Below are 60,948 nucleotides of genomic sequence, written 5' to 3' on the forward strand. Positions count from 1 at the left end.
CAAGACAATCAATAGAATAAATCGACCTCTGAAGTATTTAATAGCCCTGGTCCATTTCTTTCAATTCCTTCGGGGACATATCTGCCTGATTCCGACAATATAAAATGATTAGAAGCTTGGCTTAACATCAACGCTGCTAATGTACATTGTCACGAAAGACTTGTCAATGAAACCTTGCCAATTACTGTTGTGTCGTGATAAGCGTAAGTGACATCGATGTCCGTTTTAAACAGGTCTGTGCCTTTCTGACACAAAAATGGAAACCCAATTATAGATCCGTTCATGTTTCTAGGCAACTTGCAATTGAAAAGGACAATTGCGTCGATAGGAATATATACTTTTCTGTCGTGGTGGTTACTTATCTGTAACATGTCGCGGTCATCTTCCCGAGGCAAGGGAGTTCACTGACTGTAAAAGTCCAGTTTCAACCTTTGCCGAGCAAGGCTGGAGTTTCTGGGTTCAGTCGTAGCGCGACCAGTGACTATTACGAGTTATGTCCCGTCTATGTCCCTCCTATTGACCAATCAGATTGCACCTCTTATATCATTTGCATTTGCTTCAAACAAAATGGCGGCGCCCAGTCAAGACGATCGGATCGATAATCAAGTTCTATGGTGTAATGAAACGGGTCTTACTTCGCAAAGTGCATCAAATCACGTGAGCAATGATTAAAAACACGAAAAGATATGGAAGACATCAGTTGACGCTAAGTTGGCGGTGCACATGCTTTGCAAATCATGCAATCGAGCGAAATCTGCACGGCAGTTCACGAACCGGATGTCGATTTCGTTTCGCGATTTGGCTTGGACTCTGCATAGACTCGTTAGTCCACCCAAAATTTATCTCTATAATTCCAGCCTAGTTCTGCAAGTGTGAAACTGGACTTTTAATGTCAGTTAACTTCCTTACCTTAGAGAGATGCTCGCCGACGAGCTTTGAACACGTCTGTGTTTGGTGATTCTCTTTCGGTCAAGCGTTACACTCAAATAATGGTTTGTGAATAGGCACCATATCGCATTTAAAATGTGTTTTTGACCAAAATTGTTTTGCACAATGTTTAGTACTAAAGAACATAATGGAATCACACAAAAGTATTAACAAATACTTATACAACTATATTTTGAATTACATGTTACCGTAATCAAACTTCCAGACTTAGTAGCTTCATGGAGACTTTGACGCTCGACTCGTGCCTACCAGTTTCATCAACTCTTCTATACTCAACAACAAAAGTTCTTGTGACAACAATATTTAAGTGTATTTTTCAAAAAAAATAAAGTTTGGTTTTCAATATTGTAGTACATGTATGGAATCAAGTCACAAAAACGCAACTGCTACAGAAAAGCATGCATTCCATGCAAAAGTTGACTTTTATGCAAGCCCTTTGCATTTCACTACCCAAGAATGGGTATAACAACATGTGCGTTAACGGGATTCCATATGCATTGTTTAGCATCGTGCTAACAACAACCACTCAGAAAAACAACAAAATTACGCATTTATTTAACATTACGAAATGCCACGCCTGTCCGAAAATGAGCGTCTGCGAGGCATTCGTATGCTTGAAGCAGTATCGAGTCAATGTGATGTTGCAAGACAATTTAACGTCCACAGAAACACCATTTGGTGTTTATGGCAACGTTGGCAACAGACGAATGCAGTCAGAGACCATCCTCGGATTGGCAGGCCACGCGTAACCAATAATCGACAAGACAACTGGGTTCGAACAACACATCTACGAAATCGATTCCAGCCAGCAACTTTGTCTGCAAGAAGCATCCCAGGCCTTCGACGAATATTTTCACAAACCGTACGTCGTCGCCTCAGATATGCAGGGATTATCGCCAAAAGACCCGCCAGACGTCCCATTTTGACAGTAAACCACCGTCAAGCACGTCTACAGTGGTGCAGACAGCGTCTACGCTGGACGGCCATGCAGTTCTATTCACTGAGGAGTCTAGTTTTCACCTCAGCTACAGCGATGGACGGATTCGAGTGTACCGACCTCGAGGTGAACGTTACGTCAATCATTGTGCCATGGAAGAAGATCGGTTCGGGGGCGGCAGCGTTATGGTATGGGGTGGAATTACAGCAAGACAGAGGACCCGTTTGATAGTGGTAGAGGGAAATCTCAATGGACAGCGCTACCGCGACGAGATCATCGGCCCTGTTGTTCTACCGTTTTTGCGTCGTCATGGCCCAGGCATTACCTTTCAACATGACAACGCCCGGCCTCATATTGCTCGACTTGTTCAGGATTCTCTTCAAAAAAACAACGTGAATGTCTCCCCTGATCTCTCACTAATGGAGCACATGTGGGATGAGATGGATCGGCGCCTTCGACGTCAACCACGTCTTCCACAGACACTCCAGGAACTTCGAAACATGCTCCAGCAGATATAGACAGATATCCCACAGGACTTTATGCGACGCCTGGTCCATTCCATGAGACGAAGATGTGTTGCTTGCATCGCAACCAGAGGTGGACACACACGCTATTGACATTTTGGCATGTTCATGTTTTTTTTATGAAATCACGCATTTTCTGAAGTCAGTATGGCAAATTAAACCATTATAACACTTAGAGGAGTCTTTTATCTATTGCAAACCGAAATTGTTTCAGATTTGGTAAAAAACATAACTTTGCATTAAATCTTATTCAATGTCACAGGAACTTTTGTTGTTCAGTATATGTTGGTCTCAGTAGGCTGAGGTGGACACTATGCTGACGTTTGATTTTGAGTTATATGAAATACTAGCATAGAAACCAAAGCAATCACAACCCGACCGACTACAAAACTACTCCCATAGCTTCTAATGCCATCTTGCGACCACCAGCGCATCTTAGCATATTTTTCAACCTTCAGGGTTAGAACTGTGCCCAGCAACCTATCCGTACAAGGCGACGTTAGGGATCGAGTGGACAGGGTCACTGAACTGCGTGTCCACAAACCCTGACAGTGTGATTCCTTTTTTTTTGTCCAGAATATTGTTTTGTTTTAACTTTTGTTTGTTTCTTGTTCTGTTTTGAATTATTTATTGTTTATGTTGTGTGTTTTTTGGGTGGGGACAAAAAATCTTTCTCCTGATAAAGATTTCCCATCCTCACTTTGAGAAAAAATTCCCGTGCAATTTTAACTTTTTTTAATGCAGACTAAGCTTTCAATGAACATAGGAATTAATTCGTATATGACCCATTTCACACCCCATTTATAATATTCAGTTCATATCAAAACTGGGCACGATGATGCTGTGGACTCGTTCGTCACCACTCGCACCTTACGTAACTTACAAGAAGGACTTATCCCGGAATGGCACGAGTTGGCTGTGGACTAAGGAGACGTCATGGTCCAACCTGAAGCTGTCAGGGTCTACAGATCGGAGGTCAAATTTCCATAGATGCTGAAAGAGTCAGTGGGGGGCCCAGTGTTTTCAGGCGACCCAAATCACTATGTAGAGTTACGCCCCTTGGTTGTGATAGGAGCCGCTGGTCATAGGATCAAACCAGATTCTCTCTGAATAGGAGTATTCGTCTGTCAGCACCCTACACATGCTTATTGGTTTTACTCAGCTAGAAAACGTCTAAGCCCTATGTCACTCTGGGCTCCACTCCCTCATTAGGCTGACATGCCCGGACATAACTGAAACACTAAACCAAACTTCCACCCACAACTCCATGTCCATTAATAGGTCTTAGCATCAGTAGGGTCATTTACGAATAACACACACTGAGAAGATGTTTTTCAGATCCCGCAAACGATATCCACGTGGATTCAGCAATCATGGTACTTTACTGTGTTAGCATATAATGGTAGCTTCGGGGCCAAGAGTTCTGTCGAAAACCTCTTTGCATTTACAGACAGGAAAAGGGATCCCCTGGAATCCCTTTAAGAACTAAAATGTTATTAGCAGTGTAGTCATTGAGGGGCATTAACAACGTGTCTTGTGCTTACCATGTGTTTTCCCCACTTACAGCATCCTTCCTTTCACCAAGGTAACCCTCACGTATAGCACACGAAATCGGAGAATATTCATCATTAGTTTCGGGAAACATCAATCTTTTCAGCTACATTTGGGTAATTTAGCCGAGTTTCCGTCCCTTCCTGGCTTGCCAACTTATGGCAAAAGATTACTTTCCACACGATCTAATGGAATGGATTTTGTCTAGATTTTTTTTTCTTTTTTGTTGGAAGTCCTTCCGGACAATGTAAACACAGCTTAATGAAGCTGCAAACGATAGGGAACACTTACGACTCTCCACTGTTATCATAACCTGTAAGGAGGCTCGAGAAGAATATAAATTAGAATTTGTAGTCCATCTGCATGGGAGTAGGGCTCAGTGGTCCAATGTTCCAAAGCGCCGCAATTTGCTGTGCAGAGTTTCGTCCCTTGGGCATACCAGAATTCGATTATCATAGGCTCGAAAACTGATTCGCCCTGATTACATGTATGATTCTTCGTTTCTTGGGATACCCGTGCTCGTGTGTTTCATCAAAGTAATTGTTCGGGAGCAATTTGGGCTTCATCCAACATCAAGCTGAAAGCCGTGATATAACAGAAATACTGTTATACGACTCCCGCTGGTGGTGCCACTACACACACGGCCATAGAGGTAGGCAAGGTGCACATTGACCCACTCTTCTAATACGACGTGCTCTGGACTCGGCTTACACACCAGACCTGTCTTGTCATTGCAGGGCGGTGTAGTAGCTCAGTGGCTGAAGCGTTCGCTCGTCACGTCGAGGCACGGGTTCGATTCCCCACATGGGTGTAATAAGTGAAACCCATTTCTGGATCCTCCGCAGTGATGTTGTTGGAATATTGCTAAATGCGGCATATAACAATACTCACACACTCTTGTCATTGCACATAGTCTGATAAAGACATTCTCTTAATTTTTTTATGGAACTCGAAATTTCATAACAGATTTAATAGTTTTGTGAGGTTAGTTTGTTTTGTCTGGAGTTCTTGTAGCACGTTCTTATTTCATATATGACCCCAAGAATTCATCTTAATACTCCTCTGGGGGGAATGTTTATGGGATCTACTCGACCCTTAGTCCTCCACTCTTGTAAATCAGCCTATCTGGTGTCAGTGCGACTCGCAGAGTGACTTCCGTTATCTCTCTAGCACACCGATAGCTTAACGTGGCATGTCTGTGTTGACAATATTGAAGGGAGGTAACTCCAATACGTTTCCGGCGCCAGGGAGGTTGAACAATTATGTTTCGAAACAATGTTATCCCGCCGTCACCGGTATTCGGGAATATACTCACTGAATATATCTTTCCTTTCACGCTGTTTCTTCCAATGTCTTTTATATATTTTGTGAAGAGGTTCCTTACAACGTGACACATTGACATGATATTCGGAAACATTTCACAATGACGTCAGGGCGCCAGAGAAAATATATATTTGACTGCCGCACCCAGCAATATTACAGCTATATGACGAAGGTATGTAAATGAGTCTGGACCATACAATCCAGTGATTGATATCATGAGCATTGATCCACGCAATTGGGATCGATGATATGCATCAACCAGGCCAGCGAGCGTGACAACCCGATCCCGTTAGTCGCCTCTTACCACAAGCATAGTCGCCGTTTACTTCAAGCATGGGTTGCTGAAGACATATTCTACCGCGGATCTTCAAGGGTCGGCAGCTTAGTATAATAATTTGATTGCTGCCATTGTTTAATTTCCTTGATTAAAAAGTGAGTTTCAAAGAATTATGACAGAATATGTGAATATGAGTATGAATATGATATATGCTATGATATGATATGATGCGATATGATATGATATGATATGATGCGATATGATATGATGATATGATATATGATATGATATGATATTTTAAGATATGATATATGATATGATATGATATATATGACACGACACGACACGATATGATAAGATATATGATATGAAATATGAAATGAATTTTTTTATGATATGATATGATTAATATATGATTAATATATGATATGATATGGATACCTTTGTTTTGCGTAGAGAATGGGTATTTGGGACGCAACATATTACTGAGTAGGCGTTTTCCACTCCTCTCTCACCACTCGCCACTTGCTTTGTGGACAACAGACCGCATGTACATTAACACTTTTTACGACTAATCTGCTCTCTAACAGGTGAAATGTCTCATCACCCTAAGCATGATAGATGATGCAACTGTAGCTTGTTGTTTTATTCACGTATTGCAATTGATGTGTGTTTTCGCTTATCGTGTGATCCAGTAATAAAAAATAATTCTGTTAATGTGGTAGTCCCGACTACATAACTGTTCGTCTCGATTTTCGAGATACGTTGGTTGATTGATGAGTTCTGAGCCTATAGAAGGAACTGCGTAACAGTGAAATATTTTTGTTGTTGTGGACATCACATGGTGTCATAGAGGAATATCCACAAAAGGCTTGAGTCAACTGAGCAAATTGTTTCACTATGACAAGTCAATAATATTAGCAGGGGTCTGTGACCTTTGGAAAATGGACAAACTGTTCACCCAACGGTGAACATTGGGAGTACGTTGATCAATTGACCGGGGTAACAACAATGTTGTGCTTTCAGCATGCCCCTCTGTGATGTAGAAATGTAGAGCAATAACAGATGACTGTTCAAGTAGCATAAGCTTATTACCATCAAACTCAGCTAGCATGCAAGTTCCTTTATTGATGAAGAGGCGGGTGTAACCATAGAAACAGTATACACCTGCTGTTGTTTTGAAATATTTGTACAAAATGAAAAATGCCTAAATTTTGAAACTGTTTAGACGTTTAGAAAAATTGACAACAGGTTGTAACGTTGCTATACTTTTGTACCCCTTGTTGGTACGATATGAAACGTTTTTACTCAAGAACGCGGATTTTATAAGTATATTTCGTCACTATGTTTGAATACAATTAATGAAAATGAATTTCCACGTGAAATAGATGTTGGAACTGGATTCACTAGTTTCACTAGTTCACGTGACTATCACATTCCACAAAAACATTTGGTTGCAGTTAGAAATAGCTGCCTGCCTGTTATCATAGACCAGTAATTTTCTGAGGAACCAGTAATATCTCAAGCCCCCTACCCGCCTATCTAGTAACATAGTTTGAAGGTTGAACTAAAGACAAAATGTACTTTTCTATCAGCCTCATTATCGCTGTAACTAGTTTATGTCCAATATGCGTTAATGTAAACACTGTAGATCTCTCCACAGCAGAAAACAAGTCTGACAGCACTTCTAATGTACTTACGGTAACGCGATGGGGGGATTGCACCCTCTCAACTAATCACATTAGACATTGAAAAACAGACGATATCATTATTACTTCCGCTATTTCATACATGTGGATTTATTCATTAAATGTTATAACGTTGAGCGACTGGAACCTTTTCTGTTGGACAGTATAATAAATGAATGGCTACCACTCCCACTCGCTCGGTATCAAATTGTGTACGTAATTTCTAGTAACAATTAAACTACTTTTCTCAAAATCGGCCGTCATAGTGAACGAACTATGTGCGGAGGGATCTCTCCATGAGTGGTTTACAGTGAAATCATGTAATATCACTACTCCGTTGCTGCCTGAGATATTATGTTGGTTACGAAATATTGATTCGTTGATTGTTGTTCAACGCCGCACTTAGTAATATTCCTGCTATATGACGGCGGGCTGTAAATAATCTGGCCTAGACAATCCGGTGACTGACAACATGAACATTGTAACAAATGTTATATTTTGGATAACACTTTGTCTGTAATTTACAGATTCTCGTAATTTAGGGGTTGAGTCCCCTCCGGGATTCGAACCCGCACTGCCAGAGTGAGACACCTAATCGCCAGCACACAAAGTTAGCGATCTAACCCACTCAACCACCGAGGCTGCCACACAAAAAATGAAAGTCCGACAACTGGTAGTCTAGATGACGTACTTTGTGTACCCCTCTTACAAGTGTAAATTGGCACGGCTCCCATGACCGAAAGCTATGAACACACAATGCCTTTTAGAAAGTGAAATGTGACAAATGTTATATTTGGGATAACATTTTCTTAGTAAAGAACAGATTCTCGTCCTTTTTTGGGTTGAGTCCCGTCAGGGATTCAAACCCACACTACCAGAGGGAGACACCTAATCGCCAGCCCACAAAGTCAGTTGTCGGACTTTCATTTTTTTGTGGAAGTCTCGGGCGCTGAGTGGGTTAGATCGCTGACTTTATGTGCTGGCGATTAGGTGCCTGACTCTGCCAGTGTGCGTTCCAATCCCGCGGTGTGTAAGTAATCGAGGCTGGCTCAGACAACCCAGTGATTGACATCGTGAGCATAGATCTACGAAAATGGGATACGATGACATGCCTCTACCAAGTCAGCGAGCCTGACCCCTCCAACCTGCCGGTCGCCTTTTACGACAAGCATAGTCGCCTCTTACGGAACGCATTGGTTGCTGAAGACCTATTCTTCACTGTTAGAATAAGCTCTGTGGACCTGAATGTTTTCATTACAATGGTCGACAATACAGGTTTTCGTGGAGGACCTACGTTATGCAGTCCATCCACGGGTTACATGTGCCAAACCAACACCGAGCTGATACAGCATTAATCTTGATTACAGCTTCTCCGACAGGAACGTCGCGGGTTCTCCATCACACTCAATTACAGGCCTCCACCTCTACAGTCTAATAGGGTTCGTGCAATATGTGTCTCTTGGGGGAACGCAAAGGACGTCATTTGTGGATTTGTGAAGCTATTTTTCCTTGTGTGGATAACCCCTACTGCCGCCGTGACAGAAATACACATCTTACACCCGTCTTCTTTAAACGGAAGTGCGCTTGTCAATACTGCCTCGTACGACGCATACCGGAAGTATTTAACACCAGATGTGTGGAGTTGTGTGCGGCCTGTCACGCCTGTATGTCTCGTTGTGAATAATGATGTTGTAAGGAGACTGCTCACATGGATCATTAAACATGTCTTCTTGTTGACCATTCGTGACCAACTCGTGTTATTCCGGGTCTTCTTGTAGGTTACCGAAAGGGGCGAGTGGTGACGAATGCTTATTGACAGCGCTGCGAAGAACAGGGTTAAGTTGTGGGGAGATCGTGTATGGACTCCCTGGTTATAATTACCAGGTTTTGAAAAAAAGAACACACTGTCCATCTACACTGTTTTCTACATACAGTGAAATATTGATAACTCGAAAACCGCCAGGCTATCCCAGTTTTCGAAATTTATTTGATCAGATGACATTATCAATGAATTAATTATATCCTGTCAAATAAAATATTTTACTAGTTCATGCTACTGTCTCCTTGCAATGATGTTTCTTAGAATAATATTGTTTATCGTCATGTATTGATGTATTAATCAGACTGTACTTTTGAAAAGAAAAGGGCCAATAAACCTCCTGGAGATTTTTCCTATTGATTGTCGATAAAATATATTTGAATCAATCAAACCGATATTTGACGTGCATAATGGATTCTTCAAGCCTATGTTAAATAGAGGATATTTAATGGTTGCTACATTCTGTCGCTTCTATTGGCGGTGTTCATAAACATCACATTCAGTCCAATGGCATTTCCTTCGAGGGATGGGTAATCGATGCTCCAAGGATTAAAATTATCTGAGTCAGTGACCATGAATTGTCTTTATACTGTTAGATTATTTTTAAAACGTCTCTATTTTGTCGATTTTCCTTGATATAGAGGCCTTGCACGCACTGGTCATCATTAACTGTCCCTTGGTGAATGTAACCTTTTCCTGGTGGAGTTAAACACTCTCACAGCAAAGCTGAATAGAAATGGTTTCTGGTGTTGTCCAAGGGATCATTTCAGTAATTATCAGTTGTTCTCCGGTTTCATTCAACAATCCATCTTTTGTAAAACCTTTAAAATCCGACTGTACATTTATCGAGGATTTATTCACTACATTGTCGCAAAAACGTCGTAATAGTATGATCCTCAACTGTATCACGCGGTTAAACAGAAAATGAGGAATATTTAGAAACTACGTACAACGAGACCTCGATAATCTGGACGGTACTGGTCACGGTATATTCGTACGGAATAACGGGTCCGGATTTTTGAGGTTTCACAGTATCAGAAAACCAGTTCTGGTGTATGTATGACTGATCTCACAGATTATACAGCTCCAGATACAATTTATGTAACGTGTTCCGGATGTTGTAATGATGTCAGGATTAAAGCCGCTTGTCACAGACTAGAACCGCCTCCGTGGTGTAGTGGCTGGAGCGGCTGTCCGGAGAGACCCAAGTTGGGTCATACCAAAAGACGTTGAAAGATGGTACTTGTTGTTAACGGGGATAAAACAGGACTGGTCGTCTCGGAGTCGGTACATTGCGTCTTCTGGGTCTATGTTAAATTGGGATGTGGTATCTCAGTGGCTGGGACAAAAAAACGGCACAAGCCCGGACGCAATGTTAAACACCATTTCACCTTACCTCTTCCAGACTATTTCAGTCTTAAGACACCACGGCGGTCAATATCTAATGCAGGCGGAATTTCCAAAGAAAGGGAAGTGTCTGACTGTTAGGAAAGACAGTTGTTCAAGACGATAGCATCTGTGTCCTCCAGCTCGCCCAGTGGTGAAGCATGGCAGCAATCACGCTCAAAGCACGCTGTCGGACTATGCTGCCAGATATCTCCAGACAATGGTGATCAGACGTCAGTACGGGTTTCTGCCATCTTAATTAGGTCACCCTTGCTGCTGACGATGCGCGGATAATGGCACTTGCGCACCATGCGTGGACTTTGTAATTGCGCTGGGAAAGTATCAGTTCGTGGGATGTGGGGCAAATGCTGATTTCATTACCAAAGGATGTCTTGTCATGACAGGTCAGTTACCTCTTAGGAATCGGCGTCTGATAAATGAGGACACGACTGTGTATGTAGGGCATATTAAGATTTACCAACCTGTTATCGCACTGGAGTGGTTTGTAAGCAGGTCAACCAAGGTGCAGCTGTACGCACCGGGCGCGTGATCTAGCTGTCTGATTGATTGAGTGAGTATGGATTTACGCCGCTTATAGCAATATTCCAGCTATATCACGGCGGGGGACACCAGAAATGGGCTCCACATATTGTATCCATGTGGGAGTCGAACCCGGGTCTTCTGCGTGGCGAGCGAACGCTCTAACCACTAGGCTACCCACCGCCCCCTGTCTGATTGAGGGAATGTTGTTTGACGCCAGGGTCGAACATATTTTAGCTGTATAACGGCGGCCTGTAATTAATCGAGTCTGGGTCTGGTAAACACATGTTTGACGAAATGAGAGCCCCCTTGCTGTTGCGGTGCGATATGACACGCAGACAGTTGCTTGTTTTGTTTGTTTGAAGTTTAAAGCCACACTCAGCAAGTGATCCCAGCTATATGACGGCGGTTTGTAAATACAAGTCTAGACAATCCAGTGATTGACTTCATGAGCGTCGTTCCACGCAACTGGGATAGGATGACATGCATCAACCGAGTCAGCGAACCTGACCACCCGATCCTGTTGGTCGCCTCTTACAACAAGCATAGTAGCCTAATACGGCAAGCATTGGTTGCTGAAGACCTGTTCTTCACGATTAGAATAAGCTAAAGGGACCTAAGAAGATCTTGCCGGTCGTGAAAGGCGGACCGCCTCAGTGGTCTTGTGGATTGTGCATCTCCCCGGGCCGCGTCATATCAAAGACGTTATGAGATTATCCTTGTTATTGGCCTACCTGACACTCGGCATTAATGGGATAAAACAAGGACTGGCTGGTTCGGAGTCTGTGTACTGTGTATGAGGGGACTATCCATGTTATAGTGTGGAATGGTATCTCAGTGGACTCGTACAAGCAGTCACACACAAACACGAACATGCAGGGCGCTATGTAAGTGCAATAATTGTGAACGCGACGTTAAACCATATTTCACCTCATCTCACCGTAAGAGGCGACCAATTGGATCGAGTGGTCAGAATCGCTGATTTGGTTGGTATCTTTGGAGGTTCGAAAAAGCAATTGCAAGGTAGTATTAATGTTAAACAGTGTAGCCCTTGAGTGTCACAAAATACAGATTCCATGGAATTACCTTCAGTAAAACATGCAATTTTAGAGAACATTAGTGAGTGAGTTTGGTTTAACGCCGCTTTTAACAGTATTCCAGTTATATCATGGCGTGTCAGCTTAATATGGGAGGAAAGCCCGAAGTGATGCAAGTCTCAGACGTTTACCACTTCGGTGAAACCCACGAGCACTGGTATGGTTCTGACAAACCTAGAAACATAATCGGGGAGAACCGGGATTCGAACCCACAATCATAGGTTTCTGGCGTGCCCAAGGTACGCAACTCTGCACAGCGAATCGCGGCGCCTTAGACGACTGGCCCTCAAGTGAACATCAGAAAGGCATAGTGTGAAAAGGGTATGAAAGCTATGCACTATTTTGATAGCAAGAAGCAGAAATTATAATTTGTAATTTAACTAATCAACTTAAATTATTTGACACTTTAGTTGAACCAATCTTGTTGTATGGTTCAAAAGTATGAGGTTATGAAACTATGTTGAAAATGTCCATTTCTTCTTAGAAAAATGTTCGACCTTAAAATGAGTACTCCTTTTATATGTTGCACGAAGAAAAGGGGAGAAATCTTTATATATCAATGTTTTCGACGGGGTAATAACATTCTGGAGGAACGTATTCTATCAAATTGTCTCCCTTGTTTGTGGATGGATGTGCTTCATTAAGAATATTTGTTTTAAGTAACTGGTAACTAATATCTTGGATAAACAAACCTTTATAATGGCTTAAAGATCACGTTGATATAGGTTACCGTGGCCTGTTTATACAAAAAAAACATTCAAATATAGACAGGTCAACGAAAGCAAGATTCTGTACATTATTCAAAAACTCGGGTAAGTTTGAATGTTATCTATGAAAACAACATGATTATCACTTGTATCCCGGGCCGGAGTTCGGAATATCTGTTACTCAAACACGGAGTCCTTCCGTGGGTCCACACACCACAAAATAATAATTATCGGCTACGTTTCTTCTGCTGACGTCACTTCCTGTTGGTGCAACTATCATTTTAGTTTTGTGGTGTGTTGATAACGTAGGTTTCAGTAAACAACACTTTATTCGTGGTGTTTATATATATAACTACATAGTAGTACAACAATGGCCAGGCAGCATCTCGGAGGCGTAAGAGGGCCAACCTGCATAGCTGCTGTCCGAGGTTCAAGTCCCCACCAACAGAAAGTGTAACCGTGCTTGTGTTGGCCGATAATGGAGTAGGCGCTCTACTGGCCAAATAAATCACAAACAGCTGTCGGGGGTGAGGCTGATGACGTTTATTTTATAATCAGTACGAATGTACGTACTTAATTTCAGTCTGAAACAATAAAAGTACAACATAAGCAAATATAACATAGAAATAAATATATACAATCCGTTATAGTTACTCTTTAAATTTCTAATATATATATATATATATATATATATATATATATATATATATATATATATATATATATATATATATATATATCACTTCCATTAAAATGAATAGCATTTACTTTACATTACACAATACATCAGACGTATATGTACAATACATCAATACACAGATACAAAATATATTAATATGATATAGAGTGATGACGAACATTACATACCAGATAGGTGATACCTGAACTGGTAATACCGTGACAATGATCGAACGGTGAACGTTGCTACTGAGAAATCTGCATAATAAAGAAATACAAATGCAGAATACTATATACAAGTGATATCCTATGTTAAAATAGTGTATAAAATATATAGTACAACAGCCACTCATTTCAAACATACATCAAGCAAACAGACATACATTTACTTTCCATTACTGTCCAGAGGGGTTTATATTACTTAGTTTATATATATATTTAGGTTTCGTGTTTAATACTGTTTTATACAGATAATAATTACTCACTGAACTGTAAGTTCGTCAAGCACTATAAATATATACAAGATGCATTATGTTTCTAATAAATCAAATAAAGAATGCATTCTACAATATATATTATTTCTAATCACAATAATTAGAAAACATCCATATATACAACATCATAAAATAAATAACCAACTAACCTCAAATATGAATAAATCCTTTCACAAATCCAAATCCTCACATGATAAGAAATCGGCAATAAATCTCGCTGTGTCTATGGTGTTTCCTTGAGGTGACAAATAGCAACTCATTTTCAAAAATTCAACAACAAACATTGTTGTAGCTGTGGCCAGCTTGGCCTATCAACAAGACAATAGACTGGGCCGGGGCGCGCTGGGGCAAAGAGTGCTGCAAGTCAAAAGCATGCAGTGTGACAATTAGTGGAAGTTAGACTGAGAGTAGGCTTACTTAATGTTACAGAGCTATGGAATGAATGTTTAAGGTATAAAATACTAAGGTATAAAACATAACTAATATTATAACTAATAATATCTTCTTATCATGTAAATATCGTAATAAACTAATCAGTTACTACTAACTAATAAATCTTAATTAAAAGTTATGTACATAATTGAGCCTGCCACAAAAGTATTCTAACTGACCAGCTGCCACGTATAAAATACGATACCTCTCTGGTCAGCCTGCAGTTTCCCGCACCTCATTCACAATGTTGAGCTTCAGTGGCCAGTCGGCCATTCTCTGGTGTTAATTAGGAGCCACTGACATGCACATGACTCCGTGCTGCTGGCCACAGTTATAATAGCCCAGCTGCTGTTATAATTTGTATTGTTCAGCACTCTGTGTGTGTGTGTGTGTGTGTGTGTGTGTGTGTGTGTGTGTGTGTGTATATATATATATTTATTTATTTATTCAACTTAACTTTATTTCTATGTGGCTATTTTACCGACATTAATAGGATTTCCTACACATCTGAATATTTGAGAAAAACACTTATTTCTATATAATATAATGATCTTCTTGTTACAATCCCATTTAACACATGTGAAATAGTCGCCATCAAAAACAAATATCCTGTTCTGGTACCCCCAGCATACTATGTACATAGTCTTGAGTGGAATACAGTTCTCTTCTGGTGTAGACCCGTTTTACAGACAGCTTTCAAATAACTGGATTAATGCTGTGCTCGGTGTAAAGCAACAAACTGCTTTTCAGAATTAAATCTGTCGTGAGTGAGTGAATTTGGTTTAACAGTATTTCAGTTATATCACGGCGTACCAGCATGTTGTGGGAGGAGGTCCCGAAGTGATGCAGGTCTCACACGTTTACCACTTCGGTGAAACCCACGGACACGGGTAAAGTGTTGAAAAACCTAGAAAAATGCGACCCAGGATTCAAACCCACGATCATGCGTTACTGGCACGCCTAGGGGACCAAACTCGAGAGAAACCCTTGAAGGATGAGACGAAAGAAAGCCTTGAATAATGCAACGAGAGAAACCCTAAAATGATGCAACGAGTGAATCCTTTGAATGATGCAACGAGAGAAACTCTTGAATGATGCAACGAGAGATACCCTTGAATGATGCAACGAGAGAAACCCTTGAATGATGCAACGATAGAAACCTTTGAATGATACAACGAGAGAAATTCTTGAATGCAACGAGAGAAACTCTTAAATGATACAACGAGAGAAACCTTTGAATGATGCATCGAGAGAAACCTTTGAATGATGCAACGAGAGAAACCCTTGAATGATACAACGAGAGAAACCCTTGAATGATGCAACGAGTGAATTCTTTGAATGATGCAACGACAGAAACCCTTGAATGCTGCAACGAGGGGAAGTTTTGAATGCTGCAACGAGAGAAACCCTTGAATGCTGCAACGAGAGAAACCCTTGAATGCTGCAACGTAAGAAACCCTAGAATGCTGCAACGAGTGAATCCTTTGAATGCTGCAACGAGAGAAATTCTTGAATGATGCAACGAGAGAAACTCTTGAATGATACAACGAGAGAAACCTTTGAATGATGCAACGAGAGAAACCTTTGAATGCTGCAACGAGAGAAACTCTTGAATGATACGAGAGAAACCTTTGAATGATGCAACGAGAGAAACCTTTGAATGATGCAACGAGAGAAACTCTTGAATGATACGAGAGAAACCCTTGAATGATGCAACGAGAGAAATTCTTGAATGATAAAACAAGAGAAACCTTTGAATGCTGCAACGAGAGAAACCCTTGAATGATACAACGAGAGAAACCTTTGAATGCTGCAACGAGAGAGACTCTTAAACGATACGAGACAAACCTCTGAATGATGCAACGAGAGAAACCCTTGTATGATACGAGAGAAACCTTTGAATGATGCAACGAGAGAAACTCTTGAATGAATGATGCAACGAGAGAAACCCTTGAATGATACAACGAGAGAAACCTTTGAATGCTGCAACGAGAGAAATTCTTGAATGATACAACGAGAGAAACCTTTGAATGATGCAACGAGAGAAACCCTTGAATGATACAACGAGAGAAACCTTTGAATGATGCAACCAGAGAAATTCTTGAATGATACAACGAGAGAAACCTTTGAATGATGCAACGAGAGAGACTTTTAAACGATACGAGAGAAACCTTTGAATGATGCAACGAGAGAAACCCTTGTATGATGCAGTGAGTGAAATCCTTAAATGATGCAACGAGAGAAATCCTTAAAATATTGCAACAAGGGACAAAGTGGGAAACTAATACAGTAATATGAGATCAGATATATACTTACTGTTATAGCAACTAAAACATCAGAAATAGTCGCGCCTCTTATTGATGCCAGAATCCCTTGATCACCGGTTCTTATATCGAATACGCCCCTATTCCTTTGTCTGTCTGATCCATACCTAAGCTGATGGTTTTCGCCAAAAGGATGAACATGGTGTCCGACGTCACTTTGGTTTTAATCCAAAAATAATTCAACAAGTCAATAAGTGAAGAAACCAACACGTCAACAAGTCGAGAAGTCGTAATATAACTGAACACTGTTGAAATCGGCGTAAAACCCAAATTTATCACTTTCTCTGTAAAGTTTGCTCTATAAGTGCACCCAGTACATATGCTCTCGTATCACACCTTCATTCGTCATACAGAATTGATTTCCATAACGCAAAGCAAATCACTTCAAACCCCTTGATTACAAATCATAACAAAGGCACGCAAAGAATAGAAATAGAACGCTATTCTTTATACCCCTGTGGACAGGAATTGGTCTCACGCGGAGGGAGGAACGTGTCTCCCACTAACCTTCTCATGTGCCGTCTCATACAAAAAAACGCAACCGGATACCGAAATGATATTAATTTCAATTTCTTTTCAATATGTTCACGCATCAAACACAAATTTAGCAAGTTATTTCGATCACGCGCTACACGGATGCAAGAGTACAGACCAAGACGTGCTCAATTGGACACATTTGGCTGTCCATGTTAGTTACATTTGAATGCGTGTGCCGCGGTGAGGTAATTATTTCCGGGAAAACTTTGCAAATCGTCTAATTTTGGAGCCGATATCCAGCGTCTTGTGGATGTTCCTCATAATCAATTAGCTTCCTTTGGATTTTCTACTCGACGGCTTGGCGGGAGTCTTGGTAGGAACCTTGACCGAGGCAGGACTCATGACCCTGTATTGATGTTTATGTTGAAGGGTGACGCCCTTGAGCTAGAGGAACACGCACTGGACATCTGAGCACAGAGACTAAATACAGATGTACTTTCTCGTAAGGTTGAAATGTCTGAGAACACTTACATCACAGAGAGGACGCATGGCGAGTAGCCTATCCTTAACAGTCAACAACAAACTGATGACATGTCGTTGGTAGGTGACGTTGGTGATATATGTTTACACGAATGTGAAACTGACTCAACATATTCCAAAGCGGAATGGCTTAAAAGAATATTTTGATATATAATGAGTTGAAAAACTGACAGGTTGTAAATAAGATAACCGCATGTGAATCTCTCTCACTCATACACACACGCGTGCGCGCGCGCACGCACGCACGCACACACACACACACACACACACACACACACACACAAAGATTAAATGTGGGCCCTAAGAGGCTTTGATGTGTTGTCAAAGTGACATGTTGTAAATAAGATATCCGCATGTGAATCGCACGCTCTCTCTCTCTCTCTTTCTCTCTCACACACACACGCAAACACGCACGCACGCACGCACACACACACACGAACACACACACAATTAAATGTGGGCCCTAAGAGGCTTTGATGTGTTGTCCTACTTATCGTTGACATATTTTATTGTCTCGTACCCTAAAACCACTTTAGTTCATCTCTAAGTAGAAACCAGTGGTAGTGACATTTATCATTCACACATAGCCAACTCAGTCTAATCAATGTAACCTTGATTTGGCCTCTCCTTGAACCGTCGTGCATTAACAGATGAACTGTCTCCAGACTGAATATTGTTCAGATCCACTGGTATTTGTTGTCAACCAGTCTTAGGATAGTTATGGCACTGTCACTTGACCTTTGATCAACTTTATTAAGACTGATTTATCAAGCTATCGAACTTGGGCATATTTTGCAAGAATAACTTTCTCTGTCCAGTAACCGTGATTTGGCACAAATGGACTCGAGCTCTTTGTGCGTGTTGTGAAGTCGTCAAAAAAAAATGCTATGCAGTTGTGACTCATTGGTCGGGGTACTGCGGTTAGTGACTGATGTCATCCCAGTGGGGTTTCGTGTTAGAGTAGGTTCCCACTTGCCTCTGTCTGGAGGGGGCGATTGAGTAGCCTAGTGGTTAAAGGTTAAACCCGGGTTCGAATCCTCACGATGGTACAATGTGTGATGCCCGTTTCGCGTGTCCCCTGCCGTGATATTGATGGAAGATTGCTAAAAGCGGCGTAAACCCATACTCATTCACTCGTTTTAGCTACGAAATAGCTTTTATTGCACGTGCAAAACGCGGGTTATAAGTACATGGTTCTAGCAGTCGTCGGTATATATCCAAGTAAGATGGGCGAGTGAGAGGGATCTTTGCTCGACTGTGTGAAGTGTACAGACCACTGCGTTTATTTATTTCTCGCAATAAAGTAAAAATATGTTAGTGGTTATTGGATGTCATAGGTGTCCGTGTATCGTTTGAAGATTCACTGCTCAACATCGCGCGCGCTTTCATTTCCAGTTTTTTAACTCTGATTTGAATTACCCAATTACACTAGAATTTAAAAACTAAATGGTTCGTTATTATACTGCCAGTACACAAATATGAGGAAAACAAATACTTGTATGCTGTTCGATACCAAGGGTCAATATAATCTTGTACATTTCAGGCAACAAACCCGAAACTATCAGGATCTTCGATAAAGACCAATGGTGAGACTGTATGACTCATATATAAAACTTGTCAGCCAGTGTCTTATTCATGTTCTACAATTATTCCTCCATTTGCGAGGTTCCATTTTGTGGTTTTACTGTTGAAGTAAAGCATATTATGAGCCGTTAGTTCATAGCAAAACCTCTCAATAGGTTTTCGTGTGTTTGACAAACACCCACAAAAGGCTTATCCAACTTTAGTGAACACAGCGAGCACGGGTATGGTGCTGACAAACAATCCAATTCAAAACGAATATTAGATTCGAACACACGATTATAGGATTCTGTCACAGCAGAATGACGACTGGGCTATCGTGCACCAGGCCGGCTAATTAAAGCACTGCAGTCAACCATCATGCACCAGGCGGCTAATTAAAGCACTGCAGTGAACCATCGTGCACCAGGCAGCTAATTAAAGCACTGCAATCAACCATAGTGCACCAGGCAGCTAATTAAAGCACTGCATTGAACCATCGTGCTCCAGGCAGCTAATTAAAGCACTGCACTGAACCATCGTGCACCAGGACGGCTAATTAAAGCACTGCAGTCAACAATCGTGTACCAGGCGGCCTATTAATGCACTGCATTGAACCATCGTGCACCAGGACGGCTAATTAAAGCACTGCAGTCAACAATCGTTCACCAGGCGGCTTATTAATGCACTGCATTGAACCATCGTGCTCCAGGCGGCTAATTAAAGCACCGCAGTGAACCATCGTGCACCAGGACGGCTAATTAAAGCACTGCAGTCAACAATCGTGCACCAGGACGGCTTATTAATGCACTGCATTGAACCATCGTGTACCAGGCGGCTAATTAATGCACTGCATTGAACCATCGTGCTCCAGGCGGCTAATTAAAGCACTGCAGTCAACAATCGTGCACCAGGCGGCTTATTAATGCACTGCATTGAACCATCGTGTACCAGGCGGCTAATTAATGCACTGCATTGAACCATCGTGCACCAGGCGGCTAATTAAAGCACTGCAGTCAACCATCGTGTCCAGGCGGCTAATTAAAGCACTGCAGTCAACCACCGTGTACCAGGCGGCTAATTAAAGCACTACATTGAACCATCGTGCACCAGGCGGCTAAAAAAAACACTGCACTCAACCATCGTGTCCAGGCGGCTAATTAAAGCACTGCAGTCAACCATCGTGCACCAGGCGGCTAATTAAAGCACTGCGATTTAGCAGTTAAAGATGATTCTATGTGATGTCGTTGAAAGCATTGATCAAATTTGTTTCAGTTCTCCCCGCATGGCTTTCTTGTTTATTCATCCTATCCGGAAAAAGAAGACGATTTGAACTCTGAATGAAGTTCTTCCCCGAACTGTCGACATTCCCATTGTACAACCTTGATCACAGCGAGAGAGCGAAAGCCGTATATCATTGCAGCTTATACGTATACGTAGCAATATTCCATCTGTATGATGGCGGTCTGTAAATAATAGAGTCTGGACCAGATAATCCAGAGATCGACATCATGAGTACAGATCTACGCAAATGTGATACGGTGACATGTATCAACAAAGTCAATGAGATTAACCACCCGATCCCGTTAGTCGCCTCTTATAAATAATCGAATATCATTCTGAACAGTGATGCGGTTGGGGTACAATGAAAACACAATCATCCAGGTTTCACATTGCAACCTGCTGACGTTCATATGGGTTAAACCTTACACAAGCATTGCTAATGTCAGTCTGTTCTGACCCAGAATCCCAGTTGGACACAATTTATAAGAGCCATCGTTTATTATGAACCGTGAATTCTTAAAATAATTTGTTGGTGCATCAAAATAACTACCTTGTATATATCATTTTAATTGAGAACAGTATCTTGACCTTTAAAAATAAGGATACCTCTAGACACTTGCATATAAATTCACGTATTTTGAAGCTCATTCAATATATTGGGAAGTTTCATACTTGGGTGCTGGAATTCGCTTTGCATGACAGATGAACTATAATAATGAGAAAGAATCGGATGTTCTCCTTTTAAGTAGTACATGTTTCGTTACGAGACCATAGGTTGGCGTCTTGTAGAGTCAAATCACTTGAACTAATACTCGTTTTCTATTTTGATATCGCAAATATACTGGTAAGTTTTCAAAACATAACGATTATAAAAAATGTATTGTCGCAGATGGGACAGTATGAAGCATTTAACGTCAGTCACGAACAATTACGTGCCAATTCCTTTCAGAAACCAGGGTTCCAAGCAAATTATTTCAGCATTTTGTCTTGGCTTTATTACAAAATCACCTCTTGCCAGTACTTTCTCCAGTCATACTGCAGCCATATGGCTTACAGGGACATTACACGTCTCTCATTCAACAACAATATTAGTCATATGTGTGTCTCATGAAGACGTCACAGCTGTATATCTATGGCTAATTGTCTATATTGTCTAAAGGAAATTACCCACTTTGCTGAAACAACAGGATTACAATCACTAGAGGTGATTACCTCTAGAGGTCCCTGAATCTTACATACACCGACCACAGGGCTTAGAATCAATAGTGGCTGAATGAGTATATTTTTACGCCGTTTTTAAGCAATATTCCGCCAACATCACGGCTTGGAACACCAGAAATGGGCTCCACACATTGTACCCATGTGGGGAATCGGGCCTCGGCTGCCCGACCGCCACCTTCAGTACCTGTGTGGGTAAAGATTTGCCAGTAATAAAGTTGAAGTTGTTTGAATTAATAACGTCAGTTATGGGGAAAACAATATGTTAAATATACTACTCATAAAAAGTTAAAGAACACCCTATTTTGCACGTTAATCTGTCGTGTCTGGTGGGTACATATACCCGAGGCAAGGTGCGGAGCTAGGCTGGAATTCCGGACTTATATTTTGGTTGGAATTTATGCATAGTCCAATAACAATTAGTAACGAAATCGACATCCGGTTCGTAAACTGTCGTGCAGAGTTCGCTTGATTGTAGGACGTGCAAGGCATGTGTCAACTTGAGTCGTCAACATATACTTTCCGAATCTTTTCATGTTTTTAAACAAGGTGCTCACGTGATTTGATGCACGTCGCGAAGTAAGACCCGTTTTATTACTATATAGATCTTGATTATCGATCAGATCGTCTTGACTGGGCGCCGCCATTTTGTTTGAAGCAAATGCAAGTGGTACTGTAACAGTTTATCAAGGGTGGAAACGTGACTTTTACAGTCAGTTAACTCCCTTGTCTCGGGAAAAATGGTTGGGTTTTGCTACACATAGCCTTCCAATTGTTGGTGTGGTGTTCTTCAACATGTTATGTATATGGTTGAAACACTTATAAGGTGGGATAAAAACTCTTAAATACATCATGAATAAATACGAACAGAAAGAAATACAAAGATGGACGGATTTATTCACTTTACAAAATGATTTATAAATACTTCTATGTACAAGATCGGTATAAATTGACCCCAAAATAATATAATGTTTATCATTCAAACTCAACATATGTCACTGAGTTGGAGAATTACTCAAAGGTTACTTCCTAAATAAGGAGTGAGTGAGTATGGTTGTACGCCGCATTTAGGAATATTACAGCAATATCATCGCTCTGGGGGGGGGGGGGGGAGAACACCAGAAATGGACTTCACACATTGTACCCATGCATGTGGGGAATCGAACCTGGGCCTTGGTGTGTAGAAAGCTTTCACCATTTGGCCACCCCACCGCCCAATAGTGAATAAAAGCAGAGACCATAAAATAGATTTGATTTTATGGTCTCTGGTATAAGGTAGTTTTAACCTCACTTTGACCAGTATTTAAGGTATCTTTAGTGAGGAGACCATGAATCATGCTGCAGTTGAAATCAAGGAGTTTAAACCATTACAATGACATCAATCTGTTGTGCCAGTTGATTCTGAGCCAGCAACTCATTGGTCATTCTGAAAGTGCATTTGAACATGTAAAACTGATGCAATCATAGATCTTGCAAAATTATAGAGATATCTACATCAACCCTAACATGGTTTTAAGTAAGAGAAATCACTCAAATCTGTTGATTGTCAAGATTTCCCCATTACATAAAGATAAGAACAAGATACTGATGTGGCAGATCTTTGAACCCATAGCCAGCAGATCTTGGCATCACTTGTAGTGCCATTGGCCACAGAGTTATGCTCTGTTTTGGTTTGGTTTGTTTAACGTTGTTTAATATTCCAGCTAAATGACGGCGGTCTGTAAATAATCGAGTCTGGACCAGACAATCCAGTGATTGACATCATGCGCATTGATCCATGCAATTGAGATCGATGACATGCATCAACCAAGTCAGCGAGCCTGACCACCCTATCCCGTTAGTAGCCTCTCATGACAAGCATAGACGCCTGTTACGGCAAGCATGGGTTGCTGAAGACCGATTCTAACCCAGATCTTTCATGCTTTGTAATCTTACTGCTGAGAGTTTCGGCCGAACTTTGTTGAGAAGGTAATATTCCTTAGATGCAAGCCCCCAAACAACACAAAACCATTAATCTATAAGTCATATATATCGTTTGGATAATGATAATGTTGCTCTGGGAATGATATCTGAAGACAAAGGTGAGCATTGACATCGGACCTAGTTGTTTTCATCTTCCTGGAACGTATGAAACGACGAAAGAAAAGCAATGTTGTTGTTGTTTCTACTAGAAGATGATATCCTCCTGGTACATCTCAAAATCTGCCGCCTCCTCATCTTCCTCGCCCAGTCTCTTCCACCAGGGGAGCTGTAGCCGCTTCATCGTCTCTACATGGTTGGAGCGAGCCTTGGCACCAACTGGCACCGATCTGCTGGTGTACATGTGGACATCCTTCTGTGTCACAGACTTCAGGGGCGGTGCCACTGCATGTAGTTTAAAAAGAAATACACAGAACTCAGATAGAACATATATAACTCCATGGAACATGGAACTCAGAAATTGTGGGGCATCTATCAATCATGCGATGAAATATTCAACTAGGAAAGTTGGGTAAAGTGGAATTTGTTTAGTATATGGGTTATCCGTTGGTTGAGACAAGTTCAGATATTAGATAGTACTAATGGCAAATATGTTGGACAAGTCTTTAGCTTTACCTTGGTGAAAACAATACATAGGGATTATTACACTCACATGTGTGTCACACTGATTTTACAAAACGAGTGTCAGAATTCTTGTATTTCCCGAGCAAGAGCAAGGGTATTACCTGAATTCTTCCACAAGTTCTGTACAATCAGTATGACACTGTGAGTGTAATAATTTCTTTAGTACCAATTACTTCTTAATCCTTGAGCTCCCCTTTAGAAAAATGCAGTGATCACCACCACTGTCCTAGAAACCACAATTTGTCAAATGACATCAACAATCTTCAGCTTTGACGTTGTTTCTAGTATGACGTCATTCCGACCTTATGTCTCAATAAGATTTGAATGTCATCAACAATGCTGTCCGGATGACAGAAACGATACACTGGTGTGCGAGAAGTGACATTTGCACTAGTCCACATATGATTTTATAACTCGGTCATTTCTAAACCTATGGGTAATAAATCAAATGATGAAGCTTGAGTTCTTGAGAATCATTGTATTATTGTGGAATAAGCAGTATTTCAGCAAAATTGTACACATTAAATATTCCTCAAGACATTTCAAGACGCCCTCCCAAGCGTTTATCATATCACAAGTCTAGAATAACATTATATTTTCTATCTTCAATTGATCTCCATCAACCCACAAAAACTTTTTCCATCTAAATCTTTTTCTAAAAATTATTGAGATAATTTTTATAATGACCCTTACACAGTATGAGCTCCGAATCGGTGTCAAGACGAGCAATGAGGGCATCTCGCTGTTGCTGTGTGCGTCGCTGTGAGCGCACACTGGCATAATGATGATGTAGCATCTCGGCAGCCTTTGTGTGAATCTCCAGCAGCTCCTCGGGGGTCTTACTGGGAGTCTGGAAGACAAACGGTTCCTCAGATGAGTTAGTGGGTAACTGAGTGTGGCATGCAGTAGTCAGATACAAGGCTTATTTCTGTAACAGTGGCAAGTGGTCAGTTTTTACAAGATTGATCCATGCAATCAGGGCTTGATGAATTTTACCAGTGATCAGTTATATCTAAAAGCTGGTCTTCTCAACTAGTGACTACAGAGCTATCCACAGAACCAAGTTCCAAAAGCAATGGAGTAAACTGACTATACAAGTCCACTTTCCACCCTTGCTGGAATTATGGAGTTATATTTTGGCTGGACGAACGAGTCTATGTGTAGTCCAATCATAATTGTGTAACAAAATCGACATCTGGTTTGATGCACTTCGAGAAGTAAGACCAGTTGTATCACAAAACAGATTTTGATCATCGATCAGATCGTCTTGACTGGGTGTCGCCATTTTGTTTAAAGAAAATGCAAGTGATATGAGAGTTGGAATCTGACTGGTCAACAGGAGGGACATAAGTCGTAATAGCCACTGGTGGCGCTATGATCGAGCCCATAAATTCCAGCCTAGTTCGGCAAGGGTGGAAACTGGACTTTTACAGTCACTTAACTCCCTTGCCTCATGAAGATGACACAGAACTAGCACAGAGGCGGATCCAGGATTTTGAAAAAATGACTGCTGTACATAATACCCAAGTAACAAAGTGACATGGCTGATGGGAAAGTCAACATGTAACTGAAAACATGAACACTGCACTCCACCTCTGGATCCTCCAGAGTAGCAAATGGTGAAATCCTATAAATCACAACAGAATAAAGCGTACACTGCTGACATTGTTGAACTAAATACCATGTGCATGGGTGAATTGTAATTCCACAAACAGTCATTAACATTGACTTCTAGTTGGTGCTTGTAGATCACCTTTTTGGGTGAGACATTGAAACATGTTGAAAGATGTGCACATGATCTTGAAGCTCCCACATTGTGACTATGTCAAAGCCCCCAAACAAAGACATATTACACATTAAAAATGGGTTATGGACTTAGTCTGGACAATAAGCTTGGAGGTATGGAATGAGTTCAAAGATTGATGTTTTGTGGATGTAAGTGTTAAACCCAAATTTGAAATTTTTGGCATGCTTGGTGCATGTAGACATAAATATGAGGTTGCATTTTTCAAAAATAGATTGCACTGGTGCATGTTTTGTATAATCAAGCCCTGATCATACAACTTGGAAGTACTCTAAATCAACTTATCATACAGACTCAAATCCTACTTGGAGAGAAGCTGGACATTTCTTAACCATTGCTACATGAATGTGTTTTCATTAAAATCATAAATATTGGTGTGAATATATCATCTTGTAAATTTAAAAGAACATATGAATTATAATAAGCAAATTTTGTCAAGTCTCCCAGAAAAGGATACTTTGTATTCAGTCCTAGTTTCATTTCACAATGTAAGGGACATAACTCTCATCAAGCCAAGCCATTTCAAATAAGGGAGATTGTCTTTAAGCTTTATGACACAGGAGTAACTGTTTCTTCTAACTCATAAAAGAATACTGAAATAATTAAAGAAATTTAATAGTACAATAATCATGATGATCGATACCCACCCTAACTTTGGGGTGGAGTTGGAAAGTGGTCAAAAGCGCCAGGTGCCAAGAACGTATCCCGCTCGTGACCAGGCAGTTATTCCATGGACCAGCAATGTTTTCAGGTGTTGTCACTACAACTACTGAACAGTACATTCACCCTGTGCACTCAAAGAATCCACTCATCCGTAGATGACTAGAGGATGGAAACACGAATACGTAAATACACCCGAAACTCAAAACTGTGGTGTCACTCTGGGCAAGTGACTTAGCTCAAATGCACCTCTGTTCACCTTACAGGAAATGCCTGATATGTGAGGTGGATGTGAAAACCTTCTGGTGCCTGTTGGCAGCATGGGTTGTATACTCCCCAGGTAGTTGAAAATGATAATTGAATGCATACAGATACATTAATTGGGGAACAAATAAACCATATCAGAGATATCTCGATAAGATGTCTTGATGTCTGTTTCATATAATAATTCATGGACAGTACAATATCAGAGTTAAAAGTATAATGACAAGTTGGTGCAGAATGATTCCTTCATGGTATACATACAAGACAATTTGTGCAGCATGCTTTTTTCCAACTTTATGACAGCGGACCGTAACTACTCAAATCTGGACCAGACAATCCAGTGATAGATATTATGAACATCACTTCCCGTTTGGGACATCCATCTATTTGCCACATATAACCAGCATAGGTTCTATGGACTACTTCCAACCCGGAACCTCCACAGGGAGCCTACTGTGTACATGGTAAACATACAGCCGGACCCACACAAGTACTCACCGGGTTGCTCTCCCGCCAGTTCTCAATCTGCTGATGCAGCTCTAACCGCTTCACGTCAGTGAGGCCAGGGGGTTTGAGGGAGATGGTGACATCTTCCCGCCTCTTGTCCAGCCGGTCCATCCACCTCCGCACCTACAGAGTGAGAAAGCAAGTAGGGGGAATCAAACAATAATCAACCAAACTAGGAGCATGATGTGCAATTTCTTGTTGTATCAGAAATACATAATTGTGAGAGATCTTAGCACTACAGCCTAATCATATTGACAGTTTCAAAAAGTTTCAAGATCGTTTCACTTACATAGGGACGAACATGCACGTGTGTGTGGCTGCTTGTACTAGTCCGGACTTATGCCTGTTTAACAGTGCTAGCCCACTGAGATACCATGCCGCAGTTTAACATGGATATGCCACTCAGACACAATACCGACCCCGAGCAAACCAATACATGTACTATCTTTTAACGTCTTTTGGTATGACACGACCTGGATTTCAAACCACCAACCTTCCACTCTCCTGGCTGAGGCTCTGTTCACTACACCAAGGAGGCAGTCACTGTACTGGAGCAGTACACTTGCACTTACTAGGGTCAAGTACCATGTACACTATGGAATACTGAAACCCTAAGTCAATGTTCTTTTTCCTTTTTGTTTGTTTAATGCTTAAAACATTCCAGCTGAAGAAGAGGCAGCTCGCAAAAAATAATGGATCAAACCAGTGACTGATATTGTCAGCAACAGTCTACGCCACCAGGGTATGATGACACACCATCGACTAAGTCACCAAGCCGAACCACCCTATCAATGAAGTCACCTTGTACATCAACCACAGGTTACTTGGGACTCGGACCCAGCAAACCAGTACAAAGCTGAGAGCTGGTCTTGAGAAGCAGGACCAAACAGGCACATTAAACAGGTCATCTTTTCAAGGCCAAAATGGGGTACAAAAATATTAACATGGGAGCATGCCAGAAAAGGCTAATCTGGTGGTAGGATTTATAACATGACAGTACCAGTGACACAAATATTGATTAGACAAATTTACAAATCATGTATCAATCACAAAAGAGTGACCAAGAGTAATTTGGACAGTACATACTGTTCTCTGTATCTTTATGACAGCCTTGACCTGTCGTGCGACCTCCTGACGACCTGGAAGTCGATTCCTCTCTTTGTGGCCCCTCCACATTGTTTGAATCTTGACAGCGGCATCAGATTGTTCTCTCTGCAGAAACCTGGGTATCTGCACTGAAGACACACAACAATAATCAAATAAGGGTGACTAGTGGAAGCATTGTTACTGTTGCAATAGTATTGTGATAGATACAATACTGTCATGATAAATTCCGGGGTAGAATAGGTCTTCAGCAACCCATGCTTGCCATAAAAGGTGACTATGCTTGTCGTAAAAGGTGACTAACGGGATCGGGTGGTCAGGCTCGCTGACTTGGTTGATGCATGTCATCGATCCCAATTGCGTGGATCGATGCTCATGATATTAATCACTGGATTGTCTGGTCCAGACTCGATTATTTACAGACCGCCATCATATAGCTGGATTATTGCTGAGTACGGTGTTAACCAACAAACCAACCAACTGTAATAATACCACAGAAACAGGAACTCAATAGTTTAAAGAATATGTTTACTATTCTATCATGAAAATTTTCTGGCTTTGTTTGATATGATGCAGGGCTCGATTTAAGGAACGTGATTTACCTGCACCAGGTGTATGTTGACATAAAAACCAAGTTGCACAAACAAAACCAGGTAGCACCCTGGTCCCATAATTTTATCAAAGTTAAAACAGGCCAGTCTGCTGCCAGTGTGACATAAATAAATGATGTATTGCTGTAAGACATAACATGTGCAGTATTAAGCCAGCGGACCAATGGCGACTCATAAAGTGTAAGAATATACAACCCCAGCAACCCATGCTTGTTATAAGAGGCAACTAATTATATCGGGTGGTCAGGTTCAGAGACATGTTTGATTGCATCTAGTAGTATCCCAATTGAATAAATCAATGTTCATGACATCAATCATTGGTCCAGACGTGACTTGACGGGGGTGAGTGAGTGATTATTGCGTAATGCCACATCAGCAATCTTGCAGCTATTTGCGGCGAGTACTGTGAATCGTAAAATCAATAATCTCCAAATAATGTGACCGTTGGCCCCTAGCCAAAAATGCGCCTCAATATGAATGCGACATCCCCCTCCTCTCAAGCATGAGTGGATTGCTGCTAAATAAACAGTGATGTGGAATACATAGTTGTTTGTTTTCAGTGTATGTCTAAGTTGGTATTTCTGCTATCCCAAATGTCTTATTGTTGATATAAATGCGATGTTTAATAACACGAGCAAAGACCAATTGCATTTTTCGCATTTAATTCATGCTTGCGTTAATTTCAAGATTTACAGCATATAACAGGAGTATGGCATTAAACAAACAAACACATAAGACAAATCGATGATATGTTACCTGCTGGCATTATTTCTATCAAGTGGAGGCGTCTCTCCTTGAACTCCCTCATGATCCGCTGTCTGTTAAGTTTCAGATGGTGGTAAAACTCGGCATCTATCTTCGTCTGTTCTCGGAACCGTTCTTCTTTCTCCTTCTTGAGTCTAGTGAAACAACCAAACATATCAAAACATCACAAGTCCGAGAGTGAATATTGTTCTACAGAGTAATTAGCTAACACAAGCACAGATACATATATTTAGAAAAGTGGGGGTCGATGAAAATACAAAAATTGCACATAATTCAGGCAACAATTTATGTGGTATCCCAATGTCTGCGACTTGTAAGGGGCAACACAACATGTGGCTGTCGAGCATGGAGATGAGCTGCAATTTCTAATCGTCTGACCCATGACTCGTACTTCAATAGCCTGATGAAAGTTTGCAGCAACTTCATTAACCGTCTGAGCTTGATTTTCGTAGAGCCTGGTTTCGGATCAGTTGATCCTGTACTCTTGTACTCCAATATCCATTTAGTCCGCTCTTACAACATGCATTAGGTACACGGGGGCTATTTTGCCTCCGAAAACACACAGGGAGATATGAAATTTAACTAACCTGTACGTTCTCTGAAACTTCTTGAAAGCCGCATTTGCCCTCCTAAGTTTGATTCTTGTAATGCATCCCTTCCAACATGCTTGCAGATAGATTGCTGCCAGATGGTATTTCTGGAAGGAGGGATGAAGAGTTACAAAGATGGATGGACTGCTGGTTTACAATCGCAGCAAACCCTGCAGGATCACTATTGTAAAGTGAGGCAGTAGACCTTTAACCACCATTAACAGTGCTTATTCAGATATATTCCAGCCAGACAGCCGTTTGTCAGTCCGTTTAAAAAGTTGTCAGTCAAGAATTCTCTTACACTGGACTGAACAATGAAGACAAACAACTACAGGTGAGAATAATGAAATCCATGCATTGTTGATCTATGCATGGAATAATTATTGCAAGTTTTGAGCTATATATTAAGATTGGGCCAAAATAAACTCACAACATAAGTCCATATTCTCTATTTTATTAAGTAAACCTTCCAAAAGTATTCAATCAGGCCATTCGACATGCATGTTGACTGTCCAAGACAGAAGCCGTCTCGGACTGTTGGGAAGCTAGGTATTCTAAACACTGCTCAGCCCCCTAAGTAGCGACCATTTTGGTCGCCAATGCAACTCAAATCTATGATTGGTGACCTAAATCTATCTACTGCTCGCCACTTGGCTACCTACAAGTTAACATAACTGGCAACAATATCTGTTTGAGATATGAATAGACAGTCATTGGAAATGTTGTTTACGAACTCATGTTTGTGAGGCAAATGTCGAATACATAATTAATAATAAGATTTCATATGACAGTCTTTATTTATTTAAGAATTGACTTTCACTTTGTGTGAGTTCACCGCCATAGAGTAAGAGCCAAACTGAATCAACGTCGGAGCTTGCGACCAAGGTTTTGGTTGAAAATGAGTGAGTGAGTGAGTGAGTGAGTGAGTGAGTGAGTGAGTGAGTGAGTGAGTTGGCTTTAACGCCGCTTTTAACATTATTCCAGTTATATCACGGCGTGTCAGCTTAATGTGGGAGAAAAGCCCAAACTGATGTGGGTCTCAGACGTTAACCACTTCGGTGAAACCCTAGAGCATGGGTATGTGCTGACAGACCAAGAAACATAATCGGGGCGAACCAGGATTCGAACCCACAATCATAGGTTTCTGGCATGCCCAAGGGACGCAACTCTGCACAGCGAATCACTGCGACTTAGATGACTGGGCCACCCGTGCCCCCTGCTTGAAAATGGAACATGCTATGAGGGTATACTTTTATATTCCTGAGAGTATAACCATGGTGACACTTCACAATATGTTTCATTTTCAGTTTTTGACACAAAATCAGTCAGGTCATACATTGTAGCCATCAGATCCTGCTTGTTTTTAGTTTGTTGTTTAACGCTGCACTCAGCAATATTCCAGCTATATGACGGCGGTCTGTAAATAATCAAGTCTGGACCAGACAATCCAGTGATTGACATCATGAACATTGATCCACGCAATTGGGATCGATGACATGCATCAACCAAGTCAGCGAGCCTGACCACTCGATCTCGTTAGTCGCCTTTTATGACAAGCACAGTCGCCTTTTATGGCAAGCATGGGTTGCTGAAGACCTATTCTAACCCGGATCTTCACGGGTCCGATCCTGCTTGTAGTGGGCTTGATGTATAGGAAAAAACATGCCTCCAAGGTTTTGGTTGAAAACACAAGAGATTTCCCAACTGCGGAGTGTTTACATTTTTAACCCAAACCAAGGGGTAGTGTTTTCTCTGGCTTATAAATCGCCAAAAGAGTTTAATTTGAAACAAAACTCCAATTTACATTTGGCACATTATAACAAGACAATTGTAAAGCCTGTTCATGTATACAACTGTTGGCGAAAGCAGTCGGTGCATGAGAAATTACTGAAAATGTAAAACCACAAACCAAAACCGAGGAGTGTTTTATCCAACTTATGAACCGTTTAAATGTGCAAGAAAAACTAGAAAAAGTATGAAAACCTTTTAGTGAGGTGAGGTGAAATTGGGTTTAACGTCGCGTCCAAGATTATTGCACTTATATATAGCGAAGTGCATGCATGGGTGTGTGTGTGTGTGTGTGTGTGTGTGGCTTGTACTAGTCCAGACTGATGCCGATTTATAGTGCTAGCTCACTGAGATACCATGTCATAGTTTAACATGAATACCCCACTCAGACACACTATACTGACTCCAAGCCGACCAGTCCTTGTTTTAACCCCTTAATGCCGAGCACCAGACAGGGTAACAACAAGTACCATCTTTTAACATCTTTTGGTATGACGCGGCCACGGATCGAACCCCGGAGCGTTCTGTGGACGCTCTACCACTAGTCCACGGAGGTGGTCACCTTTAAGTGAAAAAATACAGAATGTCACGGTATAAAGAGAATTTGATCAAAGCGAGCATGCAGGAGAAAGACCAGAGTAAGAGAAAAGTGACAGTAGGTTTATTAAAGCATGGGGTACTAAGGACCTGACTCAGGTCACACACCTCCATCTCTGCCTTTTTAGCACTTCCAGTGTCGAGGAGAACCAACAGCTGCTTCAGCTCTCTGGCAAACCCCTTGCCATGCCACTTCCCTAGTAATGGCCGTAGACCCCTGAAATGGGAGACATTACACTGACAAGACTGACCTCATATTGAAACTAAAACAATTAATTTGGAATGTTTTGTGAGATGTTCAACTACTGTTTAGTGAGTGAGTATGGTTTCACGCCTCTTTTAGCAATACACCAGCAATATCACAGCGGGGGACACCAGAAAAGGGCTTCCCTCACATTAAAAGCTGCCTATGTTATCTGCACGTTTCCGAGGCTGATGAGACTTACTTGTATCTTGTACACAGGACATCCACGATCAGTCTGAATGCATCACAGATCTTCAAGATACACTTGGTAGCTGCCCTGAAGAAACAACATCAGTTCACAACCAAGACATTCTAAACTGGGATATCACAAATGATGCATTCTCCATTCTGCTTCAGACACTCAAAATGACAGCGAACATGATTTATACATGGAGTTCATACCTGATCATTGAAATGGACTAGTATAACTAGAATGTATTTTTACTCAAATACATGTGTCTCTCCCATACTTTTTTTATACATTAGTTCAAGTTGTTACTGCAAATGTGTTTGCAAGTCTGAAAAACAATAATAGCAATTATAGCCGAGAAAGATAATGGTTTCACACAGAAATATTCATTAAAGCAGAGTTTTGGTGGGAAACAAACACTACTTATTTGAAATTTAGTCCGAATTGTTTCCATGGAAACACAACAAATTAAAAAAATTAAAAATATGAAAAGGCCATACTTGAGCATACATATGCTCATTGCACATGTATAGTTTCATGCAAATGTATTCATTAGTTTGAGAGTTAGGGCTCGGAAACAAAGCCTAGAGTTGTTTGAGGCGAAGTCCAAATAGTTTCCAAGGAAACATAACAAACTAAAATATAGACAAATTTCAAAATAGCAAAAGGCACCTGTGAAGCTGATGAGAAATGCATATCTCAAGTTTCATTAAAATATGTTGAACGGTTTTCAAGTTATGGCCCAGAAACGAACCCTACCCTTGCTTGAGACTAAGTCGAAATTGTTTCCAGGAAATCATAAAAAAATAACATTTTGAAAAAATTAAAAACAGCACAAGCCACCACTTAAGCTGATGAGCAATGCATATGTGTATTTAAAACATGAGAACAGTAATAAAAAAATCATGAAAAAATATGTTTTCACTTTTAAAGTCTACTGTATGCTAACTTTAATACCCAAATATCATTAGAAAAGCATTCACATCTCAATTATTGCTGGAGGATGAAGCATGTTTGGCATGTACAAGATTAATGGGGATTGCCACACTATTCTGACAGGCCAAGATGAGAGGGCAGGGATGGGGCATGTTAATTATGTCAGTTACGGAGACTCTTACTTACGCTCCAACAGCCACATTGTTGTTTACTGAGATCTTGTAAATCAGTTCATCCAAGATGCTGTAGACGATTTTCTGGTCAATTTGTGACAAAGCAACACTGAAATAATACAAAAATAAATAAGAGCTTGGTACATACTGGTACTGGTAATCCATAAGGCAACAAAGTGTTCATTTCTCTACACCAATGTTTAGGATGATCAGTACCACATCTGTAAAGGACAGCCTCTGTACAGGACACCACCTGTACAGGACACCCTCTGTACAGGACTCTGTAAAGGACACTATACAGGACATCTTCTGTAAAGGACACTATACAGGACACTATACAGGACACCCTCTGTACAGCACACCATGTGTACAGGACACCCTCTGTGTAGCATGTCATCTGTACAGGACACCCTCTGTACAGGACACCCTCTGTACAGTACACTATACATGACAACATGTGTACAGGACACCCTCTGTACAGGACACCCTCTGTGTAGGGCACCATCTATACAGGACACCCTCTCTACAGGACACTATACAGGACACCTTGTGTACATGACACCATGTGTACAGGAGACCCTCTGTACAGGACACTATACATGACACCATGTGTATAGGACACCCTCTGTACAGGACACCATGCGTATAGGACACCCTCTGTACAGGACATCCTCTGTACAGGACACCCTCTGTACAGGACACTATACATGACACCATGTGTACAGGACACCCTCTGTACAGGACACCCTCTATACAGGACACCCTCTGAACAGGGCACCCTCTGTGTAGGGCACCATCTATACAGGACACCATCTATACAGAACACCCTCTGTACAGGACACCCTCTGTACAGGACACCCTCTGTACAGGACACCCTATGAACAGGACACCCTCTGTACAGGACACCCTCTGTGTAGGGCACCATCTATACAGGACACCCTCTCTACAGGACACTATACAAGACACCTTTTGTACATGACACCATGTGTACAGGAGACCCTCTGTACAGGACACTATACATGACACCATGTGTATAGGACACTCTCTGTACAGGACACCATGCATATAGGACACTCTCTGTACAGGACATCCTCTGTACAGGACACCCTCTCTACAGGACACTATACATGACACCATGTGTACAGGACACCCTCTGTACAGGACACCCTCTATACAGGACACCCTCTGAACAGGGCACCCTCTGTGTAGGGCACCATCTCTACAAGACACCCTCTCTACAGGACACTATACAGGACACCTTGTGTACAGGACACCATATGTACAGGACACCCTCTGAACAGGGCACCCTCTGTGTAGGGCACCATCTATACAGGACACCCTCTGTACAGGACACCCTCTGTACAGGACACTATACATGACACCATGTGTACAGGACACCCTCTGTACAGGACACCCTCTATACAGGACACCCTCTGAACAGGGCACCCTCTGTGTAGGGCACCATCTATACAGGACACCATCTATACAGAACACCCTCTGTACAGGACACCCTCTGTACAGGACACCCTCTGTACAGCACACCCTATGAACAGGACACCCTCTGTACAGGACACCCTCTGTGTAGGGCACCATCTATACAGGACACCCTCTCTACAGGACACTATACAAGACACCTTTTGTACATGACACCATGTGTACAGGAGACCCTCTGTACAGGACACTATACATGACACCATGTGTATAGGACACCCTCTGTACAGGACACCATGCGTATAGGACACCCTCTGTACAGGACACCCTCTGTACATGACACCATGCGTACAGGACACCCTCTGTACAGGACACTCTCTATACAGGACACCCTCTGGACAGGACACCCTCTGTGTAGGGCACCATCTCTACAGGACACTCTCTCTACAGGACACTATACAGGACACCTTGTGTACATGACACTATGTGTACAGGAGACCCTCTGTACAGGACACTATACATGACACCATGTGTATAGGACACCCTCTGTACAGGACACCATGCGTATAGGACACTATACATGACACCATGTGTACAGGACACCCTCTGTACAGGACACCCTCTGTACAGGACACCCTCTAAACAGGACACCCTCTGTGTAGGGCACCCTCTGTGTAGGGCACCATCTCTACAGGACACCCTCTCTACAGGACACTATACAGGACACCTTTTGTACAGGACACCATATGTACAGAACACCCTCTGTGTAGGGCACCATCTATACAGGACACCCTCTGTGTAGGACACCATCTATACAGGTCACCCTCTGAACAAGGCACCCTCTGTGTAGGGCACCATCTATACAGGACACCATCTATACAGAACACCCTCTGAACAGGGCACCCTCTGTGTAGGAAACCCTCCATACAGGACACAATCAATACAGGACAACCTCTGAACAGAGCACCCTCTGTGTAGGACACCCTCCATACAGGACACCACCTATACAGGACACCCTCTGTACATTGGTTGCACAGAGGAAACACTCAACCATGTTGTCAGTCAAAGTGATGGAATCCCAACCTAAGGTGGCTATTATCTTGAACATTTTGCTAACAGTCAAGCAAGTGATTACTGTCAGCCATATTCCACCTAACACTGATTGAGTACAGGCCAGGCAAACCAGTGTTGGATAGCATGAGCAAGCAGCATCTGGGTATGATGATATACAACGAACCAGGTAACACATTATAACACCTGATAATCAGTTTTGTCATCTATTACAGGCACTGGTTACTTGGACATTGCAAGACCCACATGGTTGAATGTTTACCCTAGGAGGAACACCCCTTTATACAACTTTACAATTGTCTCTGGCAGGAGGAGTCAAGAGAAGAATGACAGTGTGCACAAAGGCAGAGCAATCAAATCTAACCCTTATGTGTTTTCATCTCACACAAAACCACCTTGCAACTGTGATACCTTCAAGAAAAGTCTGACAATTTTAACTCAATGATGGAGGCATGGTGTGAAGAAGTGTGTCCTTTAGGCATACCAGAAACCTTTTGATCCTGGGTTCAAATTCCAGTTCCCCCTGAGTATGTTTCTAGGTTTCTCAGCATCATACCTGTGCTTGAGGTTTTCACCAAAGTGGTAAATGTCTAACACCTGCATCACTTCCGGCTTTCCTCCCACATTAAACTCACACACTAGATATAACTGGAATACTGTTCAAACCGGTGTTGAACAAAACTCGCTAACAAACAAAACGATACTCTTCTAAAAAAACTTACCCATATGCCCTGATAACCTTGTCCATCATGGTGATAACTGCTACCACCGTATCCGGCTCATCTGTTATCAGCAGCTGGAGTAGCCACGGAGACTTCAAAACTGAGAAACAGTTCAAGGATTATGACCTCGTGAATCTTCTTATTATCATATTTAGTAATAATGATCATGCAAATACTGTTCAATGGATTAGTTCACATGCTGCATCATGGCACACTGTGTTAAGTAAATCTGAGCCCGGCTAACCAGTGACCACCTCCACCTGGTCTAGTAGTAGAGCGTCCGCCTTGAGAGCGGAAGGTCAGGGACACAGGTTTGATCCCCGGCCGCATCATACCAAAAGATGTTAAAAGATGGTACTTGTTGTTACCTAGCCTGGCGCTCAGCATTTAGAGGCTAAAACAATGACAGGTCGGCTCAAAGTCAGTATACTGTGGGGTGTTCATGTTAAACTGAGGCATGGTATCTCAGTAGGCTAGCACTATAAATCGGCATTACTCTGGACTAGTACAAGTAGCCACACACAGACGTGCATGCACGTCACTATAAAAGTGCAATAATTTTGGACACGAAGTTAAACCACATTTCACCTCACGAGACTAACTAGTGGTTGATATTATGAGCAACAACCAACACCAAGGCATTACAGTCAGCCAAGTCAGACCAAAACCAATCTAACTTAACTGCCACTTATGGTAAGCCATAGAATAGCTTAACCTACAATGCTCCTACTAACCTCCTATACATAATAAGTTCCCCAGGCAGTTAGACAATTGACTGAGGGGCTGCTTATTAAATTTGTCAGAGATCGAGCACTAGAGAACCAATGATGAAAACAAAACTTTGGGGATAATAGATACATATTAATTAGATACCTTTTCTGGTGTGTTTTCTGAAGAAAATATTGACTGTCATTATCAAGAATAGTACGGGATGGTTATAAAGATTACTTACAGATTCGTCTGGAAGGGGGCACTTATTGGCAAGGTGCGCTGAATAGAGCAAATACGGTATTATATACTGGGTCCTAAAGGCAATGTATGTTCATGAGTGTACTAGAATGCCTTCAATAACAACTTACTCTCAGCAACTAATGTGACATAGCCACTGGCGAGGTACACCACAGACTCCATGATGGCCTTAATGTAACCCGTGTACTCCATCTTCTTCCTCTCCGGCTGGTCCACCTTAAACACAGTTCACCAACATGTCAACAGCTACATGCTTAAACAAAATTGCAAATCATGTAGGTATTATTTTGAATATGTTTAATCATCTAGCCAAAATATAACTCCAAAATATAACACCTAGTTTGGCAAGGGTGAAAACTGGACTTTTATAGTCAGTTAACTCTTTCATAAGAAATAACAGAATTTCAAAACACAATTGTCTTATCATCGATGGCGCGAGAAAATGTATTTAACGAACTGATTTCTCCGATCCTTGTAGTTCATCATATCCACGTTCTACTATATGCATTGTTTGAAAAGTGTATTGCACTATTCCAGTCTACTATGCAGTTCTACTATTCTTTGTGATGACCTACATTATTTTACAGCATGCATATGAATGACTTACATCATCATCATCATCATCATCATCATCATCATCAAGGAAAAAAGCCTACATAACAATGCTGAACAGAGATATTGCTGGTAGTACAAGCATACTTCATCCTGTTTGAGTGCTGTAATCTGGGCCTGTATCCGCCGAGTCAGCAGGAAAATGTAATCAAGCGCTCGAGGCAGATGGTGCTCTTGAAACTGCCGCATCTCTTGACGAGGAAGGTTCAGACCAGAACTTGCCTGACTGCAAATACACACAATTCATGGTTTGGTTTGGTTTGGTTAGTTTTATCATGTGTATAATCCACTACTACTGACTATGGAATTGCCACAGTCATAATGTTGGGATATATACCACTCAAAGACGATAAAGAACAAATGCCATGACAGAATAACTATAGTAATATCAAATAATAAGGTTTCTTTAACTTCTTTTGAGCAGTATACATGATATATAGTGCATACCATATTTGCCATACTAAGGGGATTCCTTATTAAAAGGGGGCACGGGTGGCCCAATCGTCTAAGGCACTCGATTCGCTGTGCAGAGTTGCGTACCTTGGGCACGCCAGAAACATATGATTGTGGGTTCGAATACCGGTTCGCCCAGATTATGTGTCTAGGTTTGTCAGCACCATACCCATGCTCGTGGGTTTCACAGAAGCAGTAAACATCTGAAACCTGCATCACTTCGGGCTTTCCTCCCACATTAAGCTGACACGCCGTGATATAATTGGAATACTGTTAAAAGCGGTGTTAAACCCAACTCACTCACCTTATTTAAACTATACACAATGGATTAAATCTATTTTCAAATATTAAGCGGGAGCGAACAAACTTCGTTCAAATGTTGATGAAAGTAACAGTTTTTTGATAATGATTACAAGGCAATTACCTATATATATATATCACTTCTAAGCTTGTTTTCTGTAAAACAAATCTGCAATATACACAAGAAACTACAGACTGTTATGCAAATTTTCAATTTTAGTAGGGGGCTCTGATGAAGTGAACTTGCATATTGGTTTAGAAGTTGGTTAGTGAGGTGATTCTTGCCGAAGGGGGTTCAGAACGTAGAATACAGTAGAATAGTTTTTAACACTAGGGCAGAGTGTGAAAGCATCTCTGCCTAAGGTGCCATATAAAAACTGATTTAATCTAATGTGCTGTATTGGATTACCTGAGCAAGTCCACCAGCCTGACAGCTGTCCTCCACTCCCCTGGGATGATGCTGAAGTCCTGTCTGAGGACGAGGATGAGCACCTGCAGCAGGTTGTACTCCCATACTTCTCGCCGCAGTCGCACAAAGTCAACCTCACCTGCTTCAGCAGTGTCCAAAATATCTGAAACAGCAGTTCATTAGAGTCCACAACAATTCAGGCAAAAGTCTTTCTATTTTGAAAAACTGTAATTTGAAGCAATAGCTTCAGTTTTCTGTATTTATCATACTAAATCTATCAGGCAATGCAAATGCAGTATGTCTTTTAAACTGTCATGAGTTACAAATCAAAACAGCAAAAGGTCAAAACATTTGGCCAAATTACTCCAGCTGTATGTACCAGTTGTACAGTAAATTGAGAAAGACATTGATATAACAAACACTGAGACATGCAAATTGGTTGGTTTACATATTTGTTAATTTTAACTTGTTACTCACGTGTCCCACATGTTACTGTTGTTCACATAAGTGACAAGTTCATATTTCATAAATGAAATTGTTGTGGTTTGCTACTGTAAGTAAATATTGATTGTCAGGATGGTTAAGAGCTGAAAATAAGTTTGTTGCATCTCAGTATCTGTTGACCGGTTATATAAGATAGCTACACAATAAATCCCAAAGAACAATGAAGAACGAAGCGTGGTTTACTTCATGATAAAACATTGTTCTATCCTGACGTCATTTCTGGAGATTTGAATATGTGCTTGCAACTTGATGACGTCATATATTGGATGACATTATTTTTGAGAGGGAAGTGTCTAGTAAGTTGTTCCACATAGATGTAGCTGGGCTACGTAGACAATCAGTGGCCGAACTATAACAGAGAGATATGACAATCGGTATTGGGAGAAAAGGTACAGATAATCGACGTGAGGATTTGCAGGAAATACCAAACTTGACCGTCCTGTTTGTAAAATGCACTTGTCCGACATTTCCGAGGTTGGATTGCATTCAGAGAGTCATCATCATCATTAAAATTTGGGTAAATACTTTTAAAGCTTGTACATTTCATCAACATCCTTAAGAGGCTGTACATAATGTTGATGTCTCATAAGAAATAAACGACTTGTGGTTGTTGTTTATCACACAATAAAACACTGCAGGGAGAATAAACCACTCGATAAACAACTCCCACTTGTCACTCCTTATTACTTATTATTATTTCTTATGTACAATATTCTCACACGGATTCTTTTTGATGATAAATTGTGTCTGTTGGCAACTTTAAAACAGTAAATATCATTCTGGGAGTATTTCCATTTAACACAGACGAAAGTGGTTGGTAAGCAAAACGAGTAGTGGTACTTAAGTGTAGGCAATTCATGTGTGTGCATTTGGACTTCTATGGAAAAAAAGAGGTTTGGACAAGCTGTAAGTGCTTTTTGGTTCTCATATGGGTTAGACTGGAGTATACCGGACACCTTTAGCAGCTCTGGTAATGGATTTGCAGGAGATCCTTCCCTAGTAGTGATTTCTAAGTTGTTCAGATGCCATTTTTAGCAATCTTGCTAAATTAACAGGGGTCTGGAGGGCTTGTCCCCCACTCAAGTCCATTATGGAACATCTATTTTTCTGCTTATTGTGAGCTTTATACCCCAATATTTCAAATAGTATCAAACACATATGGCCAAATGATATCCAGTATCATGCAAGTGTACCCTCATAAGTGAGGCTTCAGAGTTAAATAGGGGATGTGGGGGTAAAATTATGTGGTTGTTTTTCTTACACTGATAACTTTAAATGATAAACAAATCCAATGCCAAAGAGCTAAAATGCTTTTAGACCATGCCATTATAGATAGCAATCTACTGATCTGCATCCTTATAATACAGCCACATATATGAAGGCATTAAGATCAATCATGGGCAGAGTTTAAAGTGGTTATTTCTGGAACAAAAACTGTAGTTGTAAAGGATGTTCACTCTGAAATGTGAATAAACCTTTTAGCTTCAACAACGTCAGAGGCAGTTTTCTCTCGCGTGTATCTGCAACAAGGTTAGCGAGGTTGATAACTCGTTGGTCTTTTTCTTTATTCGCCATTGTCAGCTTTGATCCATTAATCCCATTAATGTTATTCAACAAGGGTCATCTTTTGGGTACAAGTGTGTTTTCTTTCAAGCGAACCGCGACACAGTTACAAGTTTGATCATGTCAACATAATAGAGTTACTTGCCCTTGTTAGTCGTTTCGGCAAGCTCTTCACAGCGATGGCTAGTCGTCCTCTATCAGAATAACGAAAATAGCACGCACTGTAATGGAGCTTGTCGTGGTTTATTCCTTTGAGTTTCGTGGTTCTTCAAGCTACTAAAAATACACTGTGATCGGGGAAATGGATTGGATTCAAGATATGTGTCATTTATATGCTTCTGTAACACAATGATCTAACCAAAGTACCTTTGATTTCTTTTCGTCTCAAATCACGAAGAAAGCTTTTTGTAGCACCCTCGACGGTTTCAGTCTAAAACAGCCATGTTCCAAAATTGCAATACGACATTCGAATGGCAAAAACTCCGTTTTTACTTTCTAACGCATCGTTAGAAATTGGCGCTAGATTTTATGGTCTTTGTTGGCACTTGTCCTATAGTTCTTGCAAAACGGCCCAATAGTCAAGGTATAATAGGGACTGGTAGAAATTCGCGGAACTCTTAAAAAGGGGTGGATTTCTACCAGTCCTTATTATACCTTTGCAAGAACTATGCGGGTGTGAAAAGTGAGGGATCATATATGGTCCCGAGGCACCAAGAGGGTTAAGGACTAGTGGACTAAAACTTTTAGTTTCTATCGCTGATTTTTACGGCTGTATGAACTATCCCCTGGCAAGAAATACATTAGCACAGCTAGTCTTTCAGGTTTTATACAACGTTTATCTAATGCAAATTTCTTAACATTGAGTATCCGAGCTATTCTAGTTCGAACAAGGGCGATGAGGTAGCCTAGTGGTTAAAGCGTTCGCTCGTCACGCCGAAGACCCGGGTTTGATTCCCCACATGAGTACAATGGCTAAAGCCTATTTCTGGTGCCCGCCCTCCCTTCATTACAATGTCATAATACAACGCTAGCTAAATACTATATAAAACAACAATGCTTAAAATACACAGTAACCTAAGCTTCCAGATTAATAAAGTAATAATTGAATGAACTTACCCTATATGATACAGTGAAGAGAACGTGCTGAGAAATATGTGCTGACTGACCAGTAGAAGTTGTGATCAGGGTATCCACATGATTGCAGAGAACATGCAAAAAGCTAGATAACAAAGAGCACCTAATCACAGGTCAAGCCTGTGACCGACCCAGTGACAATAGCCATGAACCTATTAACGAAATGGTTGAACCTCCCAAGCTATATACAGAACTAGCTTACCTGTGAATTAGAAGATTTGTGCAAGTGCTGAAGTTAACGCAAGTATTTAAGAAAATAAATGTTAAATATTTAGGTTAGCTTATTAATTTAATTCATGTTTGGTTATTAAAATGATACTTTAAAATCTAACAATATTCTATTTACAAGCATACTGCTATACTGAGACAGTACATTCCGTAATATATTTTTTTTAATTGCGTATATATGTGAAGGTCAAAAGTCGTATCTAGATCAATAATGAGATAAAGTCACTTGACTTACAGTCAGTTGAGCTAAAAGTTTCATTTATACCAGAGAACCAAATGTTTCCATAAACGCTGATGTCGCACAAAAGGGGCAAGGGTGTGCATAATAGAGTAGTCATTTTATTTAACTGGATTCATTGTTTTTGGTGTGTCTTTTAATTGGTTGGTTTGTTGTTTAATGCCGCACTCAGCAATGTTCCAGCTATATGACGACGGTCTGTAAATAATAAAGTCTGGACCAGACAATCCAGTGATTAATATCATGAGGATCGATCCACGCAATTGGGATCGATGATATGCATCAAACCGGCAGCGAGCCTGACCACCCGATCCCGTTAGTCGCCTCTTACGACAAGCAGAGTCGCCTTTTACGGCAAGCATGGGTTGCTGAAGACCTATTCTACCCGGGATCTTCCCGGGTCTGTATTTTAATTACTCAGAACATGAGTGAGTATGGTTTTACGCCACTTTTAGCCATATCACGACGGGGGACACCAGAAATGGGCTTTACACATGTGGGGAATCGAATCTGGGCCTTCGGCGTGACGAGCAAACGCTGTAACCACCAGGCTATCCCACCGCTCCTATTTTGATGTAAATGCTGACAAAGAATATTTTCATTAATTAGAATACACCTTACATGTATTACTGTCCAGCAATATATGCTCTTATGTTTGCTGATGACGGGTCATCTATTGCTGATACACCTTTAAATTTACAAAAGAAGATCAATGCCTTGGAACACTTTTGCAATACCACAGGCATGAAGGTAAACTAAGGAAAACTAAAATATGGTATTCGGAAATGGCGGAACCCTTAGACATTATGAAAAATAGAAATTTAGTAGTGTATATATATCGTTTTATAGATATTTGGGTATTGTGTTCAAGCTCAAACTTGTTTGGACTAAGGCGCGAAATACTCTTGCTGCACCGAATAACAAGGCCATTATGACATTATATAGATATCAAAAGAAAGTTGGTAATATACCCTGTCAAGATTTATTTAAGATATTGGAAGCACTGATTGTGCCTATTGTCTGTTACGGTGCAGAAGTATGGGGCATCTCATTGTGTAAAATTATTGAAGATGTACAGAACAAAATGCGTAAATGGTTTCTAAATACAGGTAAAACAACAAACAATGGTATGGTTTTAGGAGAGTGCGGCATAGCCCCTCTCCAACTTGTGTATACCACAAAGGCCATCAAGTATTGGTGCAGACTGCCTCGCCAATGCTATTTAAAGCTCAAATCACTGGACCATTTTAGTCGCACCACATGGGCTACTCACATTAAGAACATTTTGTTAAAATTAGGATTTCGATATGTATGGTTCACACAAGATGTTGGCAATGTGAAGATATTTATTCATCTTTTTAAACAAAGATTTTTTGTTAACCTTCAACAATCATGGTGTAGTTCCATCAGTACTTTATCTGATACCCTTTATTATAACCATTTTAAATCATTTAACAATGTAGAAAAATATTTTACACTCCCCATACCAGTACATCTGAGAATATGTATGACTCGTTCCAGATGTAGCAGGTTTACACTTGCATTTGATTTGGGGAGATACACAAATGTTCCATACACTGAACGATTATGTAAATATTGTATAGAAAATGGTAGATCTTTTATTGAAGGTGGATTTCATGTTTGGCTTGTATGTGAGCGTTATTCAGCCCTAAGAAGTAAGTATCTTCAACAGTATATCAAGTATCAAACTGTAACATCTTTAACTGACATTATTTCATCAGAAAACTTTGATGTTTTATATAACACATGTTTATATCTACATAAAGTCCAACGGCTAAGAAAAACTAAATCGATTACTTCATTGGCATGCGTAGTTCATGCAGCCAAACATTGTCTGTATTATGGGCCTATGGCCTTTCTATTGAATAAACTGTCTGTCTGTATGTATGTATTAATGTATCTTGATCTAAATTATATTATCAAAAAATCAATAAAAATATAAAAAATTGGGTGGTCTTTACGAATTATTGCCAAATAATATAATTGCCGCGTATTGCAATATATTCTTTCTTTTGGAGTAAAAAACTGAAGACTGGAGTATCCTGTCAATTTAATAACGAACTTCTGGACAACATATAACTTTGGAGTCCACATACCATCTATAGTCTCCCTGACCTATGTGTCAATTCTTCCATCAGCGAGTCCTGCAGTGCACTTGTGTCCTGTTCCTTGCAGCCAGATTCCGGTTAGTGCCGTTTTGACGCTGTACCAATATCGCTTTTCGCGGCTTTCAAAGGGAGATAATAAAACACGCCGAAAGAAGTTGGATGTGCACCGGCTCGATATTTTCATCATTTTGCGAGGTAATGCATGGATGACAAGTTGACTCGTCTTCAGCTTCGAAGTGCTTTTGTAAAACAACTGTTGTACATTAGATTTATATCGAGACCAACTCAATAAATGGTGCTTTCTAAGACAGAAGAAAGATAACTGTCGGCCATATTTGTTTGCTCGTGCTGCTCATAAAGCGGCGCGCGACAGCGTTGCTATTTGAAGAAAAGGGGGATAAATAACCAAAATACAGACACAATGACACCGAATGCATTTGTATGGTTTTACAAGACTATGCCTTCCAAATGAATATCAAAGAAGTTTATCAGGCTAACAGAAACAGCTGATAAAGGTAGGAGCTCTCGCACATGCAAATCCTTACCACAATGGCGGAAGTAATCTGGTTTTCTCATCTTCCCGAGGCAAGAGATTGTGTTTGTTTGTTGTTTAACGCCGTACTCAGCAATATTACAGCTATATGACGGCGGTCTGTAAATAATCGAGTCCGGTCCAGACAATCCAGTGATTGACATCATGAGCATCGATCGACAAAATTGGGATCGATGACATGCATCAACCAAGTCAGCGAGCCTGACCTCCTGATCCCGTATGTTGCCTCCTATGACAAGGATAGTCGCCTTTTACAGCAAGCATAGGTTGCTGAAGAGCTATTCCACCCCGGATCTTCACGGGTCTCTATACCAAAAGAAGAGATGCAGTGCAAAGTTGGATTTTAATTTTTGGATTTTCTGAAATATTACCATGATAACAGCTTTTCTTTTTTCTTTTTTTCACTTAGATTTTTTTCACTTAAACATTTGTAGGAGCTGTAACTTGAAATCTACTGCCTGGATTCTTTTCTCATGTAGGAAACTGTTTCATACTAATAGAAGAGGTGCAGTGCAAAGTTTGATTTTCATATGTGGACTTTCTGAAAAAATATGTTTTTCATGCTTTGAACCGAGAAATTTGTTGAGAGTCGAGGTCGGGGGTATCAGTGAGCCTTGCTCACTTATGTCTTGTTTTATATTGCAAAACCCAAATCACCACCCCACCCCTAAATGTCAATGGGCAGCCCCTTATAATAAGTGATCTTCTGTTCTTTCAGGTTCTGGCAAGCTCCAAGATCAGACATGTTTTCTAGGTTTGGGAGCGGGGAGCCGGTCAAGAAGAGCACCAATTTATGGGATGATGGTGATGACACACCATCACAGTTCTCCAGAACAGGCATGTATTCTAGGTCGAAGTTTCAGTATGGCAGCAGCGGGAGAGGGCAGTTAGACAAGACGAGCCAACAGACAGGAGGCAATCTGTGGGATGATGCTGATGAGAATCCACCACAGTTCTCACGTGGCAGCAAGACAGTGTCTGACAGGACAGACAGATACAGAGGATATTCTAAGTTTAGTTTCCAGGAGTCTCAAACTGCCCCTACTTCAGACACTTGGGGTGGTTTGGGGTCTTCCTTCAGAAATGAGTCATTGGACAAAGGTCCAGGTAAAGATTACTTCGGTGCCCAAAGCAGAAATCTAGACATGGAAACTGAGAGCCGTGGAAGAGGCAGAGGTTGGACCACTGGCCAAAAGATGGAGACAGACAGATTGCCCCATGCAGGCATTGACACCGGCAGCAACAGATTTGGCATGGAATCGAGAGGTTTGGAGACAGGTAGAAGATTCCTCGGAAGTAGTAACACATCATATCCAATGGAAACCGAAAGTATGAGATTTGATGAAGGTGGCAAAAACTGGACAAATTTTGCAAATCCTACAAATTTAAGGAAGGAGCCAGAAAGTGACATATTCAGTGACAGACACAGAGGCTCATCCTCACAACCCAGAAATGAAACCAGAAACCAATGGTCCCATGAAAGTCCTCGAAGTCATTCTGCAGGTGCCCGTTGGGAAAGAGAAAGCTACAGATTCAGTGAAACACCTAGAGGTCCATCTGCTGGACAAGAAATAGCCCGGAGAAGGGACAACTCTGTGCTGGATACAGGGGTAATGCAGGAGTTGAAAATGAGAATGGCCGCCGAGAGGCAGCAAAGCAGAGTCAATCCTGTCGACATGAACAAGGTCATGAAAGTTATGAACATTGTGGACCAGCTTTCTGATGAGCCCAGGCAAAATGTTTCTCCGAGGAGAAATCCAAGGACAAGAGATTTTTATGGAAAAGTAGAAACTGCACACCCTCGCGAATCAAGAGGCTTGAAAAGAGATGGCAGCATGCATGGCACCAAAGACAGAGAGGATAGAAGCTTAAAGAGAGGGAGGAGGGAAGACTTTGGAGACCGAGAAAGACCCAGAAGCTTTCAACGGTCTGAAACATTTAGAGACCAACAGAAGTCCAGTATTCACACAAAAGAAAAACCAGTTTCACTACTGGACTTGAAGTTTGATTTTCCAAAACAGGGTAAGTTACTTCTAACAAGTGGTACAACTGGTTATCCTTGACCCAACACCCTTCCAAGTACGATAAGTCAGTGCTGTTCATACCAGAGTTCAAAATTAAGCATGAAAGTCAGTGGGTCTTGGTCATGACCCTAATGTTGAAAGTTTAGGGGTTTGGGGGTTCCCTTGAGTCAAATAGCACAGAGGACCTCCAGGACACCAGGGCCCCCTCTTATTTTGAACACTGCAAACTAAGCTACCACCTGATTCCCATTATGCTTGAGTATGGTGTCATTTTATTACCATGTTAGTTTCAATTATGACACAGAGAGTCTTACCTGTTCAGGTATTTATCTGGACCTCCTCAGAGGCCGATATTCAGCATCGTATGTGAAGCAAATGACACTGAAAAGTCCCTGTTGGAATTTTTAAATTCCCAGTTCCCCAGAATTTATGCAAATAAGAATGTTAAGAATAACAAATTTTGAACAATATCACGATTTGCCTGCGAAAAGTAGTTAAATAGTTTTGAATCTTCATTTTCCTGAGGCAAGGGAATTCACTGACCAGTTTCCACCTTTGCCAAACTACGCTGGAATTCAGGAGTTATATTTTTGCTAGATTAATGAGTCCATGCATAGTCCAATCAAATTCGCATAACAAAATTAGAAATGAGGTTCATTAACATGGATTTCAACATGCAGATTTCAATTGACTGCATGATTTGCAAAGCATGTGTACCGTCACCTGGGCCGTTACCGTCTACAACATAGATTTTGATTATCAATCAGATCGTCTCGACTGGGTGCCCCACCATTTTGTTTGAAGCAAATGATTTGAGAAGTGGAATTTGATTGGTCAAAAGGAGGGACAGAAGGGGCATAACTTGTAATAGCCACTGGTGGAGCTATGAGGGAGAAATGAAATTTCAGCCTAGTTCGACAAGGGTGAAAACTGGAATCCTTACCTTGGGAGATGGGAATCCTAAACAAATCTCGTCAGCTGAATATTGCCGAGTGTGGCGTTAAACAACAAACAAACACAAGAGCCTACTGTATGTTAGAGTATTTTTAAGGTAAAGTTAACTTTTGTAATCTCTCTCCATAATTTTCATTTTTCCAAAAGCTACAAGGCGCGAACAAACTCTTCACATCATTTTCAGTAGATTTTAGTGTTAATTAATATATGTGGACTCACATTAGCTGAGCTTACTTGACTGAACAGCAGAAAGAGTGTTGGGCACCATTGAGTTGAAACCCATGGTCCTGTGTTTGAATCCCGGTTCTCCATGATTATGTTTCTAGATTTAAAGTGGTAAGTGTCTAACACATGCCTCACTTCCTGCTTTCATCCCTCATCAATTTGAAACACTGGAGTTCTGTTCCAAGCAGCATTAAACCCAAACTCACTCACTCGCTGACTTGGTTGATGCATGTCATCGATCCCAATTGCATAGATCGATGCTCGTGTCAATCACTGGATTGTCTGGTCCAGACTCAATTATTTACAGCCCGCTGTCATATAGCTGAAATATTGCTGAGTGCTGCGTTAAACAAACACTCACTCACTCACTCATGAAGATTCGGGGTGGAATAGCTCTTCAGCAACCTATGCTTGCCGTAAAAGGCGACTATGCATGTTGTAAGAGGCAACATACAGGATCAGGAGGTCAGGCTCGCTGACTTGGTTGATGCATGTCATCGATCCCCATGATGTCAATCACTTGATTGTCTGGTCCGACTTGATTATTTTACAGCCCGCCGTCATATAGCTGGAATATTGCCATGATTACTGAGTGCGGCGTTACACAACAAACAAACACACCCCAACACAGCATAACACAACACACTGTTAAAACCCTTTCACCTTGTGTCCACCTTACCTTTGAATGAACACTGATGCTTGCATTACAGGTGTGCAGGAAACAATGGGTTTGAAGCTGAGAAGACTGGTTGCCAATATCAAGAGCTTCAAGGCTTCCGGCGACCACGTAAATGACATTCACACCCTCGACATTTCTCTGGCTAAGTGTAAAATAAGGTCTGATTACAAGCAGGAAGTGCTGGGGAAAGTTGGAAAAAAACTCACATTTACTGGATGTTTGATGGTTAATGGTATCTTCCTTGCCAGGTGTCTGGGTACAGGTAAGAAGGAGGTGAAACATGCATGCTACGAGGAAGCTATTAATGTCCTGATGACTAAACCTGTGGAAGAAATTATGGAAATGAAGGATGAAGGTAGTGATAACATGATGAAGAAATTGCTTGCTGTTGAAGAGAAGAAAAAGTCTACGAAAGAAGTGGTTCCTGGAGCACCAAATCTTCAGCTGTGTGAAAAATTGGAAAAGTTGATCAAATATCTTAATGGTTTCAAGAAGAGAGCTGATACACCAATAATTGAGTTGAACAATGCTAATGTAGCTGCAAGCAATGTCTTTCATCGGGAATACAGGGAAGACTCAATGGAGCTTGTCAAGAGTACCTCTCTTGGTAAAGGACATCTTACACTTGACGGGCATCTGATTGCTACTGCTGTTGGGAAGGTATCCAAACGAGTGAAGTACAGGACATATGCAAAAGGAATCGATTTGCTCAAGAACAGTCCTATGTCTGTTGTTCTGGAGGGAGTTCTTGCAGACGACAACTACTCCAACCTCTCTGCCCATGATGTTCTGTCCCCCAGGCATGTGGGTCTTCCAGACGAGGAGACACAACAGAAACTGGGCAAACTGATTGGTCAGGTGAAGAGGATGGCCAACTCCAATCAGGCTGCAAACAACATACTCCAGATTGCTTCAAAAAATGCCAATCTCCTCTTGACTTGTCTTTCAAAGAGAGGAGCAAAAGGTGGCGAGTTATTTACCGAATGTGATCTTTATGTCGACTGCATCTATATCTGCACGGGGGAAGGCTACAAATATACGGATGCAGTGAAGCAGACCTACGAGGAAGCAATAAGGGTGCTTTCCAACAGTTCTCCAGACGTCATCTTCAACGACTTCAAGCGCATAACAACTCAAGATGTGCACAATGTCACAGAAGTTTGTGAGGTGTGGGAAGGGAAGAAGATGAAGACATTCTTCTGGTCAAACTATCACAAGATCCAAACATTCAAGAAAAGAATACTCTTCAAGCAAAATCCTGACTACACAGAATTTCCAAGGGATTGGGAACGAATGATTATCATGGAACAAGAAAAGTTTTCGTCAGATCGGGTGAACAAGGCCTACGAAATACTTCTTAACTCTGCAACCAGAAACTTTGTGACTCTGCATGGGAAGGGCTCAACGGAAGGAAATGTTCTCAAGTAAGTATTTGTTTGTTGTTTAACGCTGCACTCAACAATATTCCAGCTTTATGATGGCGGTCTGTAAATAATCTGGACCAGACAGTAAATAGTCTGGACCAGACAATCCAGTGATTGAAATCATGAGCATCGATCCTAACAATTGGGATACGATGACATACATCAACCAAGTCAGCGAGCCTGACCACCCGATCCCGTTAGTCGCCCCTTATGGCAAGCATGGGTTGCTTAGACCTATTCTAACCAGGATCTTCGCAGGTCCTGAAGTAAGTAGGTTTGTGTTGAGTAACCAATGTAATACAGCAGAACCCTGTTAATCCAGACTCCACTAATCCTGAAACTGAACCTCACAGATTATCGTGTTTAGGATATATAAATTTATACTACTCAAAAGAAGCTAAAGAATGCCCAATTCTTTCATATTACTATGGTTAATCTATGAAAGAATTGGGTGTTCCTTCACTCTCTTTTTTATCCCCCCGACATATAATGACGGGGGGATAAAACCATCAGTATGTCCGTCTGTCTGTCCGTCTGTAATCATTGTTTGTCCAGAGCATATTTCCTAAACAGTACAACCTAGCTTCACAAAACTTGGTACACTTTATAATCAGGCTCAGTGGTAGTGCCTTTTGCTATTTAGAGATTTTTAGAATTTTATATTTTTGTCGTTTCCATGGAAATATTTTGAACTTAGGAAATTTGAGGGTAGTGCTCTTGTCCGGAGCATATTTCCTAAACCGTACAACCTAGCTTCCCAGAACTTGGTACACTTAACAGTCAGGCTCAGTAGAAGTGCCTTTTGCTATTTGGAGATTTTTAGAATTTTATATTTTTGTAGTTTCGTTGGAAATATGATGAACTTAGGAAATTTTTGGGTAGTGCTCTTGTCCGGACCATATCTCCCGAACCATACAACTTAGCTTCTCAAAAGTTTTTATGGTTGGACCAGTCATCTAAGGCATGGCAATTTGCTGTCAACAGAATTGTTCACGTCTGAAACCTGTGATTGCGGGTTCAAATCCATGTTTTCCCCGATTATGTTTCTAGGTTGGAGAAGGGGGTAGGAGGAGCCTGTGATTTGTCACTTTTTCCAAACACACAGTTGCCTTTTTCTTTGAAAGTATTATTCTGAAAAATATAAAAAAAGACATTTTTTCCATTTTATTCTGGAAAAAATTATTGTTTCCAAAACTGACCAATCAAAGCGTCGCTTACCAGATCACGAAAGTGAAAGTCAGAATGTGATTTCTGATCATGCAATCTCGAAAACGTAAACATAATGGGATGTCCTCAGATCTTTGTTTAGCGGCAGCAAGAACTTAGATCTGATTTAAATGAGATTGCTTGGCACAAGGCTTAACTTTGTGTGAATGTCATGATCATAAGAAGATCTAAGTTCATGGCATCACTATTTGCACTCAACACAGTTCTTTAACTTTGTTGTAAAAACACTTGTTTTTCCTTCTTCCCAGAATGCTTTTGCGCCAGTCTTTCTTTAGCTCACCAAAATAAGATTGAAGTGTCATTAAATCATTACTTCATAAGTCAGTTGAGCTACAGCACATGGACATGGACTCTGGACCAAGCTTATTATTTTTTTCATTTTACACAGGCAAGACAAATATTATGAAGATGAACATGATGAAACAGCATTTGGACAAAGACCTATTTAGATAGACCCATCAGATAAACAAGCCCGTGAAGATCAGGGTTAACCATGATTGTTGTAAGAGGCGATGCTTGTCGTAGATTGATGCTTATGTCAATCACTGGTTTGTCGAGATTCGGTTTTCAGACTGCTGGCACATTGCTTAACTATTGCTGAGTGTGGTGTAAAACAACGAACATCAGGTCATCAGATCAGATATTTTAATTTACCAATGTTTAACTTTTATGTTGTGGACTCTTCTTTTTACCTCTGTCGCTTTCTATCTGCTGAAATGTTGTTTAGGTGTGAACTGTTCCTACAAGGTGAGAAGCTGGCAGAGGCCAATGGCAAGAACAATGTTGAAGCTTCTGCAAAGGCAGCCGCTAAAATCCTCTTCAAATTCTACGAGCAACAACCTACCATTAAGGTAAACAGAGTTTACAGATACTTGTATACACGTTGCTTTTCACCCTCATGAAATAACATAAGATAGCTATGCCATAAATTGCAAAGAACAGTGAAAACCGTAGCGTGGTTTATTTCGCGATAAAACATTGTTCTATCATGACGTCATTCCTGGAGATTCAAACATGTACTCGCAAGTTGATGATGTCTTAAATTGGAAGACATTATTTTTGAGAGGGAAGTGTCTCGTGAGTTGTTCCCCATAGATGTGGCTGGACAGTGCAGATGAATGTAATGACCGAACAATCACACCCAAAAGTGGGAGAGATAATGACAATCAGATTTGGGAGAAAGGGTACAGATAATCGATGTGAAGCTTGTAAGAATGTAAGGGAAAGACCAAATTTACCCCCCCCCCTGTTCATTAATTGGACTTGTCCAACATTTCCACGGTCAGATTCTGTTCAGGGAGTCATCGACCGCCTCCGTGGTCTAATGGTAGAGCATCCGCCCGGAGAGCGGAAGGTCCGGGGTTCGATTCCCGGCCGCGTCATACCAAAAGACGTTAAAAGATGCTACTTGTTGTTACCCTGTCTGGCGCTAGGTATTAAGGGGCTCAAACAAGGACTGGTCGGCTCTGAGTCAGTATACAGTGTCTGAGTGGGGTATTCATGTTAAACTGTGGCATGGTATCTCAGTGAGCTAGCACTATTAATCGGCATCAGTCCGGTCTAGTATAAGCAGCCACACACACACCCGTGCATGCACGTCGCTATATAAGTGCAATAATCTTGGACGCGACGTTAAACCCCATTTCACCTCACCTCAGGGAGTCATCATTATTTAAATACGGGTTAATATGTTTAAAGCGTGTACTTTTTATTGACCTCCTTAAAGAGGCTGTACTAATGTTGATACCATGTAAGAAATAAAAGATGAGTGGGAGTTGTTTATCGTACAATAAAACACTGCAGGGAGAATAAACCATGAGGGGCGCAGTATCCTCCCTGCAGTATTTTACTGTACGATAAACAACTCCAACTCATTTATTTCTTAATTAAGGAAATCAATGTGTTTCCTGTTCCATATCCTACATCTTTTTCCTCACTTGTCGACCCGTGAAGATTCCGGGGTAGAATAGGTCTTCAGCAACCCATGCTTGCTGTAAAAGGTGACTATGCTTGTCGTAAAAGGCGACTAACGGGATCGGGTGGTCAGGCTCGCTGACTTGGTTGATGCATGTCATCGATCCCAATTGCGTGGATCGATACTCATGACATTAATCACTGGATTGTCTGGTCCAGACTCGATTATTTACAGACCGCCGTCAAATAGCTGTAATATTGCTGAGTGCTGCGTTAAACAACAAACCAACCAACCAAAAATCCTCACTTGTCATGTGTTGCATGATAGCTTTTATCACCATCCTGCATGTTATGCCGACAGTGTATGTTGTTGGGCTTCACTGTCGATTAAAGAACTTACCTACCTTCCAATAATGGCCTAAAATAGAAAACATTTATTCGGGAAAGGGGAAACTTAAACTTGTTGACATTTGATTTCGTTCATTGAGATCTCCTTGTAATATTTTTCTGAGAGGAAAATCAAGGCGAAAATTGAAAAATATATTTGTTGATTTTGTTTCCCACTGTATTTTTTTTTTTTAACTAATTACTTGAAATGTCTTTATATTGCTTTTTGATATGATTGATACAGACCCATTGTCGAAGCATTGAAATTGTTTCAATGAGTTTGCAATTACGGAAGATAATAATTCTAAATCTATCAATAAAATATGATAAATTTAGATGAAATGTCCATTAGACATTGCGAAAAGTGATAGATTTAATACGCGAGTTATATGACTGGTAGGTTTGTTAAGTTCTATGTTATTTTGATGTGGCTGGGGACTGGCCGGCCTGCAGTGTCTGTGTGACACGCAGTGATATGACTTGAATACTGTAATACCCAACCCACTCACTTGCTCAGTCTCAGTAACAATAATCTGTTTGAACCAGAAGTTACAATTTTTACCTTCCTAAAACCAGAAGTATTGACGATTTCTTTTTATTCCTCTCAAAATGGCATGGCCTACTAGCAGAATGTTGCTGAGGTCCCAGGTCATTTCGGCATATTGTTCTATCCTGGGAATATCTCTTCTGCTTTTGTAAAGGGAACTAATGTAATCTCTGGTTTCAGCTGCTAGCCGATGGAGATGATTCCAAGTCCTGGCACACCTATGAGTCGATCAAAGAAAAGGCAGATCAGATGAAGGCTGAGAGTGAGGACTCAGAGACAGATGATTTCATCTACATCAACGACTTCCCCCCACGTCGAAAACAAAAAGTCCAGGAAGAAGCCATGGAGGTGGATCAGCAGGATGCAGACAAGGATGCAGACAAGGATACAGACAAGGATGCTGACAAGGATGCAGACAAGGATGCCCCATCGTCCAGCCATTCAGTCACGGAAGTAAAGCACCCAGACACCATGGACGAGGGAGACTGTCTTGTAGGGGACAGTGATGCACCATCCTCGACACTACCAGTCAACAAGTGGGTGAAACAGGTGGTGGAGAAGATGATCGTGGAGTTTGCAGCCACAGAAAGTTTGGAGGAAGTCATCTTTGGTCCTGGGTTTCCTGTGGGAGATCAAAGGCAGATCAAGATTAGTGCTGCAAAGCATCGTGTTTACAGCTGCATCAGGGCGACTCCAGATAAAAGTACCTATGTGTGTCTCTTTCAAAAGCTTTCACCAGAGATGACACTGAGAACATTGAAATGGAAAGGCAAATGTGGGAAATATGCTATCATGCCCAAGGAAGAACTTCCAAAATTAGATGATCTAGAAAAGGACTCATTTGGAATACACACCAGTCTACAGCGAAGCCATTGGAAAGGTTATCAAGCATACAAACTGAAGAAGCCTCAAGAGGAAGAAGATGCAGACATGTCATAGAGCCTAGTCTCAAAGAAGAACTTAAGAACCACAGGATCTAACACTCCTACAGAAATAGGTCTTGTTTAAGGGAATGAAATTGATGTGACAAAAACTGCCATCGCTGACAATTTATTTGTTTGTACGAGTGTGAATAATGCTGACAATGTCATCATTTAAGCCCAGAGATCAGTAATGGCCATCATGCTTCTTGAAATGCAGCAGAAGACTGGACAGTAACTTCATGTTGTCTCTTTGTGTGAACATTGTGAAGGGATATTCTGATTGAATATTTGGAATATAGAGCAGGCACAGTGCTTGGTCCATTCTATTGCACTTTATTTGTACCATTCATGTTCAAGAGTATTATCCCATATTTTCAGATTTAGACATAGTGGTGTATATTGTTCGTCTGTAGAACTGACTTTACATTCAAGAAAGAAATGAGGAAGGTAATGTACAAACTTTTAGTTACGATGCAAAAGTCATAAGGCTGAGTTTGATTTTGTGTACCATTGTTTCCATTATCCTGTCTCCATCATGTCGTGATGGCTACTCTTGAATAAATCATAATTAAATAGCCCCATATGCTGCTGCTGCTACACTTTATTTTCAAAATCATGCAGTGCTTGGACATCCATCAGGGATATATGAAGTATGACTCCTTGAAAGCCCTTGGCAATTTTTAGAGACATGGATTGGTTACGTCAAGGGTTAAGGTCACAGCTTGAAAGGAAGTTTGTTTTCTGCCTACCTTGAAAAAGGTCCACTGCAGGTCATGATAAAAGTTGCTACGTTATCCTCTGGGTGGGATCAATTTTGGGAAGATTGTGAGTCACCTATATAAGGTCAAGGTTACAGTGAAGGTCATTAGTAAAGAATGTTTGCCATTTTCACCCAAGTGCTTTTTCTGCAGATAAGTTATTTATACAGCGATTGTCATTTGATTAATTATGTTTGGTAAGTGATGACAACAGTTGTAGGTCACTGTGACCTACTTTCATTAAGTATCATGTGTAAAACTTGTTGCTACATTAAGGTCACCTAGGGTCATCACATTTGGTTTATGTGCTAGGGAGGGCTATATTACATATGAAAACACTTGCCAAGCATGCCAAGTGAGAAGAAATATTCCATTATCCAAGAGATTGAAATTAAACCCTGGCTTGAACCTTCTTGTACATACAGGCCAATAAATGTATTTTGCAATTATTTTTCAAATAGTTTTACATGTCACATTTGTATATACATGATATATGTATTTCATTTTGTATTGATAACCTATGGATATGTATCATGCAACATTTCGATCTCATTAACAAGATACCTTTGACTCAGATGCGATATGACTTTGCATGATGATCTATGAACACCACATAGAAGGTCGCGTCAAGTGAACCCTGAAGTTGGTTGGTTGGTTAACGCACTCAGCAATGTTCGGGCTATATGACGGGGGTCTGTAAATAATCTGCATCAACCAATTCAGTGAGCCTGACCATCTGATCCCATCAGTCACCTCTTACGACAAGCATAGTCGCTGAACCCTGAAGTAACCCTTGACCTCCCAATCGAAATTAAGTTTCTACAGCCAATCAGATGTCAGCTTTCTGAAATGATTTGGCTTCATTTCATCACCATCTTGACTGACTTGAGGCTGATTGGCCAGTTAGAAAGTACTAACCGTAAAGATCAGGTTTAGAATAGGTCTTCAGCAACCCATGCTTGTGGTAAGAGGCAACTGTGCTTGTCCTAATGTGTGTGAGCAGACAATCTTTGAGCCAATCCCCGTAACAGATAGGGCACTTTGTGTACTTTTCATGAGTGGGATTTCCTCACTGATTACCTTCTGATATATCAATTAAGACAGTTCAATAATTATATCCCAAATGCAGTCTCTGTTTCCCAAGTGTTTAGAATAAATCATGTTTGCATGTTAAATATAAAATGTACTTTCACTTACACTTGAATGAATGAAGCAATTACATTATCATCCAAAACTGGCTTCCCAGAAACCTATGATTGTGAGTTCGAATCCCGGTTCGCCTTGATTATGTTTCTAGGTTTGTCAGCACCATACCGGTGATTGTGGGTTTCACCGAAGTGGTAAACGTCTGAGACATGCATCACTTCGGGCTTTCCTCCCACATTAAGCTGACATGCCACGATATAACTGGAATACTGTTAAAAGCGGTGTTAAACCCAACTCACTCACAACTGGCTTCAACAGGAGATTTGGCGGTTACCATGACATCACAATCAAATGACATTGCTCATCTGTTCCTAATGGATACAATTAGCTGTATTCCCTACAATCAAAACAGGGGCGGTCGGGTAGCCTAGTGGTTAAAGTGTTTGCTCGTCACACCGAAGACCTTGCTGGAATATTGCTAAAAGCGGAGTAAAACCATACTCACTCACTACTATCAAAACACTTGTTATTGCTGTTTACAAACTGAAAGAGTGATTGTAAGATATATAGAATCTTGCACTCGTTTCTTTTGACATTTAATTTTATCAACACTCCTTGATGAAAGTTTATATCTTTTCCACAAGCCTCAGAGTTTTAAACTCTCATCGACTCATGTTGATATATTTGATATCAAAAGATACCTGTCTGAGATTCTCTCTGTCCCTTTCCTGAGGTTATTGCTGTACAGTTTCTGGAATAATATTCCTGAAATATGAAGAGCCCACAGAATGTTGGTCAAGGTGATTGTTGTCCTTTGGGCACTACAAAAACCTGTGATTGTGGGTTTTGAAACCCAGTTAGCCCTGACTATGTTTCAGGGTTGTGCTCATGCGATTCAACAAAGTGTTGAACGTCTAAGACGTCAGACATCACTTTTGGCTTTTCCCCGACATTAGCTGACACAGTGATATAACTGGAACACTGTTAAAAGCGATGTAACACTCACTCATTCACTCAAGGTGATTGTTTAAGCATCATCCTGATTTTGTAGCTCATAATTATTTCTTTTTAGAATGTCATCTTTCCCAATTGGGATTTGGGGTTGGAATGGGTCCCTGTGGATTTTGAACTTTTACATTTTGTTGTAAAAAACTATCCTTTGTAGTTCATAATTTGTTTAGTTTAATTATGCTAATCTTGCATTTCCAAACATTGAAAAGATAACTTAGGAAATAAACTTTGGATAAAGCCATGTATTTTTATGTACTTTGTACTAAGATTAATATCCAATAATTAAGCAAGCATTTTAGTCTAAATATGAAAGCTGTACTATAATGTTACATATGACAAGAATGAAAAATGTCAATGATCAAGGAAGAAGTAATGAATGTTGAATGTTTTGATACAGATTGAACAAGTTACTTAGTTTAAATTTATTTCACATTAGCAATACTGCAGCTATTTGCAGTGAGATACAAATACATCCATCCTCTGGCAGTTTGATTTGAATGTCTTCTCTGGAACTGAGGATTGGATATTGCCAGGGTTGCTGAGACCCTTGGCCCTGTGCTACAAAGGGGTCCTAGCACTAAGATTGTCGTTACATTAGAGGAGTTGCATTGTCTTGTGTGGAACGAGGCCCTGGTTTATCTCAGAGATATGGTAGCTCGAGGGTGTGGTATTTCTCTCTCGGAACATGCCAGTCTTTCATATCCAATGATGCAGACAGTTACCAATGGTATTGTTTTAACATTATATATCCCGAATATTGCATACAGGGAAC

General features: G+C 40.9%; 2 protein-coding genes and 1 long non-coding RNA gene across 5 annotated transcripts; 1 reads left to right on the forward strand and 2 right to left on the reverse strand.

The window, feature by feature from the left end:
• Positions 1-13,321: 13,321 nt before the first annotated feature.
• LOC125372460 lies at positions 13,322-13,835 on the reverse strand. The gene is made up of 2 exons (XR_007218142.1): positions 13,665-13,835; positions 13,322-13,381 (listed from the first exon to the last, which is right to left on the reverse strand). It is a non-coding gene; the product is annotated as an uncharacterized LOC125372460 (long non-coding RNA).
• Positions 13,836-23,916: 10,081 nt separating this feature from the next.
• Positions 23,917-42,827, reverse strand: LOC124134671 (IQ calmodulin-binding motif-containing protein 1-like). The gene is made up of 14 exons (XM_046499619.2): positions 42,588-42,827; positions 40,609-40,771; positions 39,534-39,672; positions 38,945-39,050; positions 37,866-37,965; positions 34,655-34,750; positions 33,545-33,619; positions 33,207-33,315; positions 30,711-30,820; positions 30,115-30,257; positions 28,730-28,878; positions 27,635-27,766; positions 25,102-25,258; positions 23,917-24,168 (listed from the first exon to the last, which is right to left on the reverse strand). Exons 1-14 carry the CDS (start codon positions 42,685-42,687, stop codon positions 23,972-23,974), a joined length of 1,776 nt encoding a protein of 591 aa, XP_046355575.2. The 5' UTR covers positions 42,688-42,827; the 3' UTR covers positions 23,917-23,971.
• Positions 42,828-46,518: 3,691 nt separating this feature from the next.
• LOC124134670 lies at positions 46,519-60,417 on the forward strand. Of its 3 annotated transcripts, XM_046499618.2 has the most exons (6): positions 46,697-46,919; positions 47,676-48,979; positions 50,871-52,263; positions 54,218-54,341; positions 56,519-56,710; positions 56,747-60,417. In XM_046499618.2, exons 2-6 carry the CDS (start codon positions 47,701-47,703, stop codon positions 57,275-57,277), a joined length of 3,519 nt encoding a protein of 1,172 aa, XP_046355574.2. In that variant the 5' UTR covers positions 46,697-46,919; positions 47,676-47,700; the 3' UTR covers positions 57,278-60,417. The 3 variants fall into 3 exon arrangements, with proteins under 3 accessions (XP_046355573.2, XP_046355574.2, XP_046355572.2); XM_046499617.2 differs by lacking the exon at positions 46,697-46,919 and adding an exon at positions 46,519-46,599 and having other exon boundaries at positions 56,519-60,417; XM_046499616.2 differs by having other exon boundaries at positions 46,699-46,919; positions 56,519-60,417.
• Positions 60,418-60,948: the final 531 nt, after the last annotated feature.

The sequence above is a fragment of the Haliotis rufescens genome, unplaced genomic scaffold (assembly GCF_023055435.1).
Source record: "Haliotis rufescens isolate VD_foot unplaced genomic scaffold, xgHalRufe1.0.p SCAF_4, whole genome shotgun sequence".
NCBI lineage: Eukaryota > Metazoa > Mollusca > Gastropoda > Lepetellida > Haliotidae > Haliotis > Haliotis rufescens.

Excerpts from the sequence above, each read along its gene's own strand:
- LOC124134670 (XM_046499617.2), top strand. The coding sequence starts at position 47,701 with ATGTTTTCTAGGTTTGGGAGCGGGGAGCCGGTCAAGAAGAGCACCAAT. Across the intron at positions 48,980-50,870 it reads GTTTGATTTTCCAAAACAGG|GTGTGCAGGAAACAATGGGT; the intron begins GTAAGTTACTTC and ends CTTGCATTACAG. Across the intron at positions 52,264-54,217 it reads ACGGAAGGAAATGTTCTCAA|GTGTGAACTGTTCCTACAAG; the intron begins GTAAGTATTTGT and ends AATGTTGTTTAG.
- LOC124134671 (XM_046499619.2), bottom strand. The coding sequence starts at position 42,687 with ATGGCGAATAAAGAAAAAGACCAACGAGTTATCAACCTCGCTAACCTT. Across the intron at positions 40,772-42,587 it reads GACGTTGTTGAAGCTAAAAG|ATATTTTGGACACTGCTGAA; the intron begins GTTTATTCACAT and ends CTGCTGTTTCAG. Across the intron at positions 24,169-25,101 it reads CGATTCGGAGCTCATACTGT|TGGCACCGCCCCTGAAGTCT; the intron begins GTAAGGGTCATT and ends AACTACATGCAG.